Below are 72,089 nucleotides of genomic sequence, written 5' to 3'. Positions count from 1 at the left end.
ATCTCACCATGGGTACTGAAAGAGTGTGCAGAGGCACTTTGCTTGCCACTCTCCATAGTGTATAGTAAATCACTAGAGACGGGAGACCTACCAGAAATATGGAAGACGGCGAATGTGGTCCCAATATACAAAAAGGGCGACAGACAAGAGGCACTGAACTACAGGCCAGTGTCCTTGACTTGTATACCATGCAAGGTGATGGAGAAGATCGTGAGAAAAAACCTGGTAACACATCTGGAGAGAAGGGACTTCGTGACAAATCGCCAACATGGATTCAGGGAGGGTAAATCTTGCCTTACAGGCTTGATAGAATTCTACGATCAGGTGACACAGATTAAGCAAGAAAGAGAGGGCTGGGCGGACTGCATTTTCTTGGATTGTCGGAAAGCCTTTGACACAGTACCGCATAAGAGGCTGGTACATAAGCTGGAGAGACAGGCAGGTGTAGCTGGTAAGGTGCTCCAGTGGATAAGGGAGTATCTAAGCAATAGGAAGCAGAGAGTTACGGTGAGGGGTGAGACCTCCGATTGGCGTGAAGTCACCAGTGGAGTCCCACAGGGCTCTGTACTCGGTCCTATCTTGTTTCTGATATATGTAAATGATCTCCCGGAGGGTATCGATTCATTTCTCTCAATGTTTGCGGACGATGCTAAAATTGTGAGAAGGATTAAAACAGAAGGGGACTGTTTGAGGCTTCAAGAAGACCTAGACAAGCTGAAGGAATGGTCGAACAAATGGTTGTTAGAGTTTAACCCAACCAAATGTAATGTAATGAAGATAGGTGTAGGGAGCAGGAGGCCAGATACAAGGTATCATCTGGGAGAGGAAATTCTTCAGGAGTCAGAGAAGGAAAAAGACTTGGGGGTTGATATCACGCCAGACCTGTCTCCTGCAGCACATATCAAGCGGATAACATCAGCGGCATATACCAGGCTGGCCAACATACGAACGGCATTCAGAAACTTGTGTAAAGAATCATTCAGAACTTTGTATACCACATATGTCAGGCCAATCCTGGAGTATGCAGCCCCAGCATGGAGTCCATATCTAGTCAAGGATAAGACTAAACTGGAAAAGGTTCAAAGGTTTGCCACCAGACTAGTACCCGAGCTGAGAGGTATGAGCTACGAGGAGAGACTACGGGAATTAAACCTCACTTCGCTGGAAGACAGAAGAGTTAGGGGGGACATGATCACCACATTCAAGATTCTGAAGGGGATTGATAGGGTAGATAAAGACAGTCTATTTAACACAAGGGGAACACGCACAAGGGGACACAGGTGGAAACTGAGTGCCCAAATGAGCCACAGAGATATTAGAAAGAACTTTTTTAGTGTCAGAGTGGTTGACAAATGGAATGCATTAGGGGGTGATGTGGTGGAGGCTCACTCCATACACAGTTTCAAGTGTAGATATGACAGAGCCCGATAGGCTCAGGAATCTGTACACCTGTTGATTGACGGTTGAGAGGCGGGACCAAAGAGCCAGAGCTCAACCCCCGCAAACACAACTAGGTGAGTACAACTAGGTGAGTACACACACACACACACACACACACACACAGGGTTGTGTGTGTCACCTAATCATCAACCTTTCACCTAACCAAACCTGAACACCGTCACCTAAATCCTAACTTAACCTGTAACCCAAACTAACCTAAAACTGCATAATGGAATTTACTCACACATACGAGCCAATTCTCCATTAATGATAGTGCTTATAGCAACTATTTATTCAAACCAACAACAAATGGAGTTTTTCTCCAAAATGGAAATGTTGGGATGCTATTAATCTCGCTCAAATTGCATGCAAATGCCACCAACCTACCGGTTATTAAAGAACCTAAGCAAATCTCTTCAAAGCATAAATGGCCTTAGCATAAATTCAAATAATTTAAAAGTAAAAATAAACTAAAATGGGCAAATTTTAGTTCTTCGATATGCTCTCTTAGGCTTCATTTAGTCAACACATGTAAAATCACTGAGTTGTGAAACAAGCAGTTTATATATACATAGATACATACAGCTTATAACAAAGAGGTCCAACTAGTGACTAACCCTCACTCACTCACCAGGATGTAAGTAACTCACTATTTACTTCTAGGTGAATAGAGGCATTGGGTGAAAGGAAACGCTACCAACAATTACAATCCTGTCCGACCAGGATTCGAACCCTTGAATCCCCGACTGTGAGACGAGAAGGAACATAAAAGGAAAAGGATGAAGAAACTATTCATTTATGTGTACTCACCTATGTGTGAGTACCCAATCCAATTCATGCTTTAATGCTAATAATTTAATAATTTTATTTAATTTTATAATTTAATGCACATTAATGCAGCAGGATAAAAAGGTTTAAAAAAGGTTGGTTATATTAGTTAGGTTAGTTTAGGTTGGTTAGGTTGGTTAGGTTAGCATATGTTGGTAACCTATGCTGATCTAACAACAGAAAATAATCCTCCATCCCTCCTTCCCTCCCTAGATTTAAACTCATTTAAATTAAGACATAAATCCTAAATTTAACTAGATGAAATTTAACTAAAATTTAACTAGATAATTTATCTAGATAACTAGATAATTTAACTCCAATTAAATTGAGTTAAATTAATTTAAATTGATTTAATTGTAATTAATAAAATTGATAATTGAAATTTAATTATACCCTCCCTCTCTTCCTCCCCCCCTTCCGTCCCCACTGTGACACGAACCTATCCGATCCGATCCGATCCGATCCGAGGGATTTCCGTGTATATTATGTATGTTCGTGTATTTTATCTTATGGGATTTCGTAACCTGTTTATGTTTATGTTTAGGGTTATCCATGGGGTTCTGGGTCCAGGAAGCTATTTGTGTCCCCTCCAACTGCCTCCCTTATCACCTCCCCCACCCACCTAGGTTCGAATCCCGTATCACACGGATTCACGGATCACACGGAAATGTATCCGTGTGATCAATCCATGTGACTATCTATGCTTGTCTGTGATACACGGACATGTATCCAAGGATACACGGACACGCGTATCCATGGAGTTCTGGGTCCAGGAAGCCATTTGTGTCAACCCAAATTGCCTCCCTTCTCCTCACCTGAAATCCAGGTGAATTGAAAGACCTGACCGAGGTCAGTGGATCCAGGTATCCGTCCGTGGGAACCCGGATTTCAACCCTTCCCCACATTCCAAAGGATCAGTCAATCAATCTTCGGCTATCCAGGGAATCTATCGAAACTGATGCTCCTACAGGAGAGGACATCACAGAAATCTATCTGTGCCCTGTACTTGCATCCGTTGCGACAGGCTCGAACGCAGGTCTATCCGGATTAAGAACATGTTCTATCCGACTAGGCCACGATGGGCTAGGCTGGAGTTGCCTTCTGAATAAAATTTGGCACCTGTGTTTATACCTCATTGCAATCAGGGTTAGTTAGTGTCTATTTATAAACCATTGCAATGATTGACATGTGAAATTGTGAGTTTGTGATGACAGTTAGAAATAAATGGCAGCGTTATTCGATGAGGTTGCAGTCCAGTGAAGCAGTGTCATGAATGAATGAATATAGGAGAATTTAGGCTAGCTTACTGACATGTGAATGTTTAAACGTTTGTATTAATTAATATTTTGTGTTGTATGTCCAAATGAGGCGAACGTTTTGGCTGGGTAAGTATAGCGTTATCGGCGCCATTTTCTCTGTTTGACGGGGAGGGGGGTGTAACACTGGGGGTGAAATGGGGGTAGGGATATGGCGGCCACCGTTGTGGGGAGGTTGTTGGTAGGGCGGGGTCCAGAGGAGCTACCGTGGGTCATCCTGGGTTGGTGGGGGGGGATAGTGAGAGAGGTTTGGCAGTTTGGTATTAAAACTTAATTTTTTGAGATAAAAATGGTAAAAACTATTATAATCACATGTACACATTTCAATGTGCGACATTCTTACACACACACACACACACACACACACACACACACACACGGGGCCTCGTAGCCTGGTGGATAACGCGCAGGACTCGTAATTCTGTGGCGCGGGTTCGATTCCTTCACGAGGCAGAAACAAATGGGCAAAGTTTCTTTCACCATAAGTGCCCCTGTTACCTAGCAGTAAGTAAGTACCTGGGAGTTAGTCAGCTGTCACGGGCTGCTTCCTGGGATGTGTGTGTGTGGTGTGGAAAAAAAAAAAAAAAAAAAGTAGGTAGTAAACAGTTGATTGACAGTTGAGAGGCGGGCCGAAAGAGCAAAGCTCAACCCCCGTAAAAACACAACTAGTACACACACACACACACACACACACACACATGGAGATGGAAGAAGTACTAAGGAGTGAAACTGAACCTCGCCGAGGCAAAACGTTTAAATGAAAGCAGGAATGAAGAAGAAATCAATTCTTTTTTCTACAAAGTGATAGGGGTAGGCAGACCAGTAAAGTGGTACATAAAGGCAAACCAACAAAATCATTAGAGAGAGGGGGAGTGAAAAGTAAGAAGAGGGGGAACAAGTTCCTGAAGATTGCATACACCAACAAAGATGGAGTAAGATCGAAGATACTTGAGTTAAGTGCTGCAGACACCAGACATTGTTGCACTCACGGAGACAAAACTTGAAGATGTTATTTTAATTGAAGTCATATTCCAGAAGGGCTACTCAATTTGGAGACGGGACAGAAAAATTAGGAAAGCGGTGGCGTTGCTGTGCTGGTGAAAGAACACCTAAAGGTGAACGAAATAATGACTGCCAATCGAAAAGAAGTTGACATAATAGCACTAGAGATCTGCCATGAGGATGATAAACTAATGATCACAAATGCATACAGGTCACCGCTAAGCAGCACATGGTCAAAGGAGGAGCTAGATAGTAAACGAGGTCTTATAACAATAATGAGAAAATGTGACCTATCGCAGTTCGCAGTAATTGGCGTATTTTGGTATAAAATTCGTAATTTCAAACTGCGAATACGTGCAGAGAGCCCGAATTTTGCTCCAAAATATGGCACAAGCGTCGAATTTGGGATGTTTGGGATATTTTGAAAACTGCAGGGGGGGCTTGGGCAAAATGTGACCCTTCGCCGCTCACAGTAATTGGCATTATTTCGGTATAAAAATCGTAATTTCAAACTGCGAACACGTGCAGAGAGCAAGAATTTGGCTCCAAAATATGGCTCAAGGGTCGAATTTGGGATGTTTGCGACATTTTGAAAACTGCAGGGGGGTTTGGGCAAAATGTGACCCATCGCCGCACTCTGTAATTGGCATATTTTATTAAAATTCGAAATTTCAAACTGCGAATTCGTGCGAGAGCGAGAATTTGGCTCCAAAATATTGCTCAGGTGTCGAATTTGGGATGTTTGGGATATTTTGAAAACTGCAGAGAGGGTTTGAGCAAAATGTGATCAATCGCCGCTTTCAGTAATTGGCATATTTTCTGTAAAAAAGTCCTTATTTCAAACTACGAATACGTGAAGAGAGCCAGAATTTGGCTCCAAAATATGGCTCAAGGCTCGAAATTGGGATGTTTGGGATATTTTTTGAAAACTGCAGGGTGCGTTTGGGCAAAATGTGACTCATCGCTGCTCTCAGTAATTGGCATATTTTCGGTATAAAATTCGTAATTTTAAACTGCGAATACATGCAGAGAGCCAAACTTTGGCTCCAAAATATGGTTCTAGGGTAGAATTTGTGATGCTTGGAGTTTTTTTAAAACTGCAGGGGGGGGGGGGGGCAAAATGTGACTCATCGCCGCTCTCAGTAATTGGCATATTTTCTGTATAAAAATTCGTAATTTCAAACAGCGATTACGTGCAGAGAGCCAGAATTTGGCTCCAAAATATGGCTCAAGCGTTGAAATTCGGATGTTTGGGATATTTTAAAAACTGCAAGGTGGTTTGGACAAAATATGACCCATCGCCGCTTTCAGTAAATGGCATATTTTCGGTATAAAAAGTTGAAATTTCAAACTGCGAATACGTGCAGAGAGCGAGAATTTGGCTCCAAAATATGGCTCTTGGGTCGAATTTCAGACGTTTGGGATATTCTGAAAACTGCAGGGGGGTTTGGGCCAAATGTGACACCTAGGTGCTCTCAGTAATTGGCATATTTCGGTATAAAAATTCGTAATTTCAAACAGCGATTACGTGCAGAGAGCCAGAATTTGGCTCCAAAATATGGCTCAAGCGTCAAATTTGGGATGTTTGGGATATATTGAAAACTGCAAGGGGGTTTGGACAAAATGTGACCCTTCGCCTCTTTCAGTAATTGGCATATTTTCGGTATAAAAAGTCGAAATTTAAAACTGCGAATACGTGCAGAGATCCGGAATTTGGGTCCTAAATATGGCTCAAGCGTCGAATTTGGGATGTTTGGAATATTTTGAAAACTGCACGAGGGGTTTGGGTAAAATGTGACCCATCGCTGCACTCAGTAATAGGCATATTTTCGGTATAAAATTATTAATTTCAAACTGCGAATACGTTCAGAGAGCCAGAATTTGGCTCCAAAATATGGCTCAAGTGTCGAATTTGGGGTGTTTGGGATATTTTGAAAACTCAAGGGGGTTTGGGCAAAATGTGACCCATCGCCGCACTCAGAAATTTGCATATTTTCCGTATAAAAAGTAATAATTTCAAACTTCGAATACGTGCAGACAGCCAGAATTTGGCTCCAAAATATGGCTCAAGCGTCGAATTTTGGTTGATTGTGATATTTTGAAAACTGCAGGGTGGGGTTTGGACAAAATGTGACCCATCGCCGCTCTCAGTATTTAGCATATTTTCGGTATAAATTTCGTAATTTCAAACTGCGAATACACTCAGAGAGCCAGAATTTGGCTCCAAAGTATGGTTCAAGCGTCTAATTTTGGTTGATTGTGATATTTTGAAAACTGCAGGGTGGGGTTTGGACAAAATGTGACCCATCGCCGCTCTCAGTAATTTGCATATTTTCGGTATAAAAAGTCGAAATTTTAAACTGCGAATACCTGCACAGAGCTAGAATTTGGATCCAAAATATGGCTCAAGGGTCGAATTTGGGATTTGGGGATATTTTGAAAACTGCTAGGGGGTTTGGTTGAAATGGGACCCATCGCTGCTCTCAGTAATTGGCATATTTTCATTATAAATTTGGTAATTTCAAACTGCGAATACATGCAGAGAGCTAGAATTTGGCTCCTAAATATGGCTCATGGGTCGAATTTGGGATGTTTGGGATATTTTGAAAACTGCAGGGTGGGTTTGGGCAAAACGTGACCCCTAGCCGCTCTCAGTAATTGGCATATTTTCGGTATACAAAAGTCGTAATTTCAAACTGCGAATACGTGTAAAGTGCCAGAATTTGGCTCCAAAATATGGCTCAAGCTTCGAATTTGGGATGTTTGGGATATTTTGAAAACTGCAGAGAGGGTTTGGGCAAAATATGATCCATGACCGCTTTCAGTAATTGGCATATTTTCGGTATAAAAAGTAGTAATTTCAAACTGCAAATACGTGCAGGGAGCTAGAATTTGGCTCCAAAATATGGCTCAAGGTTCGAATTTGGAATGTTTGGGATATTCTGAAAACTGCAGGGAGGTTTTGGCAAAATGTGACCCCTTAGACCCTCTCAGTTATTTACATATTTTCGGTATACAAAAGTCGTAATTTCAAACTACGAATACCTGCAGAGAGTCAGAATTTGGCTTCAAATAATGGCTCAAGCTTCGAATTTGGGATGTTTGGGATATTTTGAAAACTGCAGAGAGGGTTTGGGAAAAAATTGATCCATCGCTGCTCTCAGTAATTGGCATTATTTCGGTATAAAAAGTCGTAATTTCTAACTGCGAATACGATCAGAAAGAAAAAAATTGGCTCCAAAATATGGGTCAAGGGTCGCATTTGGGATGTTTTGGATATTTTGTAAACTGCAAGGGGGGGGGGGGGGGGGGTTTGGCAAAAATGTGACCCATCGCCGCTCTCAGTAATTCCCGTACTTTGGTATAAAAAGTCGTAATTTCAAACTGCGAATACTTGCAAAGAGCGAGAATTTGGCTCCAAAATATGGCTCAAGCGTCGAATTTGGGATGTTTGTGATATTTTGAAAAATGCAAGGAGGGTTTGGGCTAAATGTGATCTATCGCTGCTTTCAGTAATTGGCATATTTTCGGTATAAAAAGTCGTAATTTCAAACTGCGAATACGTGCAGAAAGCCAGAATTTGGCTCCAAAATATAGCTCAAGCGGCGAATTTGGGACGTTTGTGATATTTTGAAAACTGCAGAGGGGTTCGTGCCAAATGTGACCCATCACCGCTCTCAGTAATTAGCATATTTTCAGTATAATACTTCGTAATTTCAAACTGCGAATACGTGCAGAGAGCAAGAATTTGGCTCCAAAATATAGCTCAAGGGTCGGATTTGGGAAGTTTTGGATCTTTTGAAAACTGCAGGGAGAGTTTGGGCAAAATGTGATCCATCGCTGCTCTCAGTAATTGGCATATTTTCGTTATAAAATGTCGTAATTTCAAACTGCGAACACGTGCAGAGAGCCTGAATTTGGCTCCTAAATATGGTTCAAGCGTCGAATTTGGGATGTTTAGGATATTTTGAAAACCGCAGGGAGGGTTTGGGCAAAATGTGATTCATTGCCGCTTTCAATAATTTGCATTTTTTCGGTATAAAAAGTCGTAGTTTCAAACTGCGAAGAGCCAGAGAAACATGCAGAGAGCCAGAATTTGACTCCAAAATAAGGCTCAAGCGTCGAATTTGGGATGTTTGGGATATTTTGAAAACTTAAGAGGGTGGGGGGTTTGGGTAAAATGTGAACCATCGCCGCTCTAAGTAATTGGCATATTTTCGGTAAAAAAAGACGTAATTTCAAACTGCAAATACGTACAGAGAACCCGAATTTGGCTCCAAAATATGGCTCAAGCGTCGAATTTGGGATGTTTCGGGTATTTTAAAAACTGCAGGGTGGGTTTGGGGAAAATGTGACCTATCGCTGCTCTCAGTAATTGACATATTTTCGGTATTAAAGTCGTAATTTGAAACAGCAAATATTTGCAGAGCCAGAATTTGGCTCCAAAATATGGCTCAAGCGTCCAATTTGGGATTTTTGGGATATTTTGAAAACTTCAGGGAGGGTTTGGGCAAAATGTGATCCATCGCTGCTTTCAGTAATTGGCATATTTATATGCCAATTGGCTTTCGGTAATTGGAACCATATTCCAAATTTTGGTTCAAGGGTCGAATTTGGGATGTTTGGGATATTTTGAAAACTGCAAGGAGGGTTTGGACAAAATGTGGTCCATCGCTGCTTTCAGTAATTGGCATTATTTCGGTATAAAAAGTCGTAATTTCAAACTGCGAATACGATCAGAAAGAAAAAATTTGGCTCTAAAATATGGGTCAAGGGTCGAATTTGGGATGTTTTGCATAAGACTAAACTGGAAAAGGTTGAAAGGTTTGCCACCAGACTAGTACCTGAGCTGAGAAGTATGAGCTACGAGGAGAGACTGGAAACTGTCCAAAAAAAAAAGAGAGGTGGAAACTGAGTGCCCAAATGAGCCACAGAGATATTAGAAAGAACTTTTTTAGTGTCAGAGTGGTTGACAAATGGAATGCATTAGGAAGTAATGTGGTGGAGGCTGACTCCATACACAGTTTCAAGTGTAGATATGATAGAGCCCAATGGGCTCAGGAACCTGTACACCTGTTGATTGACGATTGAGAGGCGGGACCAAAGAACCAGAGCTCAACCCCGCAAGCACAACTAGGTGAGTACAACAAGGTGAGTACACACACACACACACACACACACACACACACACACACACACACACACACACACACACACACACACACACACACACACACACACACACACACACACACAGGGTTGTGTGTGTCACCTAATCATCAACCTTTCACCTAACCAAACATGAACACCGTCACCTAAAACCCAACTTAACCTGTAACCCAAACTAACCTAAAACTGCATAATGGAGTTTACTCACACATACCAGCCAATTCTCCATTAATGATAGTGCTTATAGCAACTATTTACTCAAACCAACAACAAATGGAGTATTTCTCCAAAATGGAAATGTTGGGATGCTATTGATCTCGCTCAAATTGCATACAAATGCCACCAACCTACCGGTAATTAAAGAACCTAAGCAAATCTCTTCAAAGCATCAATGGCCTTAGCATAAATTCAAATAATTTAAAAGTAAAAATAAACTAAAATGGGCAAATTTTAGTTCTTGGATATGCTCTCTTAGGCTTCATTTAGTCAACACATGTAAAATCACTGAGTCGTGAAAAAAGCAGTTTATATATACAAATGTTAGGCTTATAACAACAAGGTCCAACTAGTGACTAACCCTCACTCACTCACCAGGATGTAAGTAACTCACTATTTATTTAGGTGAATAGAGGCATTGGGTGAAAGGAAACGCTACCAACAATTACAATCCTGTCCGACCAGGATTCGAACCCTTGAATCCCCGATTGTGAGACGAGAAGGAACTTAAAAGGGAAAGGAAGAAGAAACTATTCATTTATGTATTCACATAGATCCAATTCATGCTTTAATGCATGATTTAATTTAATAATAATAATTTAATTTTATAATTTAATGCACATTAATGCTCGATCCAGCAGGATAAAAAGGTTTAAAAAAGGTTGGTTATATTAGTTAGGTTAGTTTAGGTTGGTTAGGTTGGTTAGGTTAGCATATGTTGGTAACCTATGCTGACCTAACAACGGAAAATAATCCTCCCTCCCTCCTTCCCTCCCTAGATTTAAACTCATTTATATTAAGACTTAAATCCTAAATTTAACTAGATTTTTAACTCCAATTAAATTAAGTTAAATTAATTAATATTATAATTTTAAATTGTATAATTAATTGTAATTAATAAAATTGATAATTGAAATTTAATTATACCCTCCCTCTCTTCCTCACTCCCTTCCGTCCCCCCTGTTACCTGTGACACGAACCTATCCGATCTTAGGGATTTCCCTGTATCTTATGTATGTCCGTGTATCTTATCTTATGGGATTTCGTAACCTGTTTATGTTAAGGGTTATCCATGGGGTTCTGGGTCCAGGAAGCTATTTGTGTCCCCTCAAACTGCCTCCCTTATCACCTCCCCCACCCACCAAGGTTCAAATCCCGTATCACACGGATTCACGGATCACACGGAAATGTATCCGTGTGATCAATCCGTGTGACTAGCTATGCTTGTCTGTGATACACGGACATGTATCCAAGGATACACGGACACGTGTATCCATGGAGTTCTGGGTCCAGGAAGCCATTTGTGTCGACCCAAATTGCCTCCCTTCTCCTCACCTGAAATCCAGGTGAATTGAAAGACCTGCCCGAGGTCAGTGGATCCAGGTATCCGTCCGGGGGCCCCCGGATTTCAACCCTTCCCCACATTCCAAGGGATCAGTCAATCAATCTTCGGCTATCCAGAGAATCTATCGAAACTGATGCTCCTACAGGAGAGGACATCACAGAAATCTATCTGTGCCCTGTAGTTGCATCCGTTGCGACAGGTACGAACGCAGGTCTATCCGGATTAAGAACATGTTCTATCCGACTAGGCCACGCTGGAGTTGCCTTCTGAATAAAATTTGGCACCTGTATTTATACCTCAGAGCAAGCAGGGTTAGTTAGTGTCTATTTATAAACAATTGCAATGATTGACATGTGAAATTGTGAGTTTGTGATGACAGTTAGAAATAAATGGCAGCGTTATTCGATGAGGTTGCAGTCCAGTGAAGCAGTGTCATGAATGAATGAATATAGGAGAATTAAGGCTAGCTTACTGACATGTGAATGTTTAAACGTTTGTATTAATTAATATTTTGTGTTGTATGTCCAAATGAGGCGAACGTTTTGGCTGGGTAAGTATAGCGTTATCGGCGCCATTTTCTCTGTTTGACGGGGAGGGGGGGGGGGGTAACACTGGGGGTGAAATGGGGGTAGGGATATGGCGGCCACCGTTGTGGGGAGGTTGTTGGTAGGGCGGGGTCCAGAGGAGCTACCGTGGGTCATCCTGGGTTGGTGGGGGGGGGGGGGAAGGGAGGGAGGGTTGGCAGTTTGGTATTAAAACTTAATTTTTTGAGATAGGTTATGTACGGTGAGGTGTTTAGGAAGGAATAAGAAAAGTATTTGTGACTGAGTTGAGTATATTAGTTACTGTGATTCATGTTAAAAAGAATGTAGGTGCTGGAAATGTTTAAAGATTTTTTAATGACTTCATTTGTTTAATATTGTATGAATTAACGGTAAGTGAGCACTAGAGATTGATATTCAACAGCATATTGAGTGGGCAAGTTTTAGCAGGCAGGCAGGCAGGCAGAAAGAAAATGGAATGACAAATGGTTACAGACATTTTCTTCACAGATGGTAAAAACTATTATAATCACATGTACACATTTCAATGTGCGACATTTATACACACACACACACACACACACACACACACACACACACACACACACACACACACACACACACACACACACACACACACACACACACACACACACACACACACACACACACACAAACACACACACACACACACACACACACACACACACACACACACACACACACACACACACACACACACACACACACACACACACACACACACAAACACACACACACACACACACACACACACACACACACACACACACACACACACACACACACACACACACACACACACACACACAAACACACACACACACACACACACACACACACACACACACACACACACACACACACACACACACACACACACACACACACACACACACACACACATAATATAGGAGGAGAGACTACGGGAATTGAACCTCACTTCGTTGGAAGACAGAAGAGTTAGGGGGGACATGATCACCACATTCAAGATTCTCAAGGGAATCGACAGGGTTGATAAAGATAGGCTATTTAACACAAGGGGAACACGCACTAGGGGACACAGGTGGAAACTAAGTGCCCAAATGAGCCACAGAGATATTAGAAAGAACTTTTTTAGTGTCAGAGTGGTTGACAAATGGAATGCATTAGGAAGCAATGTGGTGGAGGCTGACTCCATACACAGTTCCAAGTGTAGATATGATAGAGCCCAATAGGCTCAGGAACCTGTACACCTGTTGATTGACGGTTGAGAGGCGGGACCAAAGAGCCAGAGCTCAACCCCCGCAAGCACAACTAGGTGAGTACAACTAGGTGAGTACACACACACACACACACACACACACACACACACACACACATGGAGATGGAAGAAGTACTAAGGAGTGCTAGAAAATTACAAAGTGATGAGGATGGGAAAGTGTGGTTGTTAAGACGAGATCTTTCAAAAGAAGATAGAGAGAAGCTGAAACTGAACCTCGCCGAGGCAAAACGTTTAAATGAAAGCAGGAATGAAGAAGAAATCAATTCTTTTTTCTACAAAGTGATAGGGGTAGGCAGACCAGTAAAGTGGTACATAAAGGCAAACCAACAAAATCATTAGAGAGAGGGGGAGTGAAAAGTAAGAAGAGGGGGAACAAGTTCCTGAAGATTGCATACACCAACATAGATGGAGTAAGATCGAAGATACTGGAGTTAAGTGATGTAATACAGCTGCAGACACCAGACATTGTTGCACTCACGGAGACAAAACTTGAAGATGTTATTTTAAATGAAGTCATATTCCAGAAGGGCTACTCAATTTGGAGACGGGACAGAAAAATTAGGAAAGGCGGTGGCGTTGCTGTGCTGGTGAAAGAACACCTAAAGGTGAACGAAATAATGACTGCCAATCCACGAGAAGTTGACATAATAGCACTAGAGATCTGCCATGAGGATGATAAACTAATGATCATAAATGCATACAGTCTTCCGCTAAGCAGCACATGGTCAAAGGAGGAGCTAGATAGTAAACGAGAAGGTCTTATAACAATAATGAGAGAGATCATAGCGAGATCGGATAACGATAGTTCACGACTGTTGATAGTCGGCGACTTCAACTTGAAATTCATAGACTGGGAAGCATATGAAGCTAAAACAGAAGATTTCTGGACCTGTAAATTTGTAGACCTCATCCTGGAAACATTCTTGTATCAACATGTTAAACAAGACGAGGATGAGGGAAGGGGACGTTCCCTCCATGCTAGATTTGATATTTACCAGGAAGGAGGAAGAAATATTTGACATTCAGTACCTTCCTCCCGTGGCTAAAAGTGACCATGTCACTTTTCCCATGTCTTTTGGGGAATAAAGTATGCAATGCGTTATAATCTGGAAGAAAATATGAAGGTTGATGCAATTGAAAAACCTGACTTTAGGAGAGGACATTTTGGCAACCTTAGAAATTTTTTTAGTGGGTATAATTGGACTGACTTGTTGCTAGGCAAGGAAGTGAATGAGATGTATGTCAAGTTTTGTGAAATATATGATTAAGGCACAAAAACATTTATACTGTGACGATAATCTCTTTCAAGAGAGATTGAGCCTGCTCTTCCCTACATAATTACTTCAAAATACAAGATACTATATACAAGATACGTTCACCAAGTATCGCCAAACGTTTTGCCCAGAGAGCAAATCGTACCCAGCACACCTGGCCACCGCTGTAACCAGCTAACTGCTCATCCTTTGCCTGCCTGTTGCTGATTGGCTGGTGTCTCGTCGCACCTGCCCTCCGCCACCACCACAAGTCGACGTCTGGGCTGCAGTGCGCCAGTCTCGTCAGAATATCTCAGTGCTCCATGCAGTTGACATCTCTCGCTGGTAGACTAAGCCTTGGCTTTCGTGTACTAAGGGAGGTGGCAGCTCGAAGCCAGTATTCCAGCACTCGTATTTTATTTTGCTATCACTGTAACTTACTTGTCTTAGCGTAACTTCTCATTTGCCAGTGATTATTCATGTTATTTTGTTTGTTGACTTGTCTTGCATATTTTTATGAGATTGCCTTTATTCATGTCTTGTTTTTCTAGAGTAATTAAAATGTCATTGTTTATATACTTGTGTTTTGTGTGTCTTCCCATTACCTTACCACAGACGAAAGGACCAACTTTTCTCTTTTTTTTTTTGATTATGTGACGAGGCCCTGCCCCTAGCTTTTGAAACAGCCGAACACCAACGCTTTACCGTCACATAACGTGGGGGCCTGTCCTAGGAGCTTCACTCAGGTACTGGTGCCAAGTAGTAAATTTATGGTAAGCATATTTGGCTTTGGTAACGTAGCTTTTCACTATTTTTAATATTCAATTTTATTTTCATATGGTGTTGTGTGTATTGTGCATTCCGAGAGTAGCATATGGTGAAGGTGAGACAACTTTGGATTACGTGGTGACTGTAGGCCTCAGTCATTCTCTTAATTGGTCATCTCTCCCTCTGTGTTATTACTCGTGTTTACCATCTTTTGTCCCTAGGATATTTCTCATATTTTCGGCAGATCATCATATTGGTACCCTGGTACTGTGGTCTGTCCCCGGGTCAAGTGCACCTAATCTTCTGCAATCTGACAGTAGGAGGATAAAGAGGGCACTTTAAGTCGTGCCAAGAGGACTGAATTACAAACTCTTGCACATGAGTATCAACTAGAAGTTCCCTACCAAGCCAACAAAAATGAAATACATAACCTGTTATTGGATCATCTCTTAGAGGAAGGTAAGATAGACTCTGAAACTCACGAAACTTACTTTATTGCAGATAAAACTGATTTGACAATGATGAAACTCAGACTAGAGCTTGCCAAGATCGAACGCGAGCAGGAAATGGAAGCAGCTGCCATACGAAAGGAAGAAAAGGAACGAGAAGCTGCCTTGAGGAAGGAAGAACAAGAACGTGAGATTGCAATACTCCGTGAGTGGGAACGAATACAGCTTGAAACAAAACAACGCCAATTGGAGATGCAACACGAACATGACAAGCAACAAGCAACTCTGGCTATGGAATGTCGTCAACGAGAATTCGCGTTGGAAACTTCACACCTCGCTCAACGCCAGCAAGCTACCGCCAATCTTCCCGTCAGTTTTAATATATCACATGCATGTAAGTTAATGCCACCATTCGTAGAAACAGAAGTTGATGTGTTTTTCACCACCTTTGAAACCCTTGCTAATCAACTTAGTTGGCCTGCCGACCAATGGGCAACCCTTCTCAGAGTACATCTTATAGGTAGAGCTGCAGTTACACTCAGTACTTTGGCGTCTGAGAATGACTACCAGACTCTGAAACAAGCAGTGTTGGACGCCTACCTTCTCTCCACCAAAAGTTATCGAAGGAAATTCCGTGACCACCTGAAGGCAAGAACCACTACCTTTCTCGAATTTGCTAATACCAAAAGGAGATATTTTATGAAATGGCTGGAAGCAGCACATGTCTCTACCTTTGCAGAACTCGTCAACCTCATGCTAGTTGAAGAATTCTTGAGGCGTGTGCCGCCTCCTGTCCGTCTATATTTAGCAGATAAAGAAGAAACCGACTACCTAAAGTGTGCTAAGTCGGCTGACACTTACAGCCTCATCCACCGGCTGACACCAGAACCATCTTCCAGTAAGAAGTCGTGGTACAGTTACGAGAAAGTGAGTACCGATCAAGCTGGCTCGCAATTGTACTGTAAGTATTGTAGACTCTATGGACATACCATAGATAAATGTTGTAAGTCTCAATACAAAGGAAACACCGAAACGCCAAAACCCAAACAGACTCCTCCTAAGTCCGGTAAGCCTGTGATAAATGTTGGTGTTCATGTTAATGATCTTTCTCTTTTCAGTAAACACCTGTATACTGGAACTGTCTCTGCCAACGGTTCAAATCCGGAGGGACGTTTCAAACTGAAGATCTTGAGGGACACAGCGGCTCTTCAATCGATTATTTTGAAGTCGGCTGTGCCCAACATCGCCTACACCGGAGAAACTGTCTTCATCGCTGACCTCACTGCTACCACTCCTTATCCTCTCGCCAGAGTCCACCTGGATTGTCCCTTCGTGACCGGAGAAGTCCAAGTCGCCATCAGGGAAAAGCCTTTTCCCATGCCTGGAGTGTAACTTCTCCTGGGCAACGACTTGGCAGAAGACCTGCAACCGAACAACCTGATCGTCATGGACAAACCCCAGGTGTGTACCTCTGTGATGGATAATCCCATTTTTGAGTATGTTCCAGCAAAGGTTCAAGAGAGTGATGAAGTTTCTCCTCTGGTTTTAGTGACCACCCGTGAACAAGCTGCACGACCACAGCCAGCTGACTCTACTGCTACCGCTGTCCCTCAAGACCCCCAGAAATACCCCCGAATCTGACCAAGTTGGAGTTCCGTAAATTACAGAGGGAAGATCTTACCTTGACACCAATATTTTTCCAGGCTGAGACTCAACCTGACAGTATTCCTGGGTTCTTCCTAGAGAACGAGTTGCTCTATCGCAGATATAGACCCAGTAAACTGAAGGAAGAGGACGATTGGGCCAACGTCGAACAACTAGTGATTCCTGCCAGCCTGCGGCCCACTATTCTACACCTGGCCCACGGAGCACTCTCCCACTACGGATTTAACAAGACTTACCATGGAATCCGTCAAGACTACTACTGGCCAAGTATGGTAAATAGCGTCAAACAGTACGTCAAACAGTGTCATACATGTCAGATGGCAGGTAAACCGAACATCTCTATTCCCAGAGCACCACTGACACCCATCCAGGTGCCTGCGGAACCTTTCCACAGACTTATTATAGACTGTGTTGGTCCTTTACCTCGGACCAGTTCAGGTAGCGCCTATATCTTAACCATCCTTTGTCCTACCACCAGATTCCCCATAGCAGTTCCAGTAAAGAACATTATAATAATAATAATAATTATAATAATTTTTATTTAGGCAAAGGTACATACATAAAGAGATTTTACAAAGTTTGTTGGCTTTATAGATAGAGCTAGTACATACAATGCCTAAAGCCACTATTACGCAAAGCGTTTCGGGCAGGAAAAAACACTACTGACTAAAGCTTAAAACTAATGGGTAAAAAGAAAAAAATGCGTTGAGTACAAATAAAAATAGAGGTAAAAGAGGGGGGAACATTGTTGAAAAAACAGCACAAATACAATTACAAATTATTACAGAAAATTACATTAAAACAGCGTTGATTTGAAAAACAAAAAAAAACAAAAAACATACATGGGTTGACAATAGAGGGGTAAGGTAGGTTACAGGGAATTTATTAGGTATAGCTTCGTTTTTAACTTAAACTGGTTGAGAGAGGTACTGTCTTTAACATGGTTGGGAAGGTCATTCCACATTCTGGGCCCCTTGATTTGTAGAGCATTTCTGGTTTGATTAAGTCGTACTCTAGGAATATCAAAACTGTATTTATTTCTGGTGTGGTGCTCATGGGTTCTGTTACAACCTTCTATGAAGCTTTTGAGATTAGGATTGGCATTACAGTTTAGCGTTTTATATATGTATAATACACATGAGAGAATGTGCAGTGACTTAATGTCTAACATATTCAGGGATTTGAGTAGGGGTACCGAGTGATGTCTGGGGCCAGAATTGGATATTGTCCTAATAGCAGCTTTGTGTTGAGTAATTAGAGGACGTAAGTGATTTTGGGTAGTAGAGCCCCAAGCACAAATACCATAGTTGAGATAAGGATAGATAAGGGAGTAATAGAGAGTCACCAGGGCAGGGCGTGGTACATAATATCTGATCTTAGAAAGAATGCCCACAGTTTTTGAAACTTTTTTTGATATGTTTAGAATGTGTCCCTGGAAATTCAGCTTGTGGTCAACATTACGGCTGCTACGGTTGTGAAACACTTATTAAAGATCTTCACCCAGTATGGATTTCCAAGGGAGGTTCAGAGCGACTGTGGCACCAACTTCACCAGTGATCTCTTCAAGAGGACACTGGAAGAGTTCAACATCAAACAGGTATTGTCCAGCCCCTATCATCCTGCTTCACAGGGTTCTCTTGAGCGTAGTCATCAGACTATTAAAGCACTCCTGAAGAAGTTTTGTAATGAAACCTCTAAGGATTGGGATAAGCAAATTGACCTTATAATGTGTATCTTTAGAAGTCTTCCCAATGAGTCCCTAGGAGTATCTCCTTATGAGATGCTCTACGGACGTAAGTGCCGTACTCCTCTCAAAGCTTTCAAAGACTCTCTACGTGATGCCACCTTCAGTGAGCATCAGAATGTGCCCCAGTTTCTTCAAAACCTACAACACATTCTAGAGAGGGTGCATAACTTTGCTAAGGATAATCTATTGAAAGCCCAGGAGAGGATGAAGACTCATTACGACCAGACCAGCAAAGTAAGGAAATTTAAACCGGGAGACTTCGTACTTGCTTATTTCCCTATCCCAGGTTCTCCTTTACAAAACAGGTTTTCAGGACACTACCGCATCAAGGAGAGCAGAAACAACCACAACTACGTTCTAGAGACTCCAGATAGGCGGCGGAAGACCCAGTTGTGCCACGTCAACCTCCTGAAGCTATATAACGGTACTCCTCCCACTGTCATGATTAATTACTCGTCATTTAAAGAGCCATACATCCACAGTGAGACCTTCCTTGCTTCTCCTCCCGAAAGCACTGACAAGGAGTCAGCGCTTTCTAATTCGGAAATCCTAACTAATCTTCCCAACTATTTTCAGGACAATCATAGTGCACTTCTCGTCAAGATCTTCAAAGAACATCAAGAGTTGTTCCGAGATGACCCCCAAGAGTGTAATGTTACCCAGCACGACATCCAACTGCTCCCTGACACCCGGCCGATTCGTCAACCCTTCTACCGAATCAGCCCTAGCAAGAAGGAAGTCATGCGTGCTGAGGTGCAGTACCTGTTGGATCATGGACTGGCTACACCTTGTGAGTCCCCCTGGGCCTCACCCTGTATCTTGGTGCCAAAACCTCAAGGTAAGGTGAGACTGTGCACGGATTACCGTAAGTTAAATAATGTGACTGTCAAGGATGCATACCCCTTGCCAAGGATAGATGACATTCTTGACGCCATTGGTAATGCCCAGTACTTTTCCCAAGTGGACTTGCTTAAGGGGTATTACCAAGTGTGTCTAACAGAGCGAGCCAAAGAAATATCTGCCTTTATCACTCCCTTTGGACTTTTCAGATATGAACACCTTCCTTTCGGACTATGTAATGCCCCGGCCACCTTTCAGAGAGCTGTCAACCGCGTCATCCAGGGCTTGGATAACACCTATGCCTATTTGGATGATATCGTCGTAGCATCCAACACCTGGAGCGAACATCTGCTCCAGTTGCAACGACTGTTCGCCAAGCTCCTGACAGCCGGCCTCACCATCAACCTGGGCAAGTCCACCTTCGCCAAAGGTAAAGTGCGTTATCTGGGTCATGTAATTGGGAGTGGCAGCCTAGCTCCGTTAGACACACACACTCAAGCCATCCAGCATTATCCACAGCCTACCACCAGGAAGGAGCTCCTGCGCTTCCTTGGTCTTGCCTCCTACTACCGTAGGTTTGTGAGAAATTTTAGTACAGTCGCCACACCATTAATCATTTTAACCAGTCCCAAGCAACGGTATAATTGGACCATGCAGCAAACCGTTGCTTTCGAACAACTCAAATTCCTCCTCTGTTCTAATCCCATTCTCGCCTCGCCAGATATCACCAAGCCTTTCGTCCTTCATGTCGACGCCAGTGGTACCGGCATCGGTGGTGTCCTGATGCAGCAACGAGGCGAGGAGGTTCTACCTGTCAGCTACTACAGCTATAAGTTGAAACCCCACCAGAGGAACTATAGCACTATTGAAAAGGAGCTACTCTCCATCGTCCTGAATCTCCAGCACTTTGCTCCATACCTACAAGGTGCCAGGTCTACCACCATCTTCTCAGACCACAATCCTCTCCGCTTCTTATATCAAGCCCAATTCACTAACCAGCGTCTTCTACGATGGGCTTTATATCTGCAAGATTTCAACCTGGAGATCCGCTATATCAAGGGTTCTGACAACATCATAGCCAACGCCCTCTCCAGAGTCTATGAAGTAGAAGCAACTCCACCTATCACTCCACCACATGAAGACGTAACTTCTTCCAGAACCGCAGGCTTCGGGGGAGAGTTGTGACGATAATCTCTTTCAAGAGAGATTGAGCCTGCTCTTCCCAACATAATTACGTCAAAATACAAGATACTATATACAAGATACGTTCACCAAGTATCGCCAAACGTTTTGCCCAGAGAGCAAATCGTACCCAGCACACCTGGCCACCGCCGTAACCAGCTAACTGCTCATCCTTTGCATGCCTGTTGCTGATTGGCTGGTGTCTCGTCGCACCTGCCCTCCGCCACCACCACAAGTCGACGTCTGGGCTGCAGTGCGCTAGTCTCGTCAGAATATCTCAGTGCTCCATGCAGTTGACATCTCTCGCTAGTAGACTAAGCCTTGGCTTTCGTGTACTAAAGAAGGTGGCAGCTCGAAGCCAGTATTCCAGCACTCGTATTTTATTTTGCTATCACTGTAACTTACTTGTCTTAGCGTAACTTTTCATTTGCCAGTGATTATTCATGTTATTTTGTTTGTTGACTTGTCTTGCATATTTTTATGAGATTGCCTTTATTCATGTCTTGTTTTTCTAGAGTAATTAAAATGTCATTGTTTATATACTTGTGTTTTGTGTGTCTTCCCATTACCTTACCACAGGCGAAAGGACCAACTTTTCTCTTTTTTTTTTTGATTATGTGACGAGGCCCTGCCCCTAGCTTTTGAAACAGCCGAACACCAACGCTTTACCGTCACAATACCAACACAGAGAAGCAGAACTAGGAAACAGGATTGGTTCAACAGAAAGTGCGAGAGGGCCAGAGACCAAAAGACACAAAAATGGAATCAATACAGGAAGAGGCCAAACCCCCAAACATACCAGCGATACAAAGATGCGAGAAACAACTACACGGCAGTGAGGAGAGAGACAGAAAGAAATTTTGAAAAAGGGATTGCAGACAAATGTAAAACAGAACCAGGTCTATTCTATAAATTCATAAACAACAAATTGCAGGTAAAGGATAATATTCAGAGGTTGAAAATGGGAAACAGATTCACGGAAAATGAAAAGGAAATGTGTGAAACATTAAATGAAAAGTTCCAAAGTGTGTTTGTACAAAATGAAATCTTCATGGAACCAGATACAATAAGAATTCCAGAGAACAACATAAAGCACATAGAGGTGTCTAGAGACGAAGTGGAAAAAATGCTCAAGGAGCTAAATAAGAACAAGGCAGTTGGTCCAGATAGAGTTTCACCATGGGTTCTGAGAGAATGTGCACCTGCGCTCAGCATTCCTCTTAAACTGATTTTTCAGGCATCCCTGTTTACAGGAGTTGCAGCTGATGTGTGGAAAAAGGCTAACATAGTTCCAATCAACAAAAGTGGAAGCAGGGAAGACCCCCTTAATTATAGACCGGTATCATTGACAAGTGTAATAGTCAAAATATTAGAAAAAATAATTAAAACTAAATGGGTAGAACACCTGGAGAGAAATGATATAATATCAGAAAGACAGTATGGTTTTCGATCTGGAAGATCCTGTGTATCGAATTTACTCAGTTTCTATGATCGAGCAACAGAGATATTACAGGAAAGAGATAGTTGGGTTGACTGCATCTATCTGGACCTAAAAAAGGCTTTTGACAGAGTTCCACATAAGAGGTTGTTTTGGAAACTGGAAAATATTGGAGGGGTGACAGGTACGCTTCTAACATGGATTAAAAATTTTCTGACTGATAGAAAAATGAGGGCAGTGATCAGAGGCAATGTATCGGACTGGAGAAATGTCACAAGTGGAGTACCACAGGGATCAGTTCTTGCACCAGTGATATTTATTGTCTACATAAATGATCTACCAGTTGGTATACAGAATTATATGAACATGTTTGCTGATGATGCTAAGATAATAGGAAGGATAAGAAACTTAGATGATTGTCATGCCTTTCAAGATGACCTGGACAAAATAGGTATATGGAGCACCACTTGGCAAATGGAATTTAATGTTAATAAATGCTATGTTATGGAATGTGGAATAGGAGAACATAGACCCCACACAACCTATATATTATGTGAGAAATCTTTAAAGAATTCTGATAAAGAAAGAGATCTAGGGGTGGTTCTAGATAGAAAACTATCACCTGAGGACCACATAAAGAATATTGTGCGAGGAGCCTATGCCACACTTTCTAACTTCAGAATTGCTTTTAAGTACATAGATGGTGATATACTAAAGAAATTGTTCACGACTTTTGTTAGGCCAAAGCTAGAATATGCAGCAGTTATGTGGTGCTCATATCTTAAGAAGTACATCAACAAACTGGAAAAGCTGCAAATACATGCTACTAAGTGGCTCCCAGAACTGAAGGGCAAGAGCTACGAAGAGAGGTTAGAGGCATTAAATATGCCAAAATTGGAAGACAGAAGAAAAAGAGGTGATATGATCACTACATACAAAATGATAACAGGAATTGATGAAATCGACAGGGAAGATTTTCTGAGACCTGGAACTTTAAGAACAAGAGGGCATAGATATAAACTAGCTAAACACAGATGCCAAAGAAATATTAGAAAATTCACTTTCGCAAACAGAGTGGTAGACGGTTGGAACTAGTTAGGTGAGAAGGTGGTGGAGGCCAAGACCGTCAGCAAAATATGGCTCAAGCGTCGAATTTGGGATGTTTGGGATATTTTGAAAACTGCAGTGTGGGTTTGGGCAAAATATGATTCATCGCCGCTCTCAGTAATTGGCATATTTTCTGTATAAAATTCGTAATTTCAAACTGCGAATACGTCCAGAGAGCCAGAATTTGGCTCCAAAATATGGCTCAAGCTTCGAATTTGGGATGTTTGGGATATTTTGAAAAATGCAAAGAGGGTTTAGACAAAATGTGATCCATCGCCGATTTCAGAAATTGGCATATTTTCAGTATATAAAGTCGTAATTTCATACTGCGAATACATGCAGAGAGCCAGAATTTGGCTTAAAAAAATGGCTCAAGCGTCGAATTTGGGATGTTTGGAATAATTTGAAAATTGAAGGGGGGGGGGGGGAGGGGGTTAGGTAAAATGTGACCCATCGCCGCTCTCAGTAATTTGCATATTTTCGATATAAAAAGTCGTATTTTCAAACTGCGAATACGTGCAGAGAGCCAGAATTTGGCTCGAAAATATAGCTCAAACGTCGAATTTGGAATGTTTAGAATATTTTGAAAACTGCAGGGGGGTTTAGGCAAAATGTGACCCATATCTACTCTCAGAAATTTGCATATTTTCGGTATAAAAAGTCGTAATTTAAAACGGCAAATACGTACAGAGAACCAGAATGTGGCTTCAAAATATTGGTCAAGCTTCGAATTTGGGATGTTTGGAATACTTTGAAAACTGCAAGGGGGGGGGGGGGGGCAAAATGTGATCCATCAAAGCTTTCAGTAATTGGCATATTTTTCGGTATAAAAAGTAGTAATTCCAAACTGCAAATACGAGCAGAGAGCCAGAATTTGGCTCCAAAATATGGCTCAAGGGTCGAATTTGGGATGTTTTGTATATTTTGAAAACTGCAGGGAGATTTGGGCAAAATGTGACCCATCGCCGCTCTCAGTAATTGGCATATTTTCGGTATAAAATTCGTAATTTCAAACTGCGAATATGTGCAGAGAGCTAGAATTTGGCTCCTAAATATGGCTCAAGAGTCAAATTTAAGATGTTTGGAATATTTTGAAAACTGCAGGGGGGGGGGGTTTGGGCAAAATGTGACCCTATCGTGGCTCTCAGAAATTGGCATATTTTCGGCATAAAAAGTCATAATTTCAATTTGCGAATACGTGCCGAGAACCAGAATTTGGCTCGAAAATATAGCTCAAGCGTTGAATTTTGGATGTTTGGGATATTTTGAAAACTGCAGGGGGAGGGGGGGTTTGGACAAAATGTGACCCATCCTCGCTCTCAGTAATTGGCATATTTTCGGTATAAAAAGTCGAAATTTCAAACTGCGAATACGTGCACAGAGCCAGAATTTGGATCCAAAATATGGCTCAAGCGTCGAATTTGGAATGTTTGGGATATTTTGAAAACTCAAGGGGGGTTTGGTCAAAATGTGACCCATCGCCGCTCTCAGTAATTGGCATATTTCGGTATAAAATTCGTAATTTCACACTGTGAATTCGTGCACAGAGCCAGAATTTGACTCCAAAATAAGGCTCAAGCGTCGAATTTGGGATGTTTGGGATATTTTGAAAACTTCAGGGTGGGTTTGGGCAAAATATGACTCATCGCCGCTCTCAGTAATTGGCATATTTTCGGTATAAAATTCGTAATTTCAAACTGCGAATACGTCCAGAGAGCCAGAATTTGGCTCCAAAACATGGCTCAAGCGTCGAATTGTGGATTTTTGGGATATTTTGAAAACTGCATGGAGGGTTTAAGCAAAATGTGATCCATCGCTGCTTTCAGTGATTGGCATATTTTTCGGTATAAAAAGTAGTAATTTCAAACAGCAAATACGTGCAGGGAGCCAGAATTTGGCTCCAAAATATGGCTCAAGGGTCGAATTTGGGATGTTTGGGATATTTTGAAAACTGCAGAGAGGGTTTGCGCAAAATGTGATCAATCGCCGCTTTCAGTAATTGGCATATTTTCGGTATAAAAAGTCCTAATTTCAAACTGCGAATACGTGCAGAGAGCCAGAATTTGGTTCCAAAATATGGCTCAAGGGTCGAATTTGGGATGTTTGGGATATTTTGAAAACTGCAGCGGGGTTTGGGCAAAATGTGACCCATCGCTGCTCTCAGAAATTGGCATATTTTCGGTATAAAAAGTTATAATTTGAAAATGCGAAAACGTGCAGAGAGGCAGAATTTGGCTCCAAAATATGGCTCAAGCGTCGAATTTGGGATGTTTGGGATATTTTGAAAACTGCAGGGGGGGTTTGAACAAAATGTGACCCATCGCTGCTCAAAGTAATTGGCATATTTTCGGTATAAAAAGACGAAATTTAAAACTGCGAATACGTTCACAGAGCCAGAATTTAGATCCAAAATATGGCTCAAGCCTCGAATTTGGGATGTTTGGGATATTTTGAAAACTGCAGGGTGCGTTTGGGCAAAATGTGACCCATCGCCGCTCTCAGTAATTGGCATATTTTCGGTATAAAAATTCAAAATTTCAAACTGCGAACACGTGCAGAGAGCGAGAATTTGGCTCCTAAATATGGCTCAAGCGTCGAATTTGGGATGTTTGAGATATTTTGAAAACTGCAGAGTGGGTTTGGGCAAAATGTGACCAATCGCCACTTTCAGTAATTGGCATATTTTCGGTATAAAAAGTCCTAATTTCAAACTGCCAATACGTGTAGAGCGCCAGAATTTGGCTCCAAAATATGGCTCAAGGGTCCAATTTGGGATGTTTGGGATATTTTGAAAACTCAATTGCGGTTTGGGCAAAATGTGACCCATCGTTGCTCTCAGAAATTGGCATATTTTCGGTATAAAAAGTCGAAATTTCAAACTGTGAATACGTGCACAGAGCCAGAATTTGGATCCAAAATATGGCTCAAGCCTCGAATTTGGGATGCTCGGGATATTTTGAAAACTGAAGGTGCGTTTGGACAAAATGTGACCCATCGCCGCTCTCAGTAATTGGCATATTTTCAGTATAAATTTCGTAATTTCAAACTGCGAATACATGCAGAGAGCCAGAATTTGGCTCCAAAATATGGCTCATAGGTCGAATTTGGGATGTTTGGGATATTTTGGAAACTGCCAGGAGGGTTTGGGCAAATTGTGATCCATCGCTGCTTTCAGTAATTGGCATTATTTCGGTATAAAAAGTCGTAATTTCAAACTGCGAATACGATCAGAAAGAAAACATTTGGCTCCAAAATATTGGTCAAGGGTCGAATTTGGGATGTTTTGCATCAGACTAAACTGGAAAAGGTTCAAAGGTTTGCCACCAGACTAGTTCCCGAGCTGAGAAGTATGAGCTACGAGGAGAGACTACGGGAATTGAACCTCACTTCGTTGGAAGACAGAAGAGTTAGGGGGGACATTCAAAGTATTGCTATATTCGATGATTTTTAGTACAAAATGCAAGAGAAATTGCTTAAAATTGCAAAATTAGCGAAATTCTGAGATATGAAGGTCAAATCACATATCGTGAGAAAACATAAAGTGTTATCGAAATATTGGTAAAAACGAATATATTTACGTAAAATCACACTATATAAAAAACGTGAAAAAAGTCGCTATTTTACCAAATTTTAGGATTTTAACTTCAAATCATAAAGCGAGGTTTCATATTATTTAGATCCTAGAAAAGACATAAATATGTTGTTTCAAATACAAATGATAAAAATCAATGTGTTTTCATTAAAATTAACTAAAATGTTCCTGATTTTCCGTTTATATTACCGATGGAAGATGTACACGTAAAACCGCTCTAATCCGGCTGAAACGTCGATATATGCAATAAAAACAGAACTTTTCCCCTTTTTCAATATCTTACTCAGTATTTTAACGAGAAACAAATAGTAGATTGGAAATGAAGTATTTAATGTTATTTTCTAATCAATTATGTGTTTGCATCATTTTTATCATATGTATAATGAATTAATAACAATAAACTGAAAATTCACAAAAACGTGGAAAAAAGGCAAAATATTCCCTAATTCGTTATTTGATATTTTGTTTAAATCACATAAAGTAAAAGAGGATGATAAACGTCTAAATATTGCTAAATTCGATGATTTTTAGTACAAAACAAATAGGAAGAAAACTTGGTTATAAATGCAAAATTTGCGATATTCTGAAATTTGAAGGCCAAATAACATATCGTGATAAAACATGAAGTAGTATCAAAATATTGGTAAAAACTAATATATTTACGAAAAATCACAGTACGTGAAAAACGTGAAAAAAGTCACTATATTACCAAATTTGAGGATTTTAACTTAAAATCATAGAGCGAGGTTTCGTATTTTTTAGAGAATAGAATTTTTTTTTAGTCATGAAAATATTCTAATCAATTATGTGTTTGCATCATTTTTATCGTATATTTAATGAATTAATAAAAAACTGAAAATTCTAAAAAACGTGGAAAAACGTCAAAATATTGCTAAATTCGATGATTTTTAGTACGAAACAAAATGCCAGAAAACTTGCTTAAAATGCAAAATTTTCGAAATTCTGAGATTTAAAGGCTAAATCACATATCATGAGAAAACATGAAGTATTATCGAAATATTGGTAAAAACGAATATATTTACGTGAAATCACACTACATGAAAAACGTGAAAAAAGTCGCTATATTACCAAACCGAAAATATGCCAATATGCAAAATATGGCTCAAGCGTCGAATTTGGGACGTTTGGGATATTTTGAAAACTGCAGAGGGGGTCTGGGAAAATGTGACCCATCGCCGCTCTCAGTTATTAGCATATTTTCAGTATAAAAAGTCGTAATTTCAAACTGCGAATACGTGCAGATAAAAGACGTAATTTCAAACTGCGAAAACGTGCTGAAAGCCAAAATTTTGCTCCAAAATATGGCTCAAGGGTCGAATTTGGAATGTTTGGGATATTTCGAAAACTGCAGGGAGGGTATGGGCAAAATGTGATCCATCGCCGCTCTACATCCCAAATTCATGTAGAGTGATTTTAGGTAAAAATGTTCGAATTTACTTATATTTTGATACTACTTCATCTTGTCTCGCGATTTGTAATTTAGCCTTCAAATCTCAGAATTTCGCATAGTATTGCGTTTTTTAGCAAGTTTTCTTGCATTGTGCTTTGTACATAAAATCATCGAATTTTGCAAAACTTTGAGGTTTTTCATCGATGTTTCTTTTACAAGATTTCATCCAAATATCAACGATTTAGGCAATATTTTGCCGTTTTTTCCGCATTTTCAAGCCTTTTCGGTTCATTGCCATTAATTCAATAAATTTACGTTATATATGATGCAAACAAGTAATTATTTGCAAATAAAAATTAAATACTTCATTTTAAATCAATTATTTGTACCTCGTTAAAAAAAGGAGTAAGATATTGATTAGGAGAGGTTTTTATTGTATATTTCGACGTTTCAGCCGGATTAAAGGGGTTTTACGAGTACCTCTTCTTTCGATAATATAAACGGAAATTCATGAACATTTTAAGTAATTCTAAAGAAAACACATTGATTTTTATCATTTGAATTGGAAAAAACGTTTCCATATGCTTTTTTAATAATCAAAATAATACCCAACCTCGCTCTACGATTTTATGTAAAAATCTTCGAATTTTGTATTATAGTGACTTTTTTGCTACTTTTTATACCGAAAATATGCCAATTACAAAGAGGGGCGATGTATCACATTTTGACCAAACCCTCCCTGCAGTTTTCAAAATATCCCAAACATCCCACATTCGACCCATTGAGCCATATTTTGGAACCAAATTTTGACTTTCTGCATATATTCGCAGTTTAAAATTACAACTTTTTATACCGAAAATATGCCAATTACTGAAAGCGGCGATGGATCACATTTTGCCCAAACTCTCCCTGTGGTTTTCAAAATATAACAACCATCCCAAATAATTTGATGAGCCATATTTTGGAGGCAAATTCTGGCTCTCAGCACGTATTCGCAGTTTGAAATTACGACTTTTTATAAGGAAAATACGCCAATTACTGGGAACGGCGAAGGGTCACATTTTGCCCAAACTCTTCCTGCAGTTTTCAAAATATCCCAACCATCCCAAATTCGACCCTTGAGCCATATTTTGGAGCCAAATTCTGGCTCTCAGCACGTATTCGCAGTTTGAAATTACGACTTTTTATACCGAAAATATGCCAATTACTGGGAGCGGCGATGTTTCACATTTCACAAACTGAAAATACGTGCAGAGAGCAAGAATTTGGCTCCAAAATATGGCTCAAGCGTCGAATTTTGGATGTTTGGGATATTTTGAAAACTTCAGGGGGAGTTTGGACAAAACGTGACCCATCGCCGCTCTCAGTAATTAGCATATTTTCGGTATAAAAAGTGAAATCCCAAAGAAATTTTGTGACCCATCGCCGCTCTTAGAAATTGGCATATTTTCGGTATAAAAAGTCATATTTCAAACTGAAAATACGTGCAGAGAGCCAGAATTTGGCTCCAAAATATGGCTCAAGCGTCGAATTTTGGATGTTTGGGATATTTTGAAAACTGCAGAGGGGTTTGGGCAAAACGTGACCCCTAGCCGCTCTCAGTAATTGGCATATTTTTCGGTATAAAAAGTAGTAATTTCAAACAGCAAATACGTGCAGGGAGCCAAAATTTGGCTCCAAAATATGGCTGAAGCATCGAATTTGGGATGTTTGGGATATTTTGAAAACTGCAGGGGGGTTTGGGCAAAACGTGACCCCTAGCCGCTCTCAGTAATTGGCATATTTTCGGTATACAAAAGTCGTAATTTCAAACTGCGAATACGTGCAAAGAGCCAGAATTTAGCTCCATAATATAGTTCAAGCGTCGAATTTGGAATATTTGGAATATTTTGAAAACTGCAGGGAGGGTTTGGGCAAAATGTTATCAATGACCGCTTTCAGTAATTGGCATATTTTTCGGTATAAAAAGTAGTAATTTCAAACTGCAAATACGTGCAGGGAGCCAGAATTTGGCTCCAAAATATGGCTCAAGGGTCGAATTTGGGATGTTTTGGATATTTTGAAAACTGCAGGGGGGTTTGGGCAAAATGTGACCAATCGCCGCTCTCAGAAATTGTCATATTTTCGGTATAAAATTCGAAATTTCAAACTGCGAATAAGTGCAGAGAGCCAAAATTTGGCTTCAAAATATGGCTGAAGCGTCGAATTTGGGATGTTTGAAATATTTTGAGAACTACAGGGGTGGTGGGCAAAATGTGACCCATCGCCGCTTTCAGTAATTGGCATATTTTCGGTATAAAAATTCGTAATTTCAAACTGCGAATACGTGCAGAGAGCCAGAATTTGGCTCCAAAATATGGCTCATGGGTCGAATTTGGGATGTTTGGGATATTTTGAAAACTGCAGGGGGGATTGGGCAAAATATGACCCATCGTCGCTCTCAGAAATTGTCATATTTTCGTTATAAAAAGTCATAATTTTAAACTGCGAATACGTGCAGAGAGCCAGAATTTGGCTCAAAAATATGGCTCAAGCGTCGAATTTTGTATGTTTAGGATATTTTGAAAACTGCAAGGGGGGGTTTGGACAAAATGTGACCCATCGCGGCTCTTAGTTTTTGGCATATTTCCGGTATAAAAAGTCAAAATTTTAAACTGCGAATACATGCAGAGAGCCAGAATTTGGCTTCAAAATATGGCTCAAGGTCGACTTTGTGAAGTTTGGGATTTTTTGAAAACTGCAGGAGGGGGGGGGGCGCAATATGTGACCTATCGCCGATTTCAGTAATTGGCATATTTACGATATAAAAAGTCGAAATTTCAAACTGCTAATACGTGCACAGAGGCTGAATTTGGCTTTAAATATAGCTCCTGGGTCAAATTTGGGACGTTTGGGATATTCTGAAAACTGCAGAGGGGTTTGGGCAAAATGTGACCCCTGAGCCGCTCTCAGTTATTTGCATATTTTCGGTATACAAAAGTCGTAATTTCAAACTACGAATAACTGCAGAGAGCCAGAATTTGGCTCCAAAATATGGCTCAAGCGTCGAATTTTGGATGTTTGGGATATTTTGAAATCTGCAGGGGGGGGGGGGGTTTGGACAAAATGTGACCCATCGCCGCTCTCAGTAATTGGCATATTTTCGGTATAAATTCCGTAATTTCAAACTGCGAATACATGCATAGAGCCAGAATTTGGCTCCAAAATATGGCCCAAGCGTCGAATTTTGGATGTTTGGGATATTTTGAAAACTGCAGGGGTGGGTTTGGACAAAATGTGACCCATCGCGGCTCTTAGTAATTTTCATCTATTCGGTATAAAAAGTCGAAATTTCAAAGAGCGAATATGTGCAGAGAGCCAGAATTTGGATCCGAAATATGGCTCAAGCCTCGAATTTGGGATGTTTGGAATATTTTGAAAACTGCAGGGTGCTGTTGGGCAAAATGTGACTCATCGCCACTCTCAGTAATTGGCATATTTTCGGAATAAAATTCGTAATTTCAAACTGCGAATACATTCAGAGAGCCAAAAATTGGCTCCAAAATATGGCTCAAGGGTCGAATTTGTGATGTTTGAGATTTTTTGAAAACTGCAGGGGGGGGGGCAAAATGTGACCCATCGCTGCTTTCAGTATCTTGCATATTTTCGGTATAAAAAGTCGTAATTTGAAACTGCAAATACGTGCAGAGAGGCAGAATTTGGCTGCAAAACATGGCTCCTGGGTCGAATTTGGAACGTTTGGGTTATTCTGAAAACTGCAAGGGGGGTTTGGACAAAATGTGACCCATCGCGGTTCTCAGTAATTGGCATTTTTCCGGTATAAAAAGTCGAAATTTCAAACTGCGAATACTTGCTGAGAGCCAGAATTTGGCTCCAAAATATAGCTCAAGGGACGAATTTGGGATGTTTGGGATATTTTGAAAACTCAAGGTGGGTTTGGGCAAAATGTGACCCATCGCCTCTCTCAGAAATTGGCATATTTTCGGTATAAAAAGTCATAATTTAAAACTGCGAATACGTGCTGAGAGCCAGAATTTGGTTCCAAAATATGGCTCAAGCGTCGAATTTTCGATGTTTCGGATAATATGAAAACTGCAGGGTGGGGTTTGAACAAAATGTCACGCATCGCCGCTCTCAGTAACTGGCATATTTTCGGTATAAAATTCGTAATTTCAAACTGCAATTACGTGCAGAGAGCGAGAATTTGGCTCCAAAATATGGCACAAGCATCGAATTTGGGATGTTTGGGATATTTTGAAAATTGCAGGAAGGGTTTGGGCAAAATGTGACCCATCGCCGCTCTCAGTAATTGCCATATTTTCGGTATAAAATTCGTAATTTCAAACTGCGAATACATGCAGAGAGCCAGAATTTCTCTCCAAAATATGGCTCAAGGGTCAAATTTGTGATATTTGTAATATTTTGAAAACTGAAGGGTGGGTTGGGCAAAATGTGACCCATCGCCGCTTCCAGTATTTGGCATATTTTCGGTATAAAAAGTCGTAATTTCAAATTGCGAATACGTGCAGAGAGCCAGAATATGGCTCCAAAATAAGGCTCAAGCGTCGAACATGGGATGTTTGGAATATTTTGAAAACTGCAGGGAGGGTTTGGGCAAACTGTGATCCATCGCCGCTTTCAGTAATTGGCATATTTTTCGGTATAAAAAGTAGTAATTTCAAACTCCAAATACGTGCAGAGAGCCAGAATTTGCCTCCAAAATATGGCTCAAGATTCGAATTTGGGATGTTTGGGATATTTTGAAAACTGCAGGGGGGTTTCAAACTGCACGTATTTGCAGTTTGAAATTACGACTTTTTATACCGAAAAAATGCCAATTATTGAAAGCGGCAATAGATTACATTTTGCACAAACCCTCCCTGCAGTTTTCAAAATATCCCAAACATCCCAAATTCGACCCTTGAGCCTCATTTTGGAGCCAAATTCTGGCTTTCTGCATATATTCGCAGTTTGAAATTACGACTTTTATACCGAAAATATGCCAACTACAGAGAGCGGCGATGGGTTACATTTTGCCCGAACCCCTCTGCAGTTTTGAAAATATCCCAAACGTCCCAAATTCGACACTTGAGCCATATTTGGGAGCAAAATTCTCGCTCTCTGCATGTATTCGCAGTTTGAAATTATCACGTTTTATACTGAAAATATGGTAATTACTGAGAACGGCGATGGGTCACATTTTGCCCGAACCCCCTCTGCACTTTTCAAAATATCCCAAACGTCCCAAATTTGACGCTTGAGCTATATTTTGGAGCCAAATTTTGGCTTTCTGCACGTATTCCCAGTTTGAAATTACGATTTTTTATACCGAAAATATGCAAATTACTGAAAGCATCGATGAATCACATTTAGCCCAAACCCTTCCCGCAGTTTTCAAAATATCCCAAACATCCCAAATTCGACGCTTGAGCATATTTTGGAGCCAAATTCTGGCTCTCTGCACGTATTCGCAGTTTGAAATTTTGATTTTTATACCGAAAATATGCCAATTACTAACAGCGGCGATGGTCATATTTTGTCCGAACCCCCTGCAGTTTTCAAAATATCCCAAACGTCCCAAATTCGACACTTGAGCCATATTTTGGAGCAAAATTCTCGCTCTCTGCAAGTATTCGCAGTTTGAAATTACGACTTTTTATACCGAAAATAAGCCAATTACTGAGAGCGGGGATGGGTCATATTTTGCCCAAACCCTCCCTGCAGTTTCCAAAATATCTCAAACATCCCAAATTCGACGCTTGAGCCATATTTTGGAGCCAAATACTTGGGCTCAGCACGTATTCGCAGTGTGAAATTACGACTTTTTATACCAAAATACGCCAATTACTGAGAGCCGCGATGGTTCACATTCTGCGCAAACCCCTCTCTGCAGTTCGCAAAATATCCCAAGCATCCCAAATTTGACCCTTGAGCCATATTATTGAGCCAAGTTTTGGCTTTCTGCACGTATTCGCAATTAGAAATTACGACATTGTATACCGAAATAATGCCAATTAATGAAAGCCGCGATGGACCACATTTCGCCCAAACCATCCTTGCTGTTTTTAAAATATCCCAAACATCCCAAATTCGACCCTTGAGCCATATTTTGGAGCCAAATTCTGGCTTTCTGCATGTATTTGCAGTTTGAAATGACTATATTTATACCGAAAAATGCCAATTACTCTAAGCGGCGATGGATCACATTTTCCCCAAACCCTCCCTGCAGTTTTCAAAATATCCCAAACATCCCAAACTCTACGCTTGAGCCATATTTTGAAGCCAAATTCGGGCTCTCTGTACGTATTCGCCGGTTTAAATTACGACTTTTCATACTGAAAATAAGCCAGTTACTGAAAAGGGGGTTTTGACAAAATGTGACCCATCGCCGCACTCAGTAATTGGCATATTTCGGTATAAAATTCATAATTTCAAACAGCGAATACATGCAGAGAGCCAGAATTTGGCTCCAAAATGTGGCTCAAGCTTCAAATTTGGGATGTTTGGGATATTTTGAAACTGCAGGGGGGGGGGGGGCAAAATGTGATCCATCGAAGCTTTCAGTAATTGGCATATTTTTCGGTATAAAAAGTAGTAATTTCAAACTGCATATACGGGCAGAGAGCCAGAATTTGGTTCCAAAATGTGGCTCAAGGGTCGAATTTGGGATGTTTTGGATATTTTGAAAATTGCAGGAAGATTTGGGCAAAATGTGACCCATCGCCGCTCTCAGTAATTGGCATATTTTCGGTATAAAATTCGTAATTTCAAACGGCGAATATGTGCAGAGAGCTAGAATTTGACTCCTAAATATGGCTCAAGCGTCAAATTTAGGATGTTTGGAATATTTTGAAAACTGCAGGGGGGGTTTAGGCAAAATGTGACCCTATCGTCGCTCTCAGAACTTGGCATATTTTCGGCATAAAAATTCATAATTTCAAACTGCGAATACGTGCAGAGAGCAAGAATTCGGCTCGAAAATATAGCTCAAGCGTTGAATTTTGGATGTTTGGCATATTTTGAAAATTACAGGGGGAGGGGGGTTTGGACAAAATGTGACCCATCGCCGCTCTCAGTAATTGGCATATTTTCGGTATAAAAATTCGAAATTTCAAACTGCGAATACGTGCACAGAGCCAGAATTTGGATCCAAAATATGGCTCAAGCCTCGAATTTGGAATGTTTGGGATATTTTGAAAACTCAAGGGGGGTTTGGGGAAAAATGTGACCCATCAAATTTCAAACTGCGAATACATGCAGAGAGCCAGAATTTGGCTCCAAAATATAGCTCATGGGTCGAATTTTGGGATGTTTGGGATATTTTGAAAACTGCGGGAGGGATTGGGTAAAATGTGACCGCTAGCCGCCATCAGTAATTGGCATATTTTCGGGATACAAAAGTCGTAATTTCAAGCTGCGAATACGTGCAAAGAGCCAGAATTTGGCTCCAAAATATGGCTCAAGCGTCGAATTTGGGATGTTTGGAATATTTTGAAAACTGCATGGAGGGTTTGGGCAAAATGTGATCCATCGGTGCTCTCAGTGATTGGCATATTTTTCGGTATAAAAAGTAGTAATTTCAAACTCCAAATACGTGCAGGGAGCCAGAATTTGGCTCCAAAATATGGCTCAAGGGTCGATTTTGGGATGTTTGGGATATTTTGAAAACTGCAGAGAGGGTTTGGACAAAATGTGATAAATCGCCGCTTTCAGTAATTGGCATATTTTCGGTATAAAAAGTTCTTATTTCAAACTGCGAATACGTGCAGAGAGTTAGAATTTAGTTCCAAAATATGGCTCAAGGGTCGAATTTGGGATGTTTGGGATATTTTGAAAACTGCAGGGGGGGTTTGGGCAAATTGTGACCCATCGCCGCTCTCAGAAATTGGCATATTTTCGGTATAAAAAGTCATAATTTCAAAATGCAAAAATGTGCAGAGAGGCAGAGTTTGGCTCCAAAATATGGCTAAAGCGTCGAATTTGGGATGTTTGGGAAAGTTTGAAAACTGCAGAGGGGGTTTAGACAAAATGTGACCCATCGCTGCTCAATGTAATTGGCATATTTTCGGTATAAAAAGTCAAAATTTCGAACTGCGAACACTTGCAGAGAGCGAAAATTTGGCACCTAAATATGGCTCAAGCGTCGAATTTGGGATGTTTGAGATATATTGAAAACTGCAGGGTGGGTGTGGGCAAAATGTGACCAATCGCCGCTTTTAGTAATTGTCATATTTTCGGTATAAAAAGTCCTAGTTTCAAACTTCCAATACCTGCAGAGAACCAGAATTTGGCTCCAAAATATGGCTCAAGGGTCGAATTTGGGATGTTTGGGATATTTTGAAAACTCAAGGGGGGTTTGGGCAAAATGTGACCCATCGTTGCTCTCAGAAATTGGCATATTTTCGGTATAAAAATTCGAAATTTCAAACTGCGAATACGTGCATAGAGCCAGAATTTGGATCCAAAATAAGGTTTAAGCCTCGAATTTGGGATGTTTGAGATATTTTGAAAACTGCAGGGTGCGTTTGGACAAAATGTGACCCATCGCCGCTCTCAGTAATTGGCATATTTTCGGTATAAATTTCGTAAATTCAAACTGCGAATACATGCAGAGAGCCAGAATTTGGCTCCAAAATATGGCTCATTGGTCGAATTTGGCATGTTTGAGATATTTTGAAAACTGCAGGGGGGGTTTGGGTAAAATATAACCCCGAGCCGCTCTCAGTAATTGGCATATGTACGGTATACAAAAGTCGTAATTTTAAACTGCGAATACGTGCAAAGAGCTAGAATTTGGCTCCAAAATATAGCTCAAGCGTCGAATTTGGGTTGTTTGCAATATTTTGAAAACTGCAAGGGGGGTTTGGGTAAAAATGTGACCCATCGCCGCTCTCAGTAATTGGCATATTTTCGGTATAAAAATCGTAATTTCAAACTACGAACATGTGCAGGGAGCAAGAATTTGGCTCCAAAATATGGCTCAAGCGTCGAATTTGGGATGTTTGGTATATTTTGAAAAAATATACCAAATATACCAATATATCACATTTTGCCCAAACACTCCCTGCAGTTTTCAAAATATTGCAAACAACCCAAATTCGACGCTTGAGCTATATTTTGGAGCCAAATTCTAGCTCTTTGCACGTATTCGCAGTTTGAAATTACGACTTTTGTATACCGTAAATATGCCAATTACTGAGAGCGGCTCGGGGTTACATTTTACCCAAACCCCCCTGCAGTTTTCAAAATATCCCAAACATCCCAAATTCGACCCATGAGCCATATTTTGGAGCCAAATTCTGGCTCTCTGCATGTATTCGCAGTTTGAAATTACGAAATTTATACCGAAAATATGCCAATTACAGAGAGCGGCGATGGGTCACATTTTGTCCAAACGCACCCTGCAGTTTACAAAATATCTCAAACATCCCAAATTCGAGGCTTCAGACATATTTTGAATCCAAATTCTGGCTCTATGCACGTATTCGCAGTTTGAAATTTCGAATTTTTATACCGAAAATATGCCAATTTCTGAGAATAGCGATGGGTCAAATTTTGCCCAAACCCCCCTTGAGTTTTCAAAATATCCCAAACATCCCAAATTCGACCCTTGAGCTATATTTTGGAGCCAAATACTGGCTCTTTGCACGTATTCGCAGTTTGAAATTTCGTTTTTTTATACCGAAAATATGACAATTACTGAGAGCGGCGATAGGTCACATTTTGCCCAAATGCACCCTGCAGTTTTCATAATATCCTAAACATCCCAAATTCGAGGCTTGAGACATATTTTGGAACTAAATTCTGACTCTCTGCACGTTTTCGCATTTTGAAATTATGACTTTTTATACCGAAATATGCCAACTTCTAAGAGCGGCGATAGGTCACATTTTACCCAAACCCCCCTGCAGTTTTCAAAATATCCCAAAAATCCTAAATTCGTCCCTTGAGCCATATTTTGGAATCAAATTCTGGCTCTCTGCACGTATTCGCAGTTTGAAATCAGGAATTTTTATTCCGAAAATATGCCAATTACTGAAAGCGGCGATTGATCACATTTTGCCCAAACCCTCCCTGCAGTTTTCAAAATATTCCAAACATCCCAAATTCGACGCTTGAGCCATATTTTGGAGCCAAATTCTGGCTCTTTGCACGTATTCGCAGTTTGAACTTACGACTTTTGCATACCATATATATGAAAATTACTGAGAGCGGCTAGGGGATCACATTTTACCCAAACCCCCCAGCAGTTTTCAAAATATCCCAAACATCTTTAATTCGACCCATGAGCCATATTTTGGAATCAAATTCTGGCTCTCTGCACGTATTGGCAGTTTGAAACTAGGACTTTTTATACCGAAAATATGCCAATTACTGAAATCGGCGATTGGTCACATTTTGCCCAAACCCACCCTGCAGTTTTCAAAATATCTCAAACTTCCCAAATTCGACGCTTGAGCCATATTTAGGAGCCAAATTCTCGCTCTCTGCACTTGTTCGCAGTTTGAAATTTTGACTTTTTATACCGAAAATATGCCAATTACTGAAAGCGGCGATTGGTCACATTTTGCCCAAACCCACCCTGCAGTTTTCAAAATATCTCAAACATTCCAAATTCGACCCTTGAGCCATATTTAGGAGCCAAATTCTCGCTCTCTGCACGTGTTCGCAGTTTGAAATTTTGACTTTTTATACCGAAAATATGCCAATTACTGAGAGCGGCGATGGGTCACATTTTGCCCAAACGTACCCTGCAGTTTTCAAAATATCCCAAACATCCCAAATTCGAGGCTTGAGCCATATTTTGGATCTAAATTCTGGCTCTGTGCACGTATTCGCAGTTTTAAATTTCGTCTTTTTATACCGAAAATATGCCAATTACTTTGAGCAGCGTCGGGTCATATTTTGTCTAAACCCCCTCTACAGTTTTCAAACTATCCCAAACATCCCAAATTCGACCCTTTAGCCATATTTTGGAACCAAATTCTAACTCTCTGCACGTATTCGCAGTTTGAAATAAGAACTTTTTATACCGAAAATATGCCAATTACTGAAAGCGGCGATTTATCACATTTTGCTCAAACCCTCTCTGCAGTTTTCAAAATATCCTAAACATCCCAAATTCGACCCTTGAGCCATATTTTGGAGCCAAATTCTGGCTCCCTGCACGTATTTGCAGTTTGAAAATACTACTTTTTATACCGAAAAATATGCCAATCACTGAAAGCAGCAATAGATCACATTTTGTCCAAACCCTCCATGCAGTTTTCAAAATATCCCAAACATCCCAAATTCGATCCATGAGCTATATTTTGGAGCCAAATTCTTGCTCTCTGCATGTATTCGCAGTTTGAAATTACGAAATTTATACCGAAAATATGCCAAATTCTGAGAGCGGCGATGGGTCACATTTTTTCCCAAACGCACCCTGCAGTTTTCAAAATATCCCAAACATCCACAATTCGACGCTTGAGCCATATTTTGGAGCCAAATTCTGCCTCTCTGTACGTTTTCGCATTTTCAAATTATGACTTTTTATACCAAAAATATGCCAATTTCTGACAGCGGCGATGGATCACATTTTGCTCAAACCCCCCATGAGTTTTCAAAATATCCCAAACATTCCAAATTCAAGGCTTGAGCCATATTTTGGATCCAAATTCTGGCTCTGTGCACGTATTCGCAGTTTGAAATTTCGACTTTTTATACCGAAAATATGCCAATTACTGAGAGAGGCGATGGGTCACATTTTGTCCAAACCCCCCTCCCCCTGCAGTTTTCAAAATATCCTAAACATCCTAAATTCAACGCTTGAGCTATATTTTCGAGCCAAATTCTGGCTCTCTGCACGTATTCGCAGTTTGAAATTATGACTTTTTATACCGAAAATATGCCAATTTCTGAGAGCGACGATAGGGTCACATTTTGCCCAAACCCCTCCTGCAGTTTTCAAAATATTCAAAACATCCTAAATTTGACGCTTGAGCCATATTTAGGAGCCAAATTCTAGCTCTGTGCACATATTCGCAGTTTGAAATTACAAATTTTATACCGAAAATATGCCAATTACTGAGAGCGGCGACCGGTCACATTTTGCCTAAATCTCCCTGCAGTTTTCAAAATATCAAAAACATCCCAAATTCGACCCTTGAGCCATATTTTGGAACCGAATTCTGGCTCTCTGCCCGTATTTACAGTTTGAAATTACTACTTTTTATACCGAGAAATATGCCAATTACTGAAAGCTTCGATGGATCACATTTTGCCACCCCCCCCCCTGCAATTTCAAAATATCCCAAACATCCTAAATTCGACCCTTGAGCCATATTTTGGAGCCAAATTCTGGCTCTCTGCACGTATTCGCAGTTTGAAATTACGACGTTTTATACCGAAAATATGCCAACTACTTAAAGCGTCGATGAATCACATTTTGCCCAAACCCTCTCCAGTTTTCAAAATATCCCAAACATCCTAAATTCCACCCCTGAGCCATATTTTGGAGACAAATTCTGGCTCTCTGCTAGTATTCGCAGTTTGAAATTTCGAATTTTTATACAGAAAATTGCCAATTACTGAGAGCTGCGATGGGGCACATTTTCCCCAAACCCCCCTGCAGTTTTCAAAATATCACAAACATCCCAAATTCGACCCCTGAGCCATATTTTGGAGCCAAATTCTAGCTCTCTACACGTATTCGCTGTTTTAAATTACGATTTTTATACCGAAAATTACCAATTACCAAGAGCAGCGATGGGTAATTGGCCAAACATTTTGCCCAAACCCACCCTGCAGTTTTCAAAATATTCCAAAATTCTGGCTTTCTGCATGTATTCGCAGTTTGAAATTACGAATTTTTATACCGAAAAAGGCCAATTACTGTAAGCGGCGATGATCAAATTTGGCCCAAACCCTCCCTGCAGTTTTCAAAATATCCCAAACATCCCAATCTCTACGCTTGAGCCATATTTTGGAGCCAAATTCGAGCTCTCTGTACGTATTCGCCGGTTTAAATTACGACTATTCATACTGAAAATAGGCCAATTACTGAAATCGGCGAAGGATCACACTTTGGCCAAACCCTCCCTTCTTTTTTTTTAAATATCCCAAACGTCCCAAAATATGGCTCACGCGTCCAATTTTGGACGTTTGGGATATTTTAAAAACTGTAGAGAGGGTTTGGGCAAAATGTGATCCTTCGCTCCTTTCATTAAATGGCTTATTTTCAGTATGAAAAGTCGTAATTTAAACCGGCGAATACGTACAGAGAGCCCGAATTTGGCCACAAAATATGGCTCAAGCGTAGAGTTTGGAATGTTAGGGATATTTTAAAATCGGCAAGGAGGGTTTGGGCAAAATGTGATCCATCGCCGCTTACAGTAATTGTCATTTTTCGGTATAAAAATTCGTAATTTCAAACTGGGAATACATGCAGAAAGCCAGAATTTGGCTCCAAAATATGGCTCAAGGGTCGAATTTGGGATGTTTGGGATATTTTAAAATCGGCAAGGAGGGTTTGGGCAAAATGTGGTCCATCGCGGCTTTCAGTAATTGGCATTATTTCGGTATAAAATGTCGTAATTTCAAATTGCGAATACGTGCAGAAAGCAAAAATTTGGCTCCATAATATGGCTCAAGTGTCGAATTTGAGATGTTTGGGATATTTTGAAAACTGCAGGGGGGGTTTGGGCAGAATGTGAACCATCGCGGCTCTCAGTAATTGGCGTATTTTGGTATAAAAATTCGTAATTTCAAACTGCGAATACGTGCTGAGCCCAAGAATTTGGCTCCAAAATATGGCACAAGCGTCGAATTTGGGATGTTAGAGATATTTTGAAAACTGCAGGGAGGGTTTGGGCAAGATATGACCCATCGCCGCTCTCAGTAATTGGCATATTTTCGTTATAAAAAGTCGTAATTCCAAACTGCGAATACTTGCAGAGAGCGAAAATTTTGCTCCAAAATATGGCTCAAGCATCGAATTTGGGACGTTTGGGATATTTTGAAAACTGCGGGGAGGGTTTCGGCAAAATGGGATTCATCGACGCTTTCAGTAATTTCACTATTTTCGGTATAAACATCGTAATTTCAAACTGCGAATACGTGCAGAAAGCCAGAATTTGGCTCCTAAATATGGCTCAAGTGTCGAATTTGGGATGTTTTGTATATTATGAAATCTGCAGGGAGGGTTTGGGCAAAATATAACCCATCGCTGCTCTCAGTTATTGGCATATTTTCAGTATAAAAAGTCGTAATTTCAAACTACGAATACGTTCGGAAAGCCAGAATTTGGCTCCAAAATATAGCTCAAGCTTCAAATTTGGGACGTTTGATATATTTTGAAAAGTGCAGAGGGAGTTCGGGCAAAATTTGACCCATCGCTGCTCTCAGTAATTTGCATATTTTCAGTATAAAACTTCGTAATTTCAAACTGCGAATACGTGCAGAGAGCAAGAATGTGGCTCCTAAATATGGCTCAAGCGTCGAATTTGGGATGTTTGGGATATTTTGAAAACTGCAGGGAGGGTTTTGTCAAAATGTGATCCATCGCTGCTCTCACTAATTGGCATATTTTCGGTAAAAAAAAGTCGTAATTTCAAACTGCGAATACGTGCTGAGCCCAAGAATTTGGCTCCAAAATATGGCTCAAGCGTCGAATTTGGGATGTATGAGATATTTTGAAAACTGCAGGTAGGGTTTGGGCAAGATTTGACCCATCGCCGCTCTCAGTAATTGGCATATTTTCGGTATAAAAAGTCGTAATTTCAAACTGCGAATACTTGCAGAGAGCGAAAATTTTGCTCTAAAATATGGCTGAAGCGTCGAATTTGGGACGTTTGGGATATTTTTAAAACTGCAGGGGCGGTTCGGGCAAAATGTAACCCATCGCCGCTCACAGTAATTGGCATATTTTCGGTTTAAAAGTCGTAATTTCAAACTGCGAATACATGCAGAAATCCAAAATTTGGCTCCAAAATATGGATCAAGGGTAGAGTTTGGGATATTTAGGATATTTTGAAAACTGCACGGGTGTTTGGGCAACATGTGACCCCATCGCCTCTCTCAGTAATTGGCATATTTTCGGTATAAAAATCATAATTTCAAACTGCGAATACGTGCAGAGAGCCAGAATTTGGCTCCAAAATATAGCTCAAGCGTCGAATTTGGGATGTTTGAAATATTTTAAAAACCGCAGGGGAGGGGGGGTTGGGCAAAATGTGATCCTTCGCCGCATTCAGTAATTGGCATATTTTCGGTATAAAAAGTCGTAATTTCAAACTGCGAATGCATGGAGAAAGCCAAAATTTGGCTCCAAAATATGGCTCAAGGGTCGAATTTGGGATGTTTGGGACATTTTGAAAACTGCAGGGAGGGTTTGACAAAATGTGACCCATCGCTGCTCTCAGTATTTAGCATATTTTCAGTAAAAAAATCGTAATTTCAAACTGAGAATACTTGCAGAGAGCAAGAGTTTGGCTCCAAAATATAGCTCAAGGGTTGAATTTGGGATGTTTGGGATATTTTGAAAACTGCAAGGGGTTTTGGGCAAAATGTGACCCTTCGCTGATCACAGTAATTGGCATTATTTCGGTATAAAAAGTCGAAATTTCAAACTGCTAATACGTGCAGAGAGCTATAATTTGGCTCCAAAATATGGCACAAGCGTCGAATTTGGGATGTTTGCGATATTTTGAAAACTGCAGGGGGGAGGGGCAAAATGTGACCAATCGCCGCTCTAAGTAATTGGCATATTTTCGGTAAAAAAAGACATAGTTTCAAACTGCAAATATGTGCAGAGAGCGCGAATTTGGCGCCAAAATATTTCTCAATCGTCGAATTTGGGATGTTTTGTATATTATGAAAACTGCAGTGAGGGTTTGGGCAAAATATAACCCATCGCTGCTCTCAGTTATTGGCATATTTTCAGTATAAAAAGTCGTAATTTCAAATTGCGAATACGTGCAGAGAGCGCGAATTCGGCTCCAAAATATGGTTCAAGCGTCGAATATGGGATGCTTGGGATATTTTGAAAAATGCAAGGAGGATTTGGGCAAAATGTGATCTATCGCTACTTTCAGTAATTGGCATATTTTCGGTAAAAAAATTCGTAATTTCAAACTGCGAATACGCGCAGAAAGCCAGAATTTGGCTCCAAAATATAGCTCAAGATTCAAATTTGGGACGTTTGGGATATTTTGAAAAGTGCAGAGGGAGATCGGGCAAAATGTGACCCATCGCTGCTCTCAGTAATTAGCATATATTCAGTATAAAACTTCGTAATTTCAAACTGCGAATACGTGCAGAGAGCAAGAATTTGGCTCCTAAATATGGCTCAAGCGTCGAATTTGGGATGTTTGGGATATTTTGAAAACTGCAGGGAGGGTTTTGGCAAAATGTGATCCATCGCTGCTCTCACTAATTGGCATATTTTCGGTATAAAAAGTCGTAATTTCAAACTGTGAATACGTGCAGAGAGCACGAATTTGGCTCCTAAATATGGCTCAAGCGTCGAATTTGGGATGTTTGGGATATTTTGAAAATTGCAAGGAGGATTTGGGAAAAATGTGATCCATCGCAGGCTTACAGTAATTGGCATATTTTCTGTAAAAAAAATCCTAATTTCAAACTGCGAATACGTGCAGAGAGCCAGAAATAGACTCCAAAATATGGCTCAAGGGTCGAATTTGGGATGTTTGGGATATTTTGAAAACTGCACGGGGGTTTGGGCAAAATGTGACCCATCGTCGCTCTCAGTAATTGGCACATTTTCGGTATAAAAATCAAAATTTCAAACTGCGAATACGTGCAGACAGCCAGAATTTGGCTCCAAAATATGGCTCAAGTGTCTAACTTGGGACGTTTGGGATATTTTGAAAACTGCAGGAAGGGTTTGGGTAAAATGTGATCCATCGCCGCAATCAGTAATTGGCATATTTTCGGTATAAAAAGCCGTAATTTCAAACTAAGAATACTTGCAGATAGCCAGAATTTGGCTCCAAAATATGGCTCAAGGGTCGAATTTGGGATATTTAGGATATTTTGAAAACTGCAGAGGGGGGTTTGGGCAAAATGTGACTTATCGCCGCTCTCAGTATTTGGCATATTTTCGGTATAAAATGCCGTAATTTCAAACTGTGAATACGTGCAGAGCCAGAAATTCACTCCAAAATATATCTCAAGGGTCAAATTTGGGATGTTTGGGATATTTTCAAAACTGTAGGGAAGGATTGGGCAAAATGTTGCCCATGGCCGTTCTCAGTAATTGGCGTATTTTCGGTATAAAAATTCGTAATTTCAAACTGCGAATACGTGCAGAGAGCCACAATTTGGCTCCAAAATATGGCTTAAGGGGCGAATTTGGGATGTTTAAGATATTTTGAAAACTGCAGAAAGGGTTTGGGCCAAATGTGATCCATCGCAGCTTTCAGTAATTGGCATTATTTCGGTTTAAAAATTCGTAATTTCAAACTGCGAATACGTGCAGAAAGCAAAAATTTGGCTCCAAAATATGGCTCAAGGGTCGAATTTGGGATGTTTTGAATATTTTGCAAACTGCAGGGGGGGGGGGCAAAATGTGACCCATCGCCGCTCGCAGTAATTGGCGTATTTTGGTATAAAAATTCGAAATGTCAAACTGCGAATACGTGCTGAGCGCCAGAATTTGGCTCCAAAACATGGCTCAAGCGTCGAATTTGGGATGTTTAGGATATTTTGAAAACTGCAGGGAGGGTTTCGGCAAAATGTGATCCATCGCCGCTTACAGTAATTGGCATATTTTTGGAATAAAATGTCGTAATTTCAAACTGCGAATACGTTCAGAGAGCCAGAATTTGACTCCAAAATATGGTTCAAGGGTCGACTTTAGGATGTTTGGGATGTTTTGAAAACTGCAAAGGGGCTTGGGCAAAATGTGACCCATCGCCGCTCTCAGTAATTGGCATATTTTCGGTATAAAAATCATAATTTCAAACTGCGAATTCGTGCAGAGAGCCAGAATTTTGCTCCAAAATATGGCTCAAGCGTCGAGTTTGGGATGTTTGGGATATTTTAAAAACTGCAGAGAGGGTTTGGGCAAAATGTGATCCATTGCCGCGTTCAATAATTGGCATTTTTTCGGTATAAAAAGTCGTAGTTTCAAACTGCAAATACATGCAGAGAGCCAGAATTTGGCTCCAAAATGAGGCTCAAGGGTCAAATTTGGTATGTTTGAGACATTTTAAAAACTGCAAGGGGGGGGGGGGGGGTTGTGCAAAATGTGACCTCTCGCCGCTTTTAGTAATTGACATATTTTCGGTATAAAAAGTCGTAATATTAAACAGCGAATATGTGCTGAAAGCTAGAATTTGGCTCCAAAATATGGCTCAAGCGTCGAATTTTGATGTTTGGGATATTTTGAAAAATGCAACAGGGGTTTGGGCAAAATGTTACCTATCTCCACTCTCAGTAACTGGCATATTTTAAGTATAAAAAGTCGTAATTTAAAACTGCGAATACGTGAAGAGAGTCAGAATTTGGCTCCAAAATATGGCTCAAGCGTCGAATTTGGGATGTTTTGGATATTTTGATAACTGCAAGGAGGGTTTGGGCAAAATGTGACCCATCACCGCTTTCAGTAATTGGAATATTTTCGGTATAAAAAGTCGTAATTTCGAACTGCAAATAAATGCAGAGAGAGAATTTGGCTCCAAAATAATGGCTCAAGGGTCGAATTTGGGATGTTTGGGATATTTTGAAAACTGCAAGGAGGGTTTGGGCAAAATGTGATCCATCGCCGCTTTCAGTAATTGGCGTATTTTGGTATAAAAAGTCGTAATGTCAAACTGCGAAAACGTGCTGAGCGCCAGAATTTGGCTACAAAATATGGCTCATGCGTCGAATTTGGGATGTTTTGGATATTTTGCAAACTGCAGGGGGGGGGGGGGTGTGAGCAAAATGTGACCCACCGCCGCTTTCAGTAATTGGCGTATTTTGGTATAAAAAGTCGTAATGTCAAACTGCGAAAACGTGCTGAGCGCCAAAACTTGGCTCCAAAATATGGCTAAAGCGTCAAATTTGGGATGCTTAGGATTTTTTGAAAACTGCAGGGAGGGTTTCGACAAAATGTGATCCGTCGCCGCTTACAGTAATTGGCATATTTTTTGAATAAAAAGTCGTAATTTCAAACTGCGAATACGTGCAGAGAGCCAGAATTTGGCTCCAAAATATGGTTCAAGGGTCGACCTTAGGATGTTTGGGATGTTTTGAAAACTGCACGGGGGTTTGGGCAAAATGTGACCCATCACCGCTCTCAGTAATTGGCATATTTTCGGTATAAAAACCATAATTTCAAACTGCGAATTCGTGCAGAGTGCCAGAATTTAGCTACAAAATATGGCTCAAGCGTCTAATTTGGGATGTTTTGGATATTTTGAAAACTGCAGGGAGAGTTTGGGCAAAATGTGATCCATCGCTGCAATCAGTAATTGGCATATTTTCGGTATAAAAAGTCGTAATTTCAAACTGTGAATACTTGCAGAGAGCCAGAATTTGGCTCCAAAATATGGCTCAAGGGTCGAATTTGGGATGTTTCGGATATTTTGAAAACTGCAGGGAGGTTTTGGGCAAAATGTGACCCATCGGCGCTTTCAGTAATTGGCATATTTTCGGTTTAAAATGTCGTAATTTCAATGTGCGAATACATGCAGGGTGCCAAAATTTGGCTCCAAAATATGGTTCAAGGGTCAAATTTGGGATGTTTGGGATATTTTGAAAACTGTAGGGAGGGATTGGGCCAAATGTGATCCATTGCCGCTCTCAGTAATTGGCGTATTTTGGTATAAAAATTCGTAATGTCAAACATGCGACTACGTGCTGAGCTCCAGTATTTGGCTCCAAAATGAGGCTCAAGGGTCGAAATTTGAATGTTTGAGATATTTTAAAAACTGCAGGGGGGTTTGGGCAAAATGTGACCAATCCCCGCTCCCAGTAATTCACATATTTTCGGTATTAAAAGTCGTAATTTTAAACAGCGAATATGTGCAGAGAGCTAGAATTTATCTCCGAAATATGACTCAAGCGACCAATTTGGGATGTTTCTGATATTTTAAAAACTGCAGAGAGGGTTTGGGCAAAATATGATCCATCACCGCTTTCAGTAATTGGCTTATTTTATGTATAAAAAGTCGTAATTTAAACCGGCGAATACGTACAGAGAGCCAGAATTTGGCTCCAATATATGACTCAAGGGTTGAATATGGGATGTTTGGGATATTTTGCAAACTACACGGGGGGTTTGGACAAAATGTGACCCACCGTCGCTCTCAGTAATTGGCGTATTTTTGTATAAAAAGTCGTAATGTCAAACTGCGAAAACGTGTTGAGCGCCAGAATTTGGCTCCAAAATATGGCTCAAGCGTCGAATTTGGGATGTTTAGGATATTTTGAAAACTGCAGGGAGGGTTTGGGCAAAATGTGATCCATCGCTGCTCTCAGTAATTGTCATATTCTCGGTATAAAAAGTCGTAATTTCAAACGGCGAATACGTGCAGAGAGCCAGAATTTGGCTCCTAAATATGGCTCAAGCGTCGAATTTGGGATGTTTGGGACATTTTGAAAACTGCAGCGAGGTTTTGGGCAAAATGTGACCCATCGCAGTTCTCAGTAATTGGCATATTTCCGGTATTAAAATTCGTTACTTCAAACTGCAAATACTTGCTGAGAGCCAGAATTTGGTTCCAAAATATGGCTCTAGGGGTCGAATTTGGGATTTTTGGTATGTTTTGAAAACTGCAGGGATGGTGTGGGCTAAATGTGATCTATCGCCGCTCTTAGTAATTGGCATATTTCCGGTATAAAATTCGTAATTTCAACCTGCGAATACGTGCAGACAGCCTTAATTTGGCTCCAAAACATTGCTCATGCTTCGAATCTGATATGTTTGGGATATTTTGAAAACTGCAGGGAGGGTTTGGGCAAAATGTGATCCATCGCCGCTCTCAGTAATTGGCATATTTTTCGGTATAAAAAGTCGCAATTTCAAACTGCGAATACGTGCAGAGAGCCAGAAATTGACTCCAAAATATGGCTCAAGTGTCAAATTTGGGATATTTGGGATATTTTGAAAACTGTAGGGAGGGATTGGGCAAAATGTTGCCTATCGCCGTTCTCAGTAATTGGCGTATTTTCGGTAAAAAAATTCGTAATTTCAAACTGCGAATACGTGCAGAGAGCCACAATTTGATGCCAAAATATGGCTCAAGCGTCGAATTTGGGATGTTTGGGATATTTTAAAAACTGCAAGGGGGGTTTGGGCGAAATGTTACAAATCTCCGCTCTCAAAAATTGGCATATTTTCAGTATAAAAAGTCATAATTTAAAACAGCGAATACGTGCAGAGACCCAGAATTTTGCTCTTAAATATGGCTAAAGCGTTGAATTTGGGATGTTTGGGATATTTTGAAAACTGCAAGGGGATCTGGGAAAAACATGACCCATCGCCGCTCTCAGTAATTGGCTCATTTTCGGTATAAAAATCATAATTTCAAACTGCGAATACGCGCAGAGAGCCAGAATTTAGCTCCAAAATATGGCTCAAGCGTTGAATTTGGGGTGGTATGTATATTTTGAAAACTGCAGAGAGGGTTTGGGCAAAATATGACCCATCGCCGCTCTCAGTAATTGGCATATTTTCAGTATAAAAAGTAACAATTTCAAACTGCGAATACTTGCAAAGAGGGAGAGTTTTGCTCCAAAATATGGCTCAAGCGTCGATTTTGGGACGTTTGGGATATTTTGAAAAATGCACGGGGGTTTGGGCAAAATATAACCCATCGCCGCTCTAAGTAATTGGCTCATTATAGGTATAAAAATCATAATTTCAAACTGCGAATACGTGCAGAGAGCCAGAATTGGGCTCCAAAATATGGCACAAGCGTTGAATTTGGGATGTTTGGGATATTTTGAAAACTGCAGGGAGATTTTGGGCAAAATGTGATCCATCGCCGCTCTCAGTAATTGGCATATTTTCTGTATAAAAAGTTGTAATTTCAAACTGTGAATACGTGAAGAGGCTGAATTTGGCTCCAAAATATGGCTACAGGGTCGTATTTGGGATGTTTGTGATATTTTGCAAACTGCAGGGGGGTTTGGGCAAAATGTGACCCATCGCCGCTCTCAATAATTCACATATTTTCGGTATAAAAATTCGTTACTTCAAACTGCAAATAAGTGGTGAGAGCCAGAATTTGGTTCCAAAATATGGCTTAAGGGTCGAATTTGGGATTTTTGGTATGTTTTGAAAACTGCAGGGAGGGTTTGGGCTAAATGTGATCTATGGCCGCTCTCAGTAATTGGCATATTTTTGGTATAAAAAGTCGGAATTTCAAACAGCGAATACGTGCAGAGAACCAGAATTTGGCTCCAAAATAAGGCTCAACGGTCGAATTTGGGATGTTTGGGATATTTTGAAAACTGCAAGGGGGCTTGGGCAAAATATGACCCATCCCCGCTCTCATTAATTGGCACATTTTCGGTATAAAATGTCGTAATTTCAAACTGCGAATACGTGCATAAAGCCAAAATTTGGCTCTAAAATTTGGCTCAAGGGTCGATTTTAGGATGTTTGGGATATTTTGCAAACTGCAGGGGGGGGGTTTGGGCAAAACGTGACCCATCACCGCTCGCAGTAATTGGCGTATTTTGGTATAAAAAGTCGTAGAGTCAAAAAGCGAAAACGTGCTGAGCGCCAGAATTTGGCTCCAAAATATGGCCCAAGCGTCGAATTTGGGATGTTTAGGATATTTTGAAAACTACAGCGAGGGTTTGGGCAAAATGTGATCCATCGCCGCTTACAGTAATTGGCACATTTTCAGTATTTAAAGCCGTACTTTCAAACTGCAAATACGTGCAGAGAGCCAGAGCCATAATGTGACCCATTGCCGCTCTCAGTAATTGGCATATTTTCGGTATAAAAAGTCGTAATTTCAAACTGAGAATACGTGCAGAAAGCCAGAATTTGGCTCCAATATATGGCTCAAGGGTCGAATTTGGGATGTTAGAGATATTTTGAAAACTGCACGGGGATTGGGCAAATTGTGACCCATCGCTGCTCTATGTAATTGGAATATTTTCGGTATGAAAATCATAATTCCAAACTGCGAATACGTGCAGAGAGCAGAATTTGGCTCCAAAATATGGCTCAAGTGTCGAATTTGGGATGTTTGAGATATTTTGAAAACGGCTGCGAGGGTTTGGGCAAAATGTGATTCATCGACGCTCTCTTTATATCGCATATTTTTAGTATAAAATGTCGTAATTTCAAACTGCGAATACTTGCAGAGAGCGAGAATTTGACTCCAAAATATGACTCAAACGTCGAATTTGGGATGTTTTGGATATTTTTAAAATTGCAAGGAGGGTTTTGGCTAAATGTGATCCATCGCTGCTTTCAGTAATCGGCATATTTTCGATATAAAAAGTCGTAATTTCAAACTGCGAATACGTGCAGAGAGCAAGAATTTGGCTCTTAAATATAACTCCAGCGTCGAATTTGGGATGTTTGGGATATTTTGAACACTGCATGGAGGGTTTGGGCAAAATTTGATCCATTGACGCTTTCAATAATTGGCATTTTTTCGGTACAAAATGTCGTAGTTTCAATCTGCGAATCCATGCAGAGAGTGAGAATTTGGCTCCAAAATAAGGCTCAAGGGTCGAATTTGGGATGTTTGAGATATTTAAAAACTGCAGGAGGTGTTTGAACAAAAGGTGACCTATCGCCGGTCTCAGAAATTGACATATTTTCGGTATAAAAAGTCGTAATTTCAAACTGCTAATACGTACAAAGAGCCCAAATTTGGCTACAAAAATTAGCTAAAGCGTCGAGTTTGGGATGTTTGGGATATTTTGAAAACTGCAGGGAAAGTTTGGGCAAAATGTAATCCATCGCTGCTTTCAGTAATTGGCGTTTTTTCGGTGTAAAAAGTGGTAATTTCAAACTGCGAATACATGCAGAGTGCCTGAATTTGGCTCAAAAATATGGCTCAAGGGTCAAATTTGGGATGTTTGGGATTTTTTGAAAACTGCAGGGGGGGTTATGGGCGAAATGTGACCCATCGTCGCTCTCAGGAATCGGCGTATTTTGGTATAAAAATTCGTAATTTCAAACTTCGAATACGTTCAGAGAGCCAGAATTTGGATCCAAAATATGGCTCAAGCGTCGAATTTGGGATGTTTGGGATATTTTGAAAACTGTGGGGAGGGTTTGGGCAAAATATAATTCAATGACGCTTTCAGTAATTTGCATATTTTTAGTATAAAACGTCGAAAATTCAAACTGCAAATACGCAGAGAAAGTTAGAATTTGGCTCCAAAATATGGCTCAAGGGTCGAATTTGGGATGTTTGGGATATTTTGAAAATTGCCGGGAGGGTTTGGGCAAAATATGACCTATCGCCGCTGTCAGTAATTGGCACATTTTCGGTATAAAAATCATAATTTAAAAACTGCGAATACGTGCAGAGAACCAAAACTTGGCTTCAAAATACGGCTCAAGCGTCGAATTTGGGATGTTTGGGATAATTTGAAAACTGCAGGAAGGGTTTGGGCAAAATGTGATCCATCAACGCTCTTAATAATTTGCATATTTTCGGTATAAAAAATCGTTTCTTCAAACTGCAAATACGTGCTGAAAGCCAGAATTTAGTTCCAAAATATGGCTCAAGGGTCGAATTGGGGATTTTTAGTATGTTTTGAAAACTGCAGGGAGGGGTTTTGGCTTAATGTGATCTATCGCTGCTCTCAGTAATTGGCATATTTTTGGTATAAAAAGTCGTAATTTCAATCTCCGAATACGTGCAGAGAGCCAGAATTTGGCTCCAAAATATGACTCAAGGGTCGAATTTTGGATGTTTAGGATATTTTGAAAACTGCACGGGGGTTTGGGCAAAATATGACCCATCGCCGCTCTCAGTAATTGCCACATTTTCGGTATAAAAATCATAATTTCAAATTGCGAATACGTGCAGAGAGCCAGAATTTTGGTCCAAAATATGGCTCAAGCTTCCAATTTGGGATGTTCGGGATAATTTGAAAACTGCAGGGAAGGTTTCGGCAAAATGTGATCTATCGCTGCTTTCAGTAATTGGCATATTTTTTGTATAAAAATTCGTAATTTCATACTGCGAAAACGTGTATAGAGCCAGAATTTTTCTCCAAAATATGGCTCAAGCGTTGAATTTGGGACGTTTGGGATATTTTGAAAACTGCAGAGGGGGTTTGGGCAAAATGTGACCCATCGCCGTTCCCTGTAATTGGCGTATTTTCGGTATTAAAAGTAGTAACTTAAAACTCCGAATACGTGCTGAGAGCGATAATTTGCTTCCAAAATATGGCTCAAGGATCGAATTTGGGATGGTTGGGATATTTTGAAAACTGCCGGGAGAGTTAGGCAAAATGTGATCCATCGCTGCTTTCAGTAATTGGCATATTTTCAGTATAAAAAGTCGTAATTTTAAACTGTGAATACATGCAGAAAGTCAAAATTTGGCTCCAAAATATGGCTCAAGGGATCGAGGGTGGGATGTTTAGGATTTTTTGAAAACTGCAGGGAGTGTTTGGGCAAAATGTGATCCATCACCCTCTTAGTAATTGGCATATTTTCGGTATAAAAAGAAGCAGTTTTAAAGTGCGAATACGTGCAGAGAGCCAGAATTTGGCTACAATATATGGCTCAAGCGTCCAATTTGGGATGTTTGGGATAATTTGAACACTGCAGGGAGGGTTCGGGCAAAATGTGATCTATCGCTTCTTTCAGTAATTGGCATATTTTTGGTATAAAAAATCGTAATTTCAAACTGCGAATACGTGCAGAGAGTCATAATTTTTCTCCAAAATATGGCTCAAGCGTCGAATTTGGGGTGTTTGGGATATTTTGAAAACTTCAGAGGGGGTTTGGGCAAAATGTGACTCATCGCCGCTTTCAGTAATTGGCATATTTTCGGTATAAAAAGTCGTAATATCAAACTGCGAATACGTGCACAGAGGCAGAATTTGGCTCCAAAATATGGCTGAAGGGTCGAATTTGGGATGTTAGGGATATTTTGAAAACTGCAGGGAGAGTTTAGGCAAAATGTGACCCACCGCCGTTCTCAGTAATTTGCGTATTTTCGGATTAAAAGTCGTAATTTCAAACTGCGAATACGTGCAGAGAGCCCGAATTTTGCTCCTTAATATGACTTAAGCGTCGAATTTGGGATGTTTGGGATATATTGAAAACTGCAGCGGGGTTTGGGCAAAATGTGACCCATCTCCTCTCTCAGTAATTGGCATATTTTCGGTATAAAAAGTCGTAATTTTAAACAGCGAATACGTGCAAAGAGCCAGAATTTGGCTTCAAAATATGGCACAAGCATCGAATTTGGGATGTTTTGGATATTTTGAAAACTGCAGGGAGGGTTTGGGAAAAATGTGATCCATCGTTACTTTCAGTAAGTGGCATATTTTCGGTATAAAATGTCGTAATTTCAAAGTGCGAATCCGTGCAGAGAGCCAGAATTTAGCTCCAAAATATGGCTCAAGCTTTGAATTTGGGATGTTTGGAATATTTTGAGAACTACAGGGAGGGTTTGGGCAAAATGTGATCCATCGCCGCTCTCAGTAATTGGCATATTTTCGGTATGAAAAGTCGTAATATCAAACTGTGAATACGTACAGAGAGCCAGAATTTGGCTCAAAAATATGACTCAAGCGTCGAATTTGGGATGTTTTGAATATTTTTAAAACTGCGGGAAAGGTTTGGGCAGAATGTGATCCATCACCGCTTTCAGTAATTGGCATATTTTCGGGATAAAAAGTCGTAATTTCACACTGCGAATACGTGCAGAGAGCAAGAATTTGGCTCCAAAATATTGTTCAAGGGTCAAATTTGGGATGTTTGGGATAATTTAAAAAGTGCAGGGGAGGTTTGGGCAAAATGTGACCTATCGCTTCTCACAGTAACTGACATATTTTCGGTATAAAAAAACGTAATTTCAAACTGCGAATGCATGCAGAGAGCCGGAATTTGGCTCTAAAATATGGCTCAAACGTTGAATTTATGATGTTTGGGATATTTTTAAAACTGCAGGGGGGAGGTTTGGCCAAAATATGACCTATCGCAGCTCTTAGAAACTGACATATTTTCGGTATAAAAAGTCGTAATTTCAAATTGCGAATGCGTGCAGAGAGCCCGAATTTGGCTCCAAAATATGGCTCAAGCGTTGAATTCTGGATGTTTGGGATATTTTAAAAACTGCAGGGGGGGGGGGGCAAAATATGACCTATCGCAGCTCTCAGTAATTGACATATTTTCGGTAAAAAAGTCGGAATTTCAAACTGTGAATATGTGCAGAGAGCCAGAATTTGGCTCCAAAAAATGGCTTAAGGGTCAAATTTGGGATGTTTGGGATATTTTGAAAACCGCAGAGAGGGTTTGGGTTAAAAATGATTCATCGCCGCTTTCAGTAATTGGCATATTTTCGGAATAAAAAGTCGTAATTTCAAATTGCGAATACGTGGTGAGAGCAAAAATTTGGCTCCAAAATAAAGCTCAATGGTCGAATTTGGGATGTTTGTCATATTTTTAAAACTTCAGGGAGGGTTTGGGCAAAATGTGACCCATCCCAGCTGTCAGTAATTTACATATTTTTGGCATAAAAGGTCGTAATTTCAAACTGCTAATACGTGCAGAGAGCCACAATTTGGCTCCAAAATATGGCTCATGGGCCGAATTTGGGATGTTTGGGATATTTTGTAAACTGCAGGGAAGGTTTAGGCAAAATGTGACCCATCGCTGGCCTCAGTAATTGGCGTATTTTCGATATAAAAAATCGTAATTTCAAACTGCGAATACGTGAAGAGAGCCTGAATTTTGCTCCAAAATATGGCTCATGCGTCGAATTTGGAATGTTTGGAATATTTTGAAAACTGAAGGGGGGTGGCAAAATGTGACCCATCTTTGTTTCCAGTAATTGGCATATTTTCGGTATAAAAAGTCGTAATTTAAAACTGCGAAATACGTGCAGAGAGCCAGAATTTTGGCTTCAAAATATTGCTCAAGCGTCGAATTTGCGATGTTTTGCTTATTTTCAAAACTGCAGGGAGAGTTTGGGCAAAATGTGACCCTATCGCTGCTTTCAGTAATTGGCATATTTTCCGTATAAAAAGTCGTAATTTCAAACAGCGAACACGTGCAGAGACCCAGAATTTGGCTCCAAAATATGGATCAAGGGTTGAATTTAGGATTTTTTGGATATTTTAAAAACTGCAGGGAGTTTGGGCAAAATGTGACCCATCGCAGCTCTCAGTAATTGGTTTATTTTAGGTGTAAAATATCGTAATTTCAAGCTGCGAATACAAGCAGAGAGCCGGAATATGGCTCCCAATTATGCCTCAAGGGTCAAATTTGTGACGTTTGGGATATTTTGAAAAGTGCAGGGAGGGTTTGGGCAAAATGTGATTTATCGACGCTTTCAGTAGTTGGCATATTTTCGGTATAAAACATCGTAATTTCAAACTGCGAAAACGTCCAGAAAGCCAGAATTTGGCTCCAAAATATAACTCAAGGGTCGAATATTGGGTTTTTGGGATATTTTGAAAACTCAAGGCGGGTTTGGGCAAAATGTGACCCATCGCTGCTCTCAGAAATTGGCATATTTTCGGTATAAAAATCATAATTTCAAACTGCGAATACGTGCAGAGAGCCAGAATTTGGCTCCAAAATATGGATCAAGCGTCAAATTTTGGATGTTTGGGATATTTTGAAAACTGCAGGGGGGGGGGGGGGGGGGTTGGACAAATTGTGACCCATCGCCGCTCTCAGTAATTGGCATATTTTCGGTATAAAAATCATAATTTCAAACTGCGAATACGTGTAGAGAGCCAGAATTTGGCTCCAAAAAATGGCTCAAGCGTCGAATTTTGGAAGTTTGGAATATTTTGAAAACTGCAGGGTGGGGTTTGGACAAAATGTGACCCATCGCCGCTCTCAGTAATTGGCCTATTTTCGGTATAAAATTCGTAATTTCAAACTGCGAATACGTGCAGAGAGCCAGAATTTGGCTCAAAAATATGGCTGAAGCGTCGAATTTTGGATGTTTGGGATATTTTGAAAACTGCAAGGGGGGTTTGGACAAAATGTGACCCATCTCCGCTTTCAGTAATTGACATATTTTCGGTATAAATTTCGTAATTTCAAACTGCAAATACATGAAGAGAGCTAGAATTTGGCTCCAAAATATGGCTCAAGTGTCGAATTTTGGAAGTTTGGGATATTTTGAAAACTGCAGGTTGGGGTTTGGACAAAATGTGACCCATCGCCGCTCTCAGTAATTGGCATATTTTCGATATATAAAGTCGAAATTTCAAACTGCGAATACGTGCACAGAGCCAGAATTTGGCTCCAAAATATGGCTCAAGGGACGAATTAGGGATGTTTTATATATTTTGAAAACTGCAATGGGGGTTTGAGCAAAACGTGACCCCTTGCCGCTCTCAGTAATTGGCATATTTTTGGTATACAAAATTCGTAATTTCAAACAGCGAATACGTGCAAAGAGCCAGAATTTGGCTTCTAAATATGGCCCAAGCGTCGAATTTGGGATGTTTGACAATTTTTTGAAAACAGCAGGGAGGGTTTGGGCAAAATGTGATCCATTGCCGCTTTCAGTAATTGGCATATTTTTCGGTATAAAAAGTAGTAATTTCAAACTGCAAATACGTGCAGGGAGCCAGAATTTGGCTCCAAAATATGGCTCAAGGGTCGAATTTGGGACGTTTGGGATATTTTGAAAACTACAGGCGGGTTTGGGCAAAATTTGACCCATCGCCGCCCTCAGTAATTGGTATATTTTCGGTATAAATTTCGTAATTTCAAACTGCGAATACGTGCAAAGAGCCAGAATTTGGCTCCAAAATATGGCTCAAGCGTTGAATTTGGGATGTTTGGGATATTTTGAAAACTGCAGGGAGGGTTTGGGCAAAATGTGATCCATCGCCGCTTTCAGTAATTGGCATATATGCGGAATAAAAGTCCAAATTTCAAACTGCGAATACGTGCAGAGAGCCAGAATTTGGCTACAAAATATCGGTCAAGGGTCGAATTTTCGAAATTCGAAAAAAACAAAATCGAAAAAAGACAAAATGAAGTAGTATCAAACTATTAATAAATTCGAACATTTTTACCTATATTCACTCTACATGGAAACGTGAAAAAAGTCACTATAATACCAAATTTGAGGATTTTTACATCAAATCATAGAGCGAGGTTGCGAATTATTTTGATCATTAAAAAGGCATATGGAAACATTGTTTCCAATTCAAATGATAAAAATCAATGTGCTTTCTTTAGAATTTCCTAAAATGTTCCTGAATTTCCGTTTATATTACCGAAAGAAGAGGTACTCGTAAAACCGCTTTAATCCGGCTGAAACGTCGAAATATACAATAAAAACACAAAATCTCTCCTAATCAATATCTTACTCACTATTTTAACGAGGTACAAATAGTTGATTGAAAATTAAATATTTAAGGGTAATTTGCAATTCATTACGTGTTTGCATCATATTTATCGTAAATTTAATGAATTAATGACAATACACCGAAAATGTTTGAAAACGTGGAAAAACGACCAAATATGGCCTAAATCGTTGATATTTGGATGAAATTTTATAAAGAAAACAACGATGAAAAACCTCAAAGTTTTGCAAAATCCGATGATTTTATGTACAAAGCACAATGCAAGAAAACTTGCTTAAAAATGCAATATTATGTGAAACTCTGAGATTTGTAGGCCAAATCACAAATAGAGAGACAAGATGAAGTAGTATCTTCAATTGTTTCAGTAAGTTCGAACATTTTTACGTAAAATCACCCTACTTGAAAAACGTGAAAAAAGTCACTATATTACCAAATTCGAGGATTTTTACCTCAAATCAAAGAGGTTGCGTATTATTTTGATCATTAAAAAGGCATATGAAAACGATGTTTTCAATTCAAATGATAAAAATCAATGTGTTTACTTTAGAATTACCTAAAATGTTCCTGAATTTCCGTTTATTTCTGAATACGTAAAACTGCTCTAATCTGGCTGAAACGTCGAAATATGCAATAAAAACAGAAATTCTCTCCTAATCAATATCTTACTCACTATTTTAACGAGGTACAGATAGTTGATTTAAAATGAAGTATTTGATTTTAATTTGCAATTAATTACGTGTTTGCATCATATTTAACGTAAATTTATTGAGTTAATGGCAATAAACCGAAAAGGCTTGAAAACGCGGAAAAAACGGCAAAATATTGCCTAAATCGTTGATATTTGGATGAAATTTTATAAAGAAAACAACGATGAAAAACCTCAAAGTTTTGCAAAATTCGATGATTTTATGTACAAAGCACAATGCAAGAAAACTTGCTAAAAACGCAATATTATGTGAAATTCTGAGATTTGTAGGCCAAATCACATATAGTGGGACAACATGAAGTAGTACCAAAATATTAGTAAATTGGAACATTTTTACCTAAAATCACTCTACATGAAAAACGTGAAAAAAGTCACTACAATACCAAATTCAAGGATTTTTACATAAATTCATAGAGGGAGGTTGCGTATTATTTTGATCATTAAAAAGGCATATGAAAACGTTGTTTCCAATTCAAATGATAAAAATCAATGTGTTTTCTTTAGAATTACCTAAAATGTTCCTGAATTTTCGTGTACTCGTAAAACCGCTTTAATTCGGCTGAAATTTCGAAATATGCAATAACAACAGAAAATCTCTCCTAATCAATATCATACTCACTATTTTAAAACACTTTGCTGCAACCAGACCGTAAATATACGGCCAACTCGGCCAACGGGTTCCGCGCCCGCGTCGTAAATAGCCGGCCGTGTTGGATATTTCCAACATCGAATACAGCATTGTTGTATTCTCATTACTTATTACTAACCATACTTAATATTGTAGTAAGTGAAATTAACAACTCGTAGAATTCTCATGTACTAATAATTCATCTGTGCATTAGGCTAGAATTCTCACGTCACCTGACGCCAGTATTGCGTCAGATTTCTTTACAGTAAAACACATTATATTCAATTTGTGTGAGAATTAAATACGATTCTCCATAATTAAAGCATTCTGTATGACAGCTGATTGCAGACGAATTGTTCTCTAACTAAAAGCCGAATAGAGCATTAGAATCATAGCGTCTACCTCGCGATAGTGTTAACGTCATCAATGAATGCCATGGGGAGACATTAATTCTTCTCCCTTATATATTTACTATTCTTAAATAGTTAAATAATAATATTTCGTTCCTCTAAATAATAAACCCGTCCAGTCTTTAGAGTTTCAAGCGCGAATGCGAGAAATATTAATGTTCAAGACAATAATTTGTGTTATGAACGTCGACTCGGCGTGGGTTGGAGGGACGCCATCCCCCACAGTCGGTACGCGGACACGTGCAGAGCCGGAAGAAGGCAGAACTGTACTTACCGTACTCAAAACGACGCCATTGCCCAGCAAATCGGGCAGGTGTTATTCATCCGCAGATGAAAGCCGCCACTGTGAGGCGTGAACGACCTTGCAGATAATATCTTCAACTAGTGCTGGTGTTAAAAGAGGGACCCTAGACTTGGTTCCTGACGACACGTGATCAGCCAGCTTGAAACGCATCAATCCAGGATAGGTTCACCGGAGCCTGGGATGCGAAATTACGGCAATCTTAATACTTATACAGTGCCCACAGCTAAGTACCCTTTATTTGATGCATCATTTACAGGTTTAATAATAGCGGGGTGATTGCGCGTCACGCGGCGAGATAACACCTAATAACAGGTGATTAGAATTCCATCTGTAGATATCAATAATCTTGAATATGAATTGAGTAGTTAAATCAATTGCTACTGGTAGTTATTTATCTTGCAGCTCGAGAGACGAATTCCTCATGCTGTCTTCTCCATGTTAACCGTGCCATTCGTCAGTGTACCAGACTTGGAGATTAGGAGGACTTCCAGGGTTATCTAAAGGAACCTACTACAAGCTAAGGCTTATTTCTTTTTTTCCATATTCTAGCAATTTGATACATTCAGAATGTTTCAACATAATGTGTGATTTACTGTAACTCATTGCTATGCTCATATTCATGTCCTTCTTTATATGAATAATATTATATTCAGTATTATTTATAGGATTAGATTATTATTAATTGAATTAGTGAACGAACCACACTGATTCCTGGACGTACTGACCTCCAGTAATAACCCCCCAATGTAGGTGTTTGAGGTTTGTTTCTTTAATAATACAGCCCATTAATCATTCTTATGATCATACTTTCTATTCATATCCATAGTCACTGGTTTTCTCTAGAATTTTATCTAATGATCTGAAATTCTCAGTTTCCCTCTTTACTTTAAAAGCGGGTGGTACTTCGTAATTTAATTTACTATTTTTAATCATTAATTAATCAGAATCAAGCCCAAATATCCCACATTATGGTCCTTATCGAACCGGATAAGCATTAAATCTATAATCAAATATTAACCATTAATAACTAATCCTTGTGTGATAGAAGCTAGACTAACTATTTAATTAATTGTGTCAACTAACATTGTAACACATCAGTTAGCCTAGATCACACTAACATATTGCTACTTTTACCTCATGTATAAAGTGGCTTTAGTGGGTCATAGCCAATTACCCACAACAATTAGACCTATACCTCACACCGAGGTGAGAATCTTTAGGTCACCAGGAGCAACAGCTCATAACTTTTACAATAACACCACCCTAACACCTGCGTTAGAGTGGCCTCACCACCTAACCATCATATACTTAGGTGGTTATGACATCCACCCCACTCGTCATCCAGCCGAGGTGATCAAACACCTCAAAAACATAATTTCTTCTTTCAAGCTCATCAGTGAATCAGTAGTATTCACATTAGTGGAGCCTCGCCAACCAAGCCAAGATAATCGTTGGGGAGTAACTCCGGAATACTACCTGAGAGCTGCTAAGTACATAAATTTCAGGCTGAAAAAACGAGTGAGATTGGATGCCACATATATCCAATTTACAGCCAGACCTTACAGACAGAACCTGAACAGAGACGGCATACATTTGTCAGGGGAATCTAGGTTGCATGTGGTTGACAAGTTAATTAACACCATCAACCATCACAAAAGGCTGTGGCTAGCAAGCCAAACTTAACTGTACATAATTGTTCACCTGTGTGTGCAAGAACACTCTTATAAAACAAAAAACCCAAAAATACAGCACAACTATATTTACCTTATTGCACCACAATAATCTTTACCCATGTTATTAGGTAGAATTTAGGCTGAGATTGTGCTGAATTTGGTACAAGCCCAGACTAAATAATTTTATAGTTCTTAGTTAGGAATTATTACGACTAGATCTAAAACTAGTCAGTGTTGTGTATATATTACATTATTTGTGCTGACCCTCTATAGGGTGGGATAAATTTTTGAGATAACTCTGATTGGAGTATCTCCATAATATTTCTCTTGTATGCATTATTTTGTGTATCTATTTTGTGTATTGCTGGATTATCTCCATTAACTCTGATGGTGATAAGGATGAGCTAACCGGACGAGAACTAATGGTGGAGTTCAGACAGTACACAAAATATCTAGCTATTTGTTGTTAGGTAGGTAGGTACATTCAACCTCAAGTGAGGTAAAATATAAAGTAGTCACCTTAATTTAGGCTACAATTAATGTTACCTGTTCACTAATGAACAAGTATCCAAGCTTCATTAGTAATACATACCCTAACACTGTGAAGTTTGAACCTAAGCCCAACATGGCTACTCCTGAACAATTGAGGAGAACCTACATTGGCCTTAAAGGTCACTTGACCAGGTTAATTAATAAGGCTGATGACTTAACTAAAGATAATCCCATTGACTCTTATCACTTAGAGTCAACAGTTAGATTGGCTGATCTGAAATTTGATCAAGTCAGAACTGCAGGTCAATCTTATCTTGCTCTGCTAAATACTGTAGAAATTGATCCTGATGAAGTAAGTCAAATAGTAACCGACATCTCCCAATATGAAGAGGAGACTCATGATAAAATTTTCAGGCTATCTAAATTAGCCACACAGTCTGGATCCAATGCCAGCAACACTGGGTCTCACTTCAATAATCACTTACCTGAGGTTCGTTTACCTACTCTAGACTTGCCCACCTTTTCAGGATTAGATACAGAAAAGTGGGATAATTTTTGGACTTCTTTTGAAGTTCACATCCATAAGAAACAGTCTCTAGACAAAGTTTCTAAATTTTCATACCTACTCAGTCTTCTCACAGGAGAGGCTAAAAAGGTCATACATAACCTTAATCTTAATGAGAGTAATTATGAGGAAGCTATAAAACTCCTGAAGTTAAACTATTGCAACAAAGAGTTAAGTATAGCCACCCTTTATTATCAATTGCTAGATCTGAATGCACCAAACAGTAGACCAGAGTCACTTCAAAGCTTCAGACTAGAAGTAGAGTCTCTAGTGAAGGCCTTAGGTACCAAGGTTAATATATCTAGTTCTGAATGGTTCTGAATCAAGCTATTGTTACAGAGGAAATTACCTCGAAACGTCTTGACAGAGCTCTGCTCACATTATAATACTGAGTTTCTTACTCTCGATCAGATTTTCGAGGGATTGAGGATCACAGTTAATAGGTTAAAGACTCATGACAAAATTAAACCTGAGTCCAAACCAATTAATACTGATATTTCAGTCAAACCTAAACAGACTCCAAGTAAGTCAAATAAATATAAATCCAAACCTACTCCATCCACCAGGAAAAGAAGTGGAAATGTAGGTACCTACTCAGTATCTCCTTCAGAGATAACTCATGACTTGTCTACTAAAGAGACTAAGTCTATTAATCAAAGAAAGTGTCTGTTCTGCAATCAGGAACACACCACTTCCCAATGCTCAGCTTATCCTACGTATAATGCTAGAGTTAAAAGGTTACAGGAATTGCACAAATGCACTAAATGTATGGGTTCTCATGATCCCAAGAAATGTGCAGTACCACTACGTACTTGCAACCGTTGTAACCAGGGTGTACACCATAACGCCTTATGTAGGAAATCTCCTACACCAACTATAAACACTGGAGAGAATTTTACTAATTCTACTGCAGTGCAATATTGTAAAGTACATCACGAAGTGAATGTACTCGCTACTGAGTCAGGCAACAGCACTACCTTGCCTACCGCTCAGCTTAAATTAATAAACCGAAGATCTAGAATTAACAGTAGAGGTCTCTTTGACCAAGGTTCCCAAAAAACCTTCATCACGCAACAGTTGGTAGATGATTTAAATTTAAAACCTACCAAAAGTGTGAAGTTAAACATTTCTGGTTTCCTATCAAATAGTGGACCACGTGACTACAAGGTAGTTAAATTACTAGTTAGACTAGGATCCTCTGCTAGCCCAATCCATGCGGTGGTAGTGGATAAGATTCCTACGGACCTGCAGGTCACAGGATTAGCTCGCACAGCGAGACACCTTAAGCGAAACCGCATGAGGCTAGCGGATCATAAAATAAATTCCGATTGTCTCACAGATATTGGAATATTAATAGGCGCGGATCATTACTACAAGTTTATCACTGGATGCACTAGGCAACATGGTATGAATTTGTTGTCGTCCGCAGGTGGCAAATTGCTCACAGGACCCGTGCTTTTCAGACAAGGTCCAGCGCCCACAAACCAACAAACCAATAATGTAATTGTGGCGTGACTAGGCTTAGAGCAGTCACCCCTACGCTTCAGGGAAATAGCCGAGGACATTGAGTCTGACCCACCAATACATCGTTTGTGGGATTTAGATACGTTAGGCATCATCCCTGAGCAACCAAGTCCTGATGATACATGGACTTACCAGCAATATCTGGATACAGTTGTCTACTCAAATAAACAATACTGGGTAAGACTTCCATGGAAGTTAGATCATCCCCAACTTCCAGTGAATTATTTTATGGCAGCCTCACAATTGCGGTCTCAATTAACACGACTGCAGAAGCAGCCAGACAAACTAACCATGTATCACCAACTTATCCAACAACAACTTGACAATAAGTTCATTGAAGTTGTTGAACACGATGACCGAAAAACAGGTCATTATTTACCTCACCATGCTGTGGTGAAAGACTCACTGACAACACCTATTCGTATTGTCTTTAATTGCAGAGCTAAAGTAAAGCCTAATAGTGTGTCTCTAAATGAATGTCTCCAAACGGGACCTAGCCTAACACAAAGGCTACATGACGTATTGTTACTATTTCGCACAGGCATTTTTGCCTACACTGCTGACATCAGCAAAGCCTTTCTCCGAGTAGGATTGCAGGAGGAAGATCGTGACTACACAAAATTCCTCTGGTACAAGGATCCACTGGATCCTAACAGTGAAATAATCACCTATCGGTTCGCCTCTGTATTATTTGGTGCTACATCCTCACCGTTTCTTTTGCAAACAACATTAGACACGCATTTGAGGAAATCAGACAGCCCTTATAAGGCAACCATTAGCGACAACTTATATGTCGACAATTTCCAGGGGACAACTAATGATCAAGCTGATCTGGTAGAAATCTGCCATGAGGCTAACCGTGAACTGTTAGGAGCTAATATGCCTCTACAGTCATGGGCCTCAAATAATAAACTGCTTAACCAGTTAATTGAGAAAGAATTTCCCGATTATCAGGTACCCAGTAAATTAAAGGTTCTAGGCGTGGAATGGAACACTAACACTGACGAGATGAATGTCAAGTCAGTGCAAACTGATAACTCAACCCTTACCATGAGAACACTGCTCTCATTTGTCAGTCAACCATTTGACCCTTTAGGCCTACTTAGTCCTATATTAATAAGGGGCAAACTCCTAATGCAGGAGTGCTGGCAACAACATATGGGATGGGATGATCCGTTACCAAGGATTTTAATCAGTTAGGTGTTTTGAAATTTCCACGTAATGCTTCAGGACCAAACTTACCCACCAATTTGCACGTTTTTTGCGATGCCTCTGGCAAAGCATATGGCGCAGTAGCCTATTTAGTTAACAGTGCTCAATCAATTTTACTCACATCAAAAGCAAGAGTTGCTCCCATCAAGAAGAGATCCTTACCTCAGATGGAGTTGACTGCATTGCTAGTGGGAGTAAGGTTGGCCCATTGCCTGGCAAAGACACTCAGTAATATCCACTTTGGTGAGATTGTAGTGTGGTCAGACAACGAGGCAGTCTTACAATGGGTAAGAAACAATAACAACAAGACTCCTTACGTCAGTAATCGCGTCAGGGAGATTCATGATTTATCCGCAGGTTACAAGTTTAGACATGTCCCTACTAAGGACAATCCTGCCGATTATTTATCAAGAGGATTGACATTAAAACAACTTGTCAAATCTTCGCTGTGGTTCAACGGACCTTCATGGCTTGTTGGTGGTCAGTGGCCCAAACAAAAGCCACAAGTCATAGTGACCAGTATCACCGCTCCCATGAAGGAACCAGAGCCTCAGCGAACATTAGCCATTAATCCTCATCATTATTCTAATTTAAGCAAATTGTTACGAGTGACTGCACACGTGTTTGATTTTCTCTCTAAAGTAGGGATTCGACACAAATTTCCCAATCCTGTTCACTATTGGATTAAGCGGGCGCAGCAAGAGACTTACGGAAGAGAATTTGAGAATCTTCCGGATAAACTCACTAAATCTCTGGGCATCTGGTACGATGTCAACACTCATAACATACTACGATGTGGAGGACGTTTGCTACATGCAAAGATTGACTTAGACACTAAGAACCCAATCCTTTTACCTCGCCACCACATCATAACTAAACTTTTTGTCTTACATCACCATCAATATGGTACCCTACATGGTGGAGTTTTAGATACTCTCACCGACCTTAGACAAAAGTACTGGCTTCCTCAAGGTCGTCAGACTGTTAAGACCATTATTAAATCTTGTGTAATCTGTAAGAGATACGACGCTAGAGTCTGTCCTTACCCAGGACCTCCTCCACTCCCAGAAGAGCGAGTAGTTCATCTTCGTCCATTCGAAACCACTGGAGTAGATTATACAGGAGCCTTACTCCTCACTGGTAACCCAGATAATATACCAGTGAAGGCGTACATTTGTCTCTTTACCTGTGCTACAACCAGAGGCGTGCACTTAGAGGTCACCCCAGACATGAGTGCTGAAGCTTTCATTCAAGCTTTCCGCAGATTTGCTGCCCGTCGATCATGTCCTAGACCTAGATGATATCAGACAACGGATCTAATTTTGTAGCGGGAGAAAGTTGTTTGCGAGAAGTCTGGAACCACCCTGAAGTGCAATCAGTCTTACAAAGAAGACAATGTCACTGGAAATTCATAGCACCAAGAGCCCCTTGGCAAGGTGGGTTCTATGAGCGAATGGTAGGCACAGTCAAAAGATGTCTAAGGAAAACGTTACACCGACAAAAGGTCAGTTACTCAGAACTCCAAACTATTGTTGTGGAAATCGAGGCGCGAGTCAATAACCGCCCGATCACCTACCTGTCTGATGATTACACCCAGAGAGAACCACTGAGCCCCTCTCACTTGATCCATGGAGGTCTACTGAGCCCTCTCATCCCCTTAGCCGAAGAGGACCCTGTAGACCCGTCCCATGTGACCAGAGGAGACTTGGTGGAAAGCTACCAGCATCTTTCTAGAGTTATTAACAGGTGGAATGAGGTGTGGACTCGAGAATACCTCACAGCTCTACGAGAGTACCACTACGGAGCTTCGAGCCCTTACAATAAGGTACAATTAAAACCTGGAGACCTTGTGCTAGTCGACAGTGATGGACCAAGGTCCGAGTGGCCTATAGGAAAAATCGTCACCATTCACCCAGATCGACAAGGTGTCCTAAGAGTGGTTAAGGTCTTATGTAAAGGCAACACTACTCTAAAAACTTTAGAGAAGCTGGTTCCCCTAGAACTGACTGAACAAGAATATCAGTCAGATCCAGTTTCCCCAGTAATTTCAGAGGACAATGAATTTGTTCCTCCAAGCAACCGTCCCACTAGAGCTGCAGCTCAACAATGTAGACGGAATTTGCGAGCCTATTATAACTCTGAAGAAGAATAATTTCCTTCATTTCCCACTAAGAAAACTGTGCTGATACTACGATGTGATATCACGTAACGAAACATTACATGTCACTATGACCCAAGATATCACATCACTGTAGATTCTGTTAGTTTAAATTGGGAGAGTTAAATTTTATAAATATTGTGTAGGCTACAAACAACATGTTTCAGTTGACATGTAAATAGCAAGACTCAAATTCTTGTAAGTCCTTGATAAATCCGGGACGTTCGTTATGTGTGTACTAACATACTAACATACTAATGTATTAATCTTAATATCACTTCGGGGATAGGTCAGTACAACACAGTACACTGCGACCCTGGGAATCCCCCCCCCCCGGAGTTAGGTTGGATATTTCCAACATCGAATACAGCATTGTTGTATTCTCATTACTTATTACTAACCATACTTAATATTGTAGTAAGTGAAATTAACAACTCGTAGAATTCTCATGTACTAATAATTCATCTGTGCATTAGGCTAGAATTCTCACGTCACCTGACGCCAGTATTGCGTCAGATTTCTTTACAGTAAAACACATTATATTCAATTTGTGTGAGAATTAAATACGATTCTCCATAATTAAAGCATTCTGTATGACAACTGATTGCAGACGAATTGTTCTCTAACTAAAAGCCGAATAGAGCGTTAGAATCATAGCGTCTACCTCGCGATAGTGTTAATGTCATCAATGAATGCCATGGGGAGACATTAATTCCTCTCCCTTTTATATTTACTATTCTTAAATAGTTAAATAATAATATTTCGTTCCTCTAAATAATAAACCCGTCCAGTCTTTAGAGTTTCAAGCGCGAATGCGAGAAATATTAATGTTCAAGACAATAATTTGTGTTATGAACGTCGACTCGGCGTGGGTTGGAGGGACGCCATCCCCCACAGTCGGTACGCGGACACGTGCAGAGCCGGAAGGAGGCAGAACTGTACTTACCGTACTCAAAACGACGCCATTGCCCAGCAAATCGGGCAGGTGTTATTCATGCGCAGATGAAAGCCGCCACTGTGAGGCGTGAACGACCTTGCAGATAATATCTTCAACTAGTGCTGGTGTTAAAAGAGGGACCCTAGACTTGGTTCCTGACGACACGTGATCAGCCAGCTTGAAACGCATCAATCCAGGATAGGTTCACCGGAGCCTGGGATGCGAAATTACGGCAATCTTAATACTTATACAGTGCCCACAGCTAAGTACCCTTTATTTGATGCATCATTTACAGGTTTAATAATAGCGGGGTGATTGCGCGTCATGCGGCGAGATAACACCTAATAACAGGTGATTAGAATTCCATCTGTAGATATCAATAATCTTGAATATGAATTGAGTAGTTAAATCAATTGCTACTGGTAGTTATTTATCTTGCAGCTCGAGAGACGAATTCCTCATGCTGTCTTCTCCATGCTAACCGTGCCATTCGTCAGTGTACCAGACTTGGAGATTAAGAGGACTTCCAGGGTTATCTAAAGGAACCTACTACAAGCTAAGGCTTATTTCTTTTTTCCATATTCTAGCAATTTGATACATTCAGAATGTTTCAACATAATGTGTGATTTACTGTAACTCATTGCTATGCTCATAGTCATGTCCTTCTTTATATGAATAATATTATATTCAGTATTATTTATAGGATTAGATTATTATTAATTGAATTAGTGAACGAACCACACTGATTCCTGGACGTACTGACCTCCAGTAATAACCCCCCAATGTAGGTGTTTGAGGTTTGTTTCTTTAATAATACAGCCCATTAATCATTCTTATGATCATACTTTCTATTCATATCCATAGTCACTGGTTTTCTCTAGAATTTTATCTAATGATCTGAAATTCTCAGTTTCCCTCTTTACTTTAAAAGCGGGTGGTCCTTCGTAATTTAATTTACTATTTTTAATTATTAATTAATCAGAATCAAGCCCAAATATCCCACAGGCCGATCTAAAAAAACAACATATAAAATCCAATTCTTATTCGATTGACTTGGGGTTAGTATGAAAATGTTTGCCATTAAATTTCCGTTTTCTCTAAAAGGCACATGAGCCTGTTTGAGAAAACAGCATTGTATTATAACTTAGAGGAGAGACTATTGAGTTGTTGACACAACGAGGGTAATCGCCCACTTCACACACTCTTGGTGTGGGGGGTTTGGGCAATTTGTGACTCTTCGCCGCTCTCAGTAATTGGCATATTTTCGGTATAAAATGACGTAATTTCAAACCGCGGATACGCGCAGAGAGCCCGAATTTGGCTCCAAAATATAGTTCGAGGGTCGAATTTGGGATGTTTGGGATATTGTGAAAAAAGTAGGGAGGGGTTATATATAAATAAAGTTGTTATATAAATATAACATATAAAAATATGTTATATTTATAAATATATATGTTACTTAAATATTGATATATACGTGTGGGTCCAGGAGGCCATCTGTGTCCCCTCAGATGGTCTCCCTTATCACAGTTTGTGTCTATGGATGTGTCTGTGTGTGTGTTTATCCCTGTGAGTGTCCGTGTGAGTATGAGTGCCCCTGAGATTGTCGGGGTGCGTGTGTGTCCGGTTATACCTGTGGGTCCAGGAGGCCATCTGAAATGCCCCCCCCCCCTTCCCATATCTCCTCCCTTATTCCCACCGTGGGTTCGAATCCCAGGTGATTAGACCTGCCCTAGGTCCATGGATCCAAGGTATCCATCCGTGGGCCCAACGGATTTCATCCCTTCCCCACTTTCCAAGGGCCAGGTCAATTCCAGCTATCCGGGGAACCTGTCGAAACAGAGGCAGCTACAGGAGGGGACACACAATTATTTGTGCCCTGCAGTTACACACCCGTTCCGACAGGCTCGATCGCAATCTATCCAGATGAGAACACTTTCTCTTCCGACTAGACCACGCTGGAGTCGCTGTATGTCTCAAATTTGGTTCCTTTATTTATAGTTAGTATTTTTGGTGTATTAATTGATTTATTTTAATTTTTTAATGACTTAGGCAGAGTGATTTAGTGAGTTATTTGCGTGTGTAGTGGATTGTACGAGAACGTGGTTGGTTAGTATTTTCTAGTTGTATTCACCTAGTTGTGCTTGCGAGGGTTGAGCTCTGCTCCTTCGGCCCGCCTCTCAAATGTCAATCAATCAATTATTAATAACTAATAAAAAAAATCCACACACACACCCAAGAACCAGCCCGTAACAGCTGTCTAACGCCCAGGTACATATTTACTGCTAGGTAACAGAGGGTTTCAGAATGATAGAAACTCTGCTGATTTCCGTTTGTGCTGTTACGACCCTGGGTTCTTTAGTGGAAACCAGAGGTCA

The sequence above is a fragment of the Procambarus clarkii genome, chromosome 28 (assembly GCF_040958095.1).
Source record: "Procambarus clarkii isolate CNS0578487 chromosome 28, FALCON_Pclarkii_2.0, whole genome shotgun sequence".
NCBI classification, from domain to species: domain Eukaryota; kingdom Metazoa; phylum Arthropoda; class Malacostraca; order Decapoda; family Cambaridae; genus Procambarus; species Procambarus clarkii.
The sequence above is the reverse complement of the archived record's forward strand: the minus strand, read 5'-3'. Positions refer to the sequence as shown.